General features: G+C 45.5%; 1 protein-coding gene and 1 pseudogene across 1 annotated transcript; one reads left to right on the forward strand and one right to left on the reverse strand.

The window, feature by feature from the left end:
* Positions 1–11,424: 11,424 nt before the first annotated feature.
* Positions 11,425–12,659, forward strand: LOC132082398 (zinc finger protein 239-like). Its single transcript, XM_059486659.1, has 2 exons — positions 11,425–12,252; positions 12,329–12,659. The coding sequence occupies exons 1-2, from the start codon at positions 11,426–11,428 to the stop codon at positions 12,657–12,659; spliced, it is 1,158 nt and encodes a 385-aa protein (XP_059342642.1). The 5' UTR covers position 11,425.
* Positions 12,660–16,183: 3,524 nt separating this feature from the next.
* Positions 16,184–40,764, reverse strand: LOC132082399 (synaptonemal complex protein 1-like; annotated as a pseudogene).
* Positions 40,765–72,089: the final 31,325 nt, after the last annotated feature.

Consider the following 72,089-nt stretch of genomic DNA (forward strand, 5'->3'; position numbering starts at 1 on the left):
TAGTGCTTCTCACCACCTTCACTGCAATCAAAATCAAGGAGCAGAACGCCTGGATTCATCACTCTTGGGTGAAGAAGGCCCAGAAACCCCTTGAGGAGTGACACCAGGAGACAATGAACCGAGACTAAAACTTTCTCAAGCAAAGTAAGTATATTGTGGTTGGGAGTAGCTCATATTTTAGTTTGTAGAATTGTTTTGTGTGTAATCATAACTGAAGTTTTAGAACTTGAGAGTACCTTTATTCAGAGCAATGCTGAATGGCCTTGGTCCCAGGCGTTTAATCAGTATACGGGATCCATGGCAAAACCTTCTGAGATAAAGGATTTAAACCTATCCACTGTGGTAATTCACGGAGATCAGGTATATGAGGAACAGGAATGGCAGGAAATGGAACTGTGGACACTTCAAGGGATTAGAGGAGAAGAAATCAAGGTAGGGTGCCGGATGATAAATGGGACGGCTTATGAGAGACCAAATGAAATTAGTGTCTCAACCTCTCCTGGTGTACAAGAACACCAGGAAATCTGTGATAGCCTAAATGAATCAGACTGCTGGTGTAATTTCACCTTAATACAGTCTGTAGAAATAACTTGCCTTTGGGCACAGGAAGATATCGGGCTTTCATTTAAATTTGAAGTAGACACTACACCTTTTACCACAGCAGGACCCTATACAGCCCACACCAAGACTCAAATAGTTCAGACTCAACCAAAACTTGAACCTGAGGTGTATGGAATAGGCCCCTATGTAGTAAGGAATGTGGGTCAACAACTATTATTCAATCCAGAATAGTCTCTCAAAAGTGTGGAGTTGATAATGCAAATTAACATCTCAAAAATCCAACCAGCCTGCTCCTCCTTCCTAAAAACTTCCTTTGAGGGCTGGACAACATGGTTACAAAAACAGGCATACCTCAGGAGCAGAACAAGAAAGGATCTAACTGGCATATTAGGGACAGGATTAGGAGTTTTAAATGGAATTGATTTAGAAATACTGATGAATAGACTGGCCACTGCAGCAGGTAGCCTAACAAAATTGAAGCAACCTTTACAGTCATCTCTATTGGCATTAGGAACTAGCCAGTGGCAGATTTCAAAAGTACTGTCAAAGTGGGAAACGGCCGGGGACCAACACCACAAGCTAATAGTAGTTCACTTAGTACAGTTCAAGATAATGTGTCTTTAGCTTTCAGTTATATATAAGCACAGTTATGGGTGCAGACAGCAGCAGCTCTGATCATACGGGAAGGGAGTGAAGGTAATTTTCCAGCTGAAATTCGGAAGATTGTGTGGGATAATGCAATTGATTTTGAAAGGAAATTTCAATCCTGGTGGACTATGGTGAATTTCACCTATGATCCTGTTTCTAATGTGGCAACTGCCTTTGTGCTTACCATACGTAATGCCACTGTTTATGTTATCCATCCCATCATTGCCCTAGGATTAAACCATGAAAAAACAATACTCTATCCTTCAAAACATAGAGTTTGGGCACGAAAGATGAATGGAAAGTGGCAGACAGTAAACTTAGAATCCTGCATTACTAGAGAACAGATGGGATTCATTTGTGAAAGCAATACTATTAATGCTCAGGATGTGTGTTTGGACACTGAACAGAGTATTTGACACTTTGAAGTTCATCCAGTCACTGACCAGAAAACTGTGCTCATATATACTGGAAAAGGGTGTGTGTGTCTGAGGACTGCCTGTGCTGCAGTAAAAATTGATAGCAATGATGTTATTCTGTCTAGTAGAAATCATTCTAACTTCTGTATTTGTAATTTTGTTAAGATTATCAGGTGTGATTTTTCGTACTTGGCCCCAGTGACTTCCCACCAGCTGATTAAAACTAATTACACGATGTATCACAGACTACCACCTACCCCTATTGGGATGAACCTTACATTAGTGAAACAATTAATTGAGCACCAAGACTTATTGGAAATCCTGAAGGAAATCCAAGAAAGTGGAAAGAAAACCTTAATTACTGTCCAACACGATGCAAAGGAGATAACCAGAGTTCTACAAAGAATAAAAGAAAATATGGATCATCTTTGGTGGGATGTGATCTTTGGGTGGTCACCAACTGCGAATGGAATCTTTAATAAGTTGTGCCACCCCATTGTAGTTTTACTAATATTAGTTGGGATAAGTTTAGGATTATCTATTACAATGTAAATTTGGAACTGTAGAATGCTACAACGAATAGCTGTACTAACCTCTTTGTCAAACGTACATGGTGAAGCGTTAAAAGACACTTATTGTTGTGGAGGTTTTCCTTAAGTAAAAGAATTTACTCATTCCCGAGGAAAGGGGGGAATGAGACGGAGTGGGGATCCATTCTGAATTAGGTGAAGTGTCTGGAAGAGGTGAAGGGTCTGTGGGGCCAAAGCTGAAGGAAAAGCTGCATTCCAGAGACAGCAAGGAGACAGAGAAAGAAAAACAGAAATGACCACAAGGTCCATTTGCCCCAGACCTAGGAATTCCTTTGATAAAGAAGAACTGGTGCTACATGTCATGCGGAATGAATATGTATGAACTTATTGTGAAACTGTATGCATATGCATTTGGAAGGGGGATAAAAGAAGACCCGAGGTCTTCAGAGGCACGCTTGCCTTTTTGGGGAGGCCTGTGTCCGGCGCGCGTCGTAATAAATGCATACTGGGCTTTACAACTTTTACAAAATTGTGAGGTTTCTTCTTTTCTCCACAAAACAAGGCCCCCCCCGGCCCTCACATGACCGTGCAAACCCCGCACTGCTCCCGCCCACCAATCCCAGCTCGCGATCACTCCCGGATTAGCATAACAACGCCCTTTACTCTGCCCCCGCCCCCCGCCGGCTGTACCCGCGTCCAGGCACTGTTTGCTCCCAGTTCCCTCCCAGTGCTCCCAGTAAGAGGGGCACCTGCAGGGAGAGCGCTGCCTGTTCCTGCCCGCTGCTCTCACCATCGTTCCCAGTGCTCCCAGTAAGAGCGGCACCGGCAGGAAGAGCGCTCCAGTTCCCTCCCAGTGCTCCCTGTAAGAGCGGCACCGGCAGGGAGAGCGCTCCCAGTTCTTGCCCGCTGCTCTCACCATCGCTCCCAGTAAGAGCGGCACCAGCAGGGAGAGCGCTCCCAGTTCCTGTCCACAGCTCTTACCTTCGTTCCCAGTGCTCCCAGTAAGAGCAGCACCGGCAGGGAGAGCGCTCCCAGTTCCTGCCCGCTGCTCTCACCATCGCTCCCAGTGCTCCCAGTAAGAGCGGCACCGGCAGGGAGAGCACTCCTAGTTCTTGCCTGCTGCTATCACCATCGCTCCCAGTGCTCCCAGTATCGCTCCCAGCTGAAATAAACAGGGCCAGGAGACTTCTTCTCCTTTTTAATGCCTTTATTAAAAGTGATCAGCTCAGGATTGGGCGGCTCGGCAGGGCTGCAGTCCTTGTCGTCTCTCCCACGGCGGCTCAGAGGAGGAGGATATGCGCAGCTTTGTCCACTAGGGGCAGAGCTGGGGATCAGGTCCTTGTGGGAGCCTTTAGGGCCTGGTGATCCCTTCCAGTTGTTGGTTCGATCCGGGTCTCGCTTCCTCCCAGATGTGGCCCGGGGGCTCTCGAAGACAGGGTGAGGAACAATGAAGGTTTCCAGCATCTCTGCAGGCCTAGCACTCCGCTCCTCACATCCAGACATCACTCCAGTCTCTCAACTCTTATTTGGCTCGTTGTTTTTGGGGTTTTCTCCGTGAATTTGGAGTCGGGGTCCCACAAAGAATTCTGGTCTTGGAGTCACTTTGCATAACCCCCCCCCACCTTCTCAGGTGTCTTCACTATTCTGGGAAAGGTACAACTTAGCCTCGGGCAAGGCTCTGCTAATACAAAAGGAGCGATTGGCCTCAACGACCCATGATTACAATAACAAAACGCAGAACTTGGGCAGGGACAGTGATCTGGCTGCCTTTTTGTAACTTTTTCTCACAAAAAAAACATTAACCGAATTTTTGTTCATAACAATCCCCCCTCTTTTTCTTTGATCAAGCTTAAATTCTAAGCTCGCATCAACTCACAATTTTTTGTTTTGAATCTACTATAAATCTCTTGTGCACTTTGGTAATCATAGTTACTTAACCTTGTTACTTTTCTTGGTTTCTTCAGGTTGGTCTGCATGGCCAGTACTATTTTACTAAAACAGACAAATAAGCATAGTAAAAAGAGCAATCCTCCAAGTACACACACAGCGAGAAAAACTACCTTTTCCCATACATCCTTTTTGAAAATCTTCAGGTCCTCCCACTCACTGGGATCAAGTGTAGGAGTTTGTTCTTCATTATTTACACATGCTAATCTTTTTATTTCGTTTGAAATGTTCCTAATAATTGAATTCTTTATTTTTAATACTGCCTGGAGCCGGATGACTTTGTTTAACATAGATATTGGGATCGGAACTTACCTTTTACAATTTTGGATTTTCTCCATTTCTATTTCACTTTGCCTGTTTTGTTTAATTTCTCCCAAATCATTATATATAGGAACTCCCAAACTTGATCCAGTTTCTTTGGGTAATAAGAAAATTGGTTTTGTCACTCTAGCAGCGCAGCTGACAGACCAGATCAAACCTAGGGGTTTAGATCTCCCCTGAAATGTGTTCCAAAAGGGGTTTATCTCTTTTCCAGTACACTCATACAAATACTTGTAACAAACAATTTTTCTTGCCATTTTCACCATTTCTTTGCTTTTTACTAGATCTGCTGAGCTTGTCTCAGCAGCATCACATTCAAAGCACAACCAGGCTTCCCCTATAGGGCACTCTCCTAGGAGTGGCTGCCTAAAAGTGGCAGTATTGTATGCTCTCCAATACACTCTGCTATTTTTCTGATAAAGGACCAATTGGGAGGGGTTAACACAATCAGGGTTAGAACTGATGTGGACTCTCGACAAGGAGCTCACTTCCTTCCCTTAGACGGGTTGGTAGTGTTCACTGCACGGCTCAGCTGGGCTCCAGCAATCACAGCCATCATTACTACCCTTCCCAAGAGTCCGGTATGGGTCATCTTGCACAGCCTGCCCACCCGGCCTTGCCTCTTGGGGAATTTTTTTACTGAGAAGAAGCTTCCAAGCTCTTTAGAGTCCCTTCTACCCGCTTCTCTGGTTAAACCTCTCTTGGTCTGTTCCCTACCAATTTTGGTTTCCCCTCCAGGGGAGTGTCCTGTAGAGGATTAACCTGGAGTCTTTAGAATTAAATTGGGGAACTTAAACCAGAATCACTTATTTACAGTCTTAAACTTTTTTCCAACATAGTTTACACATAAGAGTTTTGAAACATTTTAAGCAATATTAGAGCTCTTGATACCAATTTTTTTCCCACACAGTTCAGTCTTTTTGACTCTGCCTTCTGAGAGTCAACTTTAAATCCTTTGGTCCTTTTATCACAGTATACTCAGGTGATTTAGCTTGTGAAGCAGATGAATCTTGTCCAGCGCCGGGGGGTGAGAGTGGTGTGGACTCTGGCCCAATGCCAGAGGGGGAAGCTGATGTTGGATCTGGTCCCGTACCTGGGGGTGAGACTGGCCCTTTTATTCTTGTAATATGAGTCCAACCTTTTTCTTTGGTCCGCACAGCTGAATTAGTGATCAGGAGCACCTGGAAGGGGCCTTCAAATTTAGGCATTAATATTCCCATATTCCATGATTTTATCAAAACCCAATCTCCTGGGCTAATGTTGTGAACTTTGGTGTCGAGAGGAGAAGTTTGAGGAAGGTATCCTTTTTTTCTAAGTCCTTCCAGAGTTCTTCCAATTATTTCTAAATACTTTCTGGTAGCTTCTTCCCCTTCCAGATAGTCTCCTGTGCTATAAGGTGTTAACAAGAATGGCAGCCCAAACATCATTTCATAAGGTGAAATTCTTATGTCAGACCGAGGTCTTGTTCTGATGTGCAATAGCGCTAGGGGCAAGCACTTCAGCCAATTCATTTTTGTTTCTTCAATCAATTTAGTTAACACATTTTTGAGAGTTTTGTTCATTCGCTCCACCCTCCCAGAACTCTGGGGGTGCCACGGAGTATGCAACCTCCATTTCATTCCTAAAGCCCCAGTTATATTTTGTAATGTTTGGGACACAAAATGTGGACCTCGGTCTGAATCTATGGTGTTCACCATACCATATCTGGGGATAATATTCTCTAGGATTGCTTTTGCCACGACTTGAGCTGTTTCCCTCCTGGTCGGGAAGGCTTCTACCCAGTGTGTTAGATGATCAACTATAACCAGTAAATATCTGTACCCTTGCATTGGGGGCATCTCAGTGAAATCTATCTGTATGCTTTGGAAGGGTCTCAAGGCTAATTCCCTTCCTCCAGATGCTACTTTTCTCATAACTTTCTGGTTCACTTTTTGACAAATGACACACCCTCTTGTAACAGCTTTAGCCAGGCTATATACACCAATGCATAGGTTATTTCTTAAGAAATGATCACATAGTCCTTGGACTCCCCAGTGAGTTAATTTATGTAGTTCTGTTAGCACTGTCTGAGCCAGTGCTTTATTCAAAAACACCCGTCCATCTGAGGTTAACCACTCTCCCTGATGTAACTTTAAATCTTTTATAGCTTCTAATTCTTCTTCACTAAATACAGGTTCTTCCCCTTTTTCAGGTGTCATTTTTGCCTTCAAAATTTTTACTGGATCCCCTGGTTCTAAAGCTGCTTCTTTGGCTATCTGATCAGCCAGTCGGTTTCCTCTAACTTCTAAACTGTCTCCTCTTTGGTGCCCCTTTATATGGACCACTGCTATTTCTGTAGGTTTCTGTAGAGCTTCTAATACTGATCGGACTAGGTTCTCATGGGCTAAGCTCTTTCCCTTTGAACTTAAATACCCACATTCCTCCCATATTTTCCCAAATGTGTGAACTGTCCCATACGCATAGTGGGAATCTGTATAAATGGTTCCCCAGTCCCCCTCCAGTAAGTCCAGTCCCCTTTTCAGGGCATATATTTCGCAACTTTGGGCTGACCAGTTTAGGGATAGTTTCCCTTTTTCTGCAATTTGTAATGTTTCTCCATCTATAATGGCATAACCTGAAGCTCTTTTTCCATTTACTACCCTCGAAGAGCCATCTATGAATAAGCTTCTTCCAGTTGCTAGAGGCTGATCTTCCCTAAATTATCTTGTTCCCTGGCTATTGCCTCATCGAGACTGAGCTTTCTACAAAACCTCCTGACGTGTCCTGCCTTTCCACAGTAATAGCAATGTCGTTCTCCCAAAGGGACTTGAGGTGTCTCCATCCCGCTTGCACCTGACAGTACTGACCTATCCTTGCCTCCTCCTGGTGGTGGACCTGCCCACCCTGCATTTTCTCTAGCTACAGCAACCATGACCTTAGCCTTGGCCTTTGCTTTTTCTTCCTCCCTCCTTAAATACACCTTCAATGCCTCTTTTAATAACTCATTAATGTCCTTCTCTTGCCAATCTTCCATCTTTTCCAGTTTTCTCCTTATATCAGGCCAAGATTTGATAACAAATTGGACTTTTAGCAGCATTTGACCTTCTGGGGTGTCTGGGCGTATTCTAGAGTACAACTGGAAGTTCCGCCTTAGGCGATTAAGCCAGGCAGCAGGAGCTTCATCTTTCTCCTGTGTATCCTCAAATGCCAATTGGGTGTTAGTTCCTTTGGGAACTGACTCTTTGATCCCCCATATTATCAAAGACCTATATTCCCTCATGGCCTTCCTCCCCTCCTCCTGGTTAGGGTTCCAGCTGGGATCCGTTAGTGGAATTTCTGTTCACCTGTTGGCATCTGGGGTCCTGGACTGTTATCTTTCTCCCAAATTCTGATGCCAGCTGCCCTAATCATCTGGACCTCTTCTGGGGAAAATAATATACTCAGGATGGAATTCATCTCCCCCCAACTGTAGATATTTGGACCTAGAAATTGATCCACTTGGTTGGCTATGCCCACTGGGTCCTCAACTAAATGCCCCAACTCTTTCTTGAATCCTCTCACCTCAGAAGCAGTTAGGGGAACATTCACAAAGACAACACCTCCTGCCACTCCTCCCATAGGAACCTCTCTGAGGGGAAAGAGTCTCTCTGCCTTGGAGGTCTTGGATCTGGTGCTACAGTACAGCCCATCTTCAGATGCCAAACTACTTTGAGGGATATCCGGGTTACCCTGAACTTTCTGCCCATAAGCAGATGTATTTGCTGATAGCTGTTTATTGGGCGAGGAGGCATTTGTGTCCCAACTAGGAGGAGGTAAAGGGACAGCAATAGGAGGGGGAGAAGAGCCTGAGTGTATATTAAACGGAGCTGGAGAAGGGGTGGAGAATGCAGCAGGTGGAGTAGGTGCTTGTGGTGATGCAGAAGGAAATGGAGGAAATACTGGGTTTACCATAGCGGAAGCTGAAGAGGTAGAAGGAGGAATTTGAGCAGATGGTAATGAGATGGCAGCTGGGGGAAGAACTGGACCTGCCATTTGAGGTGCTTGAAGAAGAGGATTATAAAGTGGAGGGGCAGAAGGAGGCAAATAATCCAGGGGGTCCCATCTTTTACTAGTCCTATCATCCCCTCCTTAATTTCCCTCTTTCTTCCTCTGTATCTTACAAATTCGCATCCCTTCATCCCCAACAGCACTCTTTAACCAGCAAGATACATACAGTAATTGCTCAGGATCAGTATCGCCTCGAGCTGTCAGATAATTATTTAATTGTTTGCACATCCACTTATCCTTTGTCCCACACCAAGGCCATCCTCCTTGCAACTCTAATTCTGGCCACACTTCCATACAATAATGGATCATTTTCACTTTATCTAATCCCTCCGTAGCCTCTATAGAATCCCATTTTACTAACAATTCTCCTAAGGGACTATTGGGATGTATATACCTCAGTCTCTTGCCGGTCTTTTTACTATTACACCCTCCAATTTTCCAGGTTTCAGTAAAAAAAGTTCCAAGGGTGCCTCTACTGACTGGGAATTTCAAAAAAACCTTGTTTGAGGAGCTTCAGCCTCCTCCACTGAACTTCAAATTTCTGCCTGATGCTCAGGACTTTATACTGAAACAATTGCCCGACCTCTTCATTGCCCAACTTTCCCAATGTCAGGTCTTACATCTATCGGGACTTGAACACAAGAAGCCTCGGCCTTAAGAAACCGGGTTGTGCCTGACTCCCTCAGTCAGGAAAAATAACTGCCTGATTTTTAGTTTGCCTAACCCGCCAATTTTTAGGCTTCACCGTATCAGGACTTAAAAGCAAACCACAGCCTCCTTCGCTGGGGTTTGTGCCTGACTCCTTTGTCAGGACTTACTTTGCCTGCAGGGCTTGTGAGCTACCCGAATCCTTCTTGGGACTGACAAATCTTACTCGAATCCTTCTCGAGACTTACAAATCTGCCTGACTTCCCTCTGTCAGGACTTACTTTAGGTGCGTGCCACTCATACACAAATATTCCCTCCGCACGCCCGGAGGGGGCGGGGCCCTTTATTCCCCCTTGGGAGACAACTCACTGACACTAATTTCACATGCTTCCCCCTGTTCCTGGCCAGGTTTCTTGCGAAAAGCCGGAAACGCAGTACTAAGGGGTCCACTCTCAGGTCGAGGGTCTGGCTGCCGGCCTCCTCTCACTCACACATGCGCACGTCTCCCACTCCCGCCACCGGATTTCTCACCAGTCCGGTGCTCCGGTGCTCCTCTGCGTTGTTGCTCCTGAGCCCATCCCTCTGGTCCTGATAGCCAGCTGTCCTCTGAAGATCCAAGATGGCCAGTCCTGAGTCCTCTTGCGGCGTGGCTATTCCGGACACGCGTCCCCAGCTGAAATAAACAGGGCTAGGAGACTTCTTCTTCTTTTTAATGCCTTTATTAAAAGTGATCAGCTCAGGATTGGGCGGCTCGGCAGGGCTGCAGTCCCTGTAGTCTCTCCCACAGCGGCTCAGAGGAGGAGGATATGCACAGCTTTGTCCACTAGGGGCAGAGCTGGGGATCAGGTCCTCGTGGGAGTCTTTAGGGTCTGGTGATCCCTTCCAGTTGTTGGTTCGATCCGGGTCTCGCTTCCTCCCAGATGTGGCCCGGGGGCTCTCGAAGACAGGGTGAGGAACAATGAAGGTTTCCAGCATCTCTGCAGGCCTAGCACTCCGCTCCTCACATCCAGACATCACTCCAGTCTCTCAACTCTTATTTGGCTCGTTGTTTTTGGGGTTTTCTCCGTGAATTTGGAGTCGGGGTCCCACAAAGAATTCTGGTCTTGGAGTCACTTTGCATAACCCCCCCCACCTTCTCAGGTGTCTTCACTATTCTGGGAAAGGTACAACTTAGCCTCGGGCAAGGCTCTGCTAATACAAAAGGAGCGATTGGCCTCAACGACCCGTGATTACAATAACAAAACACGCAGAACTTGGGCAGGGACAGTGATCTGGCTGCCTTTTTGTAACTTTTTCTCACAAAAAAATATTAACTGAATTTTTGTTCATAACACCAGCCGCGCGGGCTGGGGCAGCTTTGGAACCCCCCCCAGGGCAGAGCGCGGCTGCTTTTGGGTGCCGGCACTGCCCGGGCTGGGCTGGAAGTGGAGCAGGAGCAGGAGGGAGAGGAGGGACAGAGGAGGAGGAAAAGGAAAGGGAAAGGACAAGAGAGGAGCGGGAAGTAGAGGAAACGGAGGGCCAGAGCAGGAGGAAGAGGAACAGCGGAGGAGGAGCCGCAGCACCAACCCCACGCGGTTCCCCCACTCGGGCCGCGGCTGCCCCGGTTCCGCCCCTCTGGAGCCCACAGGTGAGCGGGGAGGGGGAGTCGCCCCAAGCCCATGGTGGGGGGGTCTCCGAGAGGGTTTTTTGGTGGGGCGGGGATGTTTGGATCGTGCAGGAGCCCAAAGCCGAGCGGGAAATGGCCCTGCAGGGATCTCGGGGGGTCCCACGGGGCGCTGGCCCGGTACCGGCAGGGAGGGGGTGATCCCGGCTCTGGGGATCCCCGGGAGAGCCGGGGGGAAAACGCGGGAGCCCAGGAGCAGGAAGAGCCCCGGAGAGGGGCAATCCCAGTGCAGAGGGACCCCCCGCAGCCAGGAGGGGTGCGGGAGGGTAGGGATGAGCGGGGTCCGGGCCCCCCGAGCCTGAAAGGGGCACTAGCTTCTCCAGCTGCCCTTGGGCACCGGGACCATCAAACCCAACACGCTCAGCACTTGTTTTGCTCCCCAAACCAGGACTTCCCATTCCCAAACCTTGGCCAGGTTGAGGAGGAGGCTGTGAGGAGGAAGAAGATGGCCCAGGGCACTTAGGCAGGTGAGGAGAAGTCAGTGCCCATTTCCCCCTCTGTCCTGCTCCATCTTCCAGCCCAGCATGGCCCCCGGCTGCAGGACAACCCCACTGCTGATGCTGTCCAGCCAGGGATGCACTGGGGGATCTCCTTCCCCTTCCCTCTGGCACAGAGGCAAATCCCATCCTCTCCTTGTCCTTCCTCCTGCAGGGAAGGAGCTGAGGATGGAGAGCAGGGAGGACAAATCCCCACGGCAGAACCTCTTGGCAGAGGCTGTTTTGAGCGGCTCCACAGGACAGAAATCCAATGGGGAGGAAAAGTTCCGGAGATCCCACACAAGGAGAGGCTGCAAACGTGGATCACGGGGATTGGAGGAGGAAAGACCCACCCTGTTCCAGGGTGGCGGCCAGAGCTTGGAGCCGGGGGGCCCTGAGCAGCTTCAGGATGGGGAGAAGCCCCACAAGTGCTCAGAATGTGGGAAGAGCTTCAGCAAGAGATGCCACCTGACCTACCATTATAGAATCCACACTGGGGAACGGCCCTATGAGTGTGGGCAGTGTGGGAAGAGCTTCAGCCACAACTCTAGCCTGAGCTGCCACCAGCACGTCCACCCGGGGGAACGGCCCTACGGATGTCCTGAGTGTGGGAAGAGCTTCAGAGCCAGATCCAGCCTGATTTTCCACCAGAGGAGCCACACAGGGGAAAAGCCCTATGAGTGTGACAAATGCAGCAAGAGCTTTCAGAGTAGCTCCAGCCTCCTCCTGCACCAGCACACTCACACTGAGGAGAGGCCCTTCCACTGCCCCCACTGCGGGAAGGGATTCAGGCACAAGCACAGCCTCCTCAGGCACCAGCTCATCCACTCCGGGGAGAGGCCCTACGAGTGTCCCAGGTGTGGGAAGAGCTTCAGTTTGAGGTCCAGCCTGATTATCCACCAGAGCAGCCACACGAAGGAACGACCCTACGAGTGTGGGGAGTGTGGGAAGAGCTTTGCCTGCAACTCCAGCCTGATCTGCCACCAGAAGATTCACAAAGGGGAGAGGCCGTACGAGTGGGATAAATGCAGGAAGAGGTTTAAGACCACCTCCAATCTCCTCCAGCACCAGCGCATTCAACACAGAGGAGAGGCCCTTCCGCTGCCCTAAATGTGGGAAGGGCTTCAGGGAGAACTCCACCCTCATCAGACACTGGCTCATCCACACTGGAGAGATGCCCTACGAGTGTCCCCAGTGTGGGAAGATCTTCAAGACCAGCTATGAAGTGACTGCCCACCAGCGGAGCCACATGGGGGAACGGTCCTACAGGTGTGGGGAGTGTGGGAAGAGCTTCAGGACGAGCTCCCACCTGACTGCCCACCAGCACATCCACAGTGGGGAGAGGCCCTACGAGTGTCCCCAGTATGGGAAGAGCTTCTCCCAGAGGTCAGCCTTGACCCAGCACCAACGCAGCCAGCACTGAGGGAAGCTGTGGGAGTGCCCCCAGCTTCCCAGGGCAAGAAGAGCTTTGTGTGCTACTCCAGCTCCACAGCTCCATCCCTCATTGGAGGATCAGCACTGGATGATCCCCAGTGACCCCAGTGGGCAGAGCCCTGGTGACCTCTGGTGCCAGTGATCTGTGTTAGGAAGAGACCTAGCTGGCTCCTGGCTCCCCATGAGCACCTGGACACATCCACAGACCAGCATCAGAAATCCATTGTGGAGAGCTGTCGCCCTGATTTTTTTAAGATTTTCTAAGCCTTCTGATGTTTACATTCTTGTAGCAAACTTTCTCACACACTTCCTGTAAATAACTTATTGTTTTGCATTCTTTGATGGAGGAGGAGAAATTTGATGGACTGTTGGTTTGTCCAGAGTCATTGGAGAGGTGGGACTTTCACCCTCTGATCCACTGTCACTTTTGGAAAACTATAAATGTTGGAGTCAGAAAATAAACTTTCCTTTTTTCACCTTAACAACAGTGGTATGTGCACTCGTGTTGTTTTGTGTCTTATAGTGACATTGAGCAGATTTGTTGACTTCTGATCCCAGAAAAGTCTCACTTTTTGCATCTTTTGGTGGCATCAAGTAACACTGGATGGCCTTGGAGGTCTTCTCCAACATAAATCCATCATTTTAATTCTCTCTGCCCCACAGGCATCTTCCACAACCAAATCAGGTCGGATTGGGGCAAAACCCATGATTTTGGAGACAGTGGGGTAGAAACCCCTCCAAAAAAGGTTCTTCCCACCCACCCAAGCACGTGGATGCTCTTCTGGCAGGGACACAGAAATCCTTTTGTTTTGGCCTTCAAACACAAAGGTTTCTGTTCATCCCTTTGAAAACCCTGAAATTGGGGTAAAAATCAAGACATTGAACTAAGGCTTGGATGGGCACGTGTGGGGACACAGCCTTGGGTGGGGACGTGGGTTGGAAATGGCCATAGACAGGGACATGGGGGGACACAGCCATGGATGGTGACATGGGAGGACATGAACATGGATGGGGACATGAACTGGGACAGCATCAGCGCCACCACAGTGCCACCAGCACCTTTATCTCAGCCATGGCGCTGCCTGATGCAGTTCCTGCCACCACGTCCTCCCTGCCACCATTGTGGTGTCCCAACCGAATGTCACCCCCCAGCAGGGCAGGATGGGAGCTTGTTCAGCTGGTGACAAGGGGCCCAGGAGTGACTGACAGCCACCAGGGTGTCCCAGGGCCACCGCGCTCAGGGGACCCCAACCGCCCCTGGGGACAGGGCAAGGGTCAGTCTCACCCACAGGGGCCATGTGGGGCCATGCTGGTGTCACTGGAGGCGTCCTGGTGGCAGCATCCCCACAGGTGTGGTGACATTGTCCCCTGGTGCATGTCCTGCTGGCGTCATGTCCGTTACATGTTGGCGACCCAAGTTACATCATCCTTGTTCTCCTCCCCAGTTCTAGAATGTTCCCCACTCCCACTTTCCTATTGGTTCCCGTTCCCTGCAGCTCCTCCCCTGAATCCCAGTTGGTTGTTGCCCTTTTGTCCCGCCTTTGCACCACCCTTGTTCCCTCTGCCCATTGGCCTCAGACCGAAAGTGTGGTGGTGTTTGCAGGGGCCCCAGGATGCGGGAAAAGATGAGAATCTTGACTCTGTGTTTCAGAAGGCTGATTTATTATTTTATAATCTATTAAAAGAAAATGATATATTGAAACTATACTCAAAGAATAGAAGAGAGGATTTCATCAGAAGGCCAGCAAGGAATAGAAAAGAATGATAACAAAAGCTCGTGACTCTCAGAGAGTCCGAGCCAGCTGACTGTGATTGGCCATTAATTAGAAACAACCAACACGGACCAATCAAAGATGCACCTTTGATGTTGCATTCCACAGCAGCAGATAATTATTGTTTTTGTTTTCCTCTGAGGCTTCTCAGCTTCTCAGGAGAAAACTCCTGGCAAAGGGATTTTTCAGAAAATACCATGGCAACACCAAAGCTCCACCTCCCTTGTCCCATATAAAACCCTGGACCCTGCTTTTTTCTTGGTGCCTGGAGCCCTTGGGTGTGCTGGCCCATAAAGCACCACTGGAACTCCCAGCATGGATCCCCTCCCGCCTGTTTTCCCCTGAGCTGCAATTGCCACCGGCCTGGTGTTCGCTGGGCCATCTCTGCCCTAGAGGAGACGCTCTGGGGAAGGCAGTGCCTGGGGCTGGGATGGGCTCTGGGCACTGCTTTGGGCTGGGGAGATTGAACTTCCTTCCCAGGGGCTTCTCTGGGGCAGGGCTTGGGTTTGGCTTGGAAACAGAGGGAAGGTTCCAGGAGGTTTTTGTTCCTACCCAGAGCCAAGGCCTTTCCTGTTCCTCATCCTGCCCTGGCAGCGAGGGGCTGGGGGAGCAGCAGAAAGGAGCAGAGACACAGCTGGGACAGGGACTCTGACTCCTGCCCAGGGCATTACCAGAGCGTGTGGAAGAAGGATCAGTCTGGAAAGAGGGGGAAGGAGCAGAAAGGGGGGGATGCCGGCAGTGATGGCATTTGTGTCCCCAGGTCACCATTGCCTGGGGTGGAGCCCTGCTCACCTGGGCACAGACGAACACCCACCTGCCTGTGGGAAGCAGGGAATGAATTCCTGGCTTTGCTTCCTTGCACAGCTTTTCCTTCCCCCATAGACCTGTCTGTGTCTGAGCCCAGGAGTTTGGGCCCTTTTTCTCTTTCACTCCCAGGATTCTCCCCCATGGGTGCTCCAGGGAACTGGGCCTGAGGCCAGAGAGAGAGACAGGAGAGATGGAGCCGAGCCGTGCACTGCTGCCATGGCCACAAGCAGGGCACCCTCATCCATTAATGAAAACAGGCACAGAAAGGGGCAGATGTGATTTTACACTCTTCCCTGCTGTTTGCATTTCCTGCAAGCTTTCTGCAGTGTTGCTGGCAATATTTTTGTACTTTTTCAGGTGATTGACACAGCACCTCACAGGACACACTCACAGGATCAGGAGAATTATGTGATATACCATGGATTCATGTCCCTAAAAAATACCAAGGCTCTAATTGATTAGTCACTGTTTGAGTCTAGAAGTGGGCAGTACAAACTTCTCATTTTTCACTTTCAGGTGCTCATGGGGAAAGCACAGCATATTCTTCCAGGTCTTTGCACAATATTTGTTGGCTACATACAATAACAAATCTCATTTACATCACTGCTCAACAGCTCAACATAAGGAACCCAAACTACTGGCCTATCCCTAAGACTACACAAAAATAATAAAACAAATATGTTTTGCTTCCCACTTCAGCTGCATTTGGGATTTTTGATTTTTCATGATATTTTAAGATGTACTTGTAGTTTTCTTGTTATGTCTAGGCTCTGAAGTAGGGTTTGTCATTGTTGTGAAACCAAGATTAATCAAGGATTAATACAGAAATAGATGTTCTAAACTATCCTTGTACTTATGCTGGTCCCTAGGAAGGCCTGGTGGGTGATTTCTGTCTGTGTTCAAATATGTAAAGCAACAACAAATAGTCCCACACTTTATATTTCAGATAAACAATTTAATGGCATCTTAACATTGTCTTCACAATCTTATAACATGCATATTTTACTCCTTATGAAGCTGAAATCTTTTTAAATACAAGTAATTCTACTGAAATTGTAGAAGTTTCAAAACCATTTTAACATACTGAAAATAAAACAATCTAAAAGACCGGTCTAACAGCCATTAAAATGCAGGAAAAAGCAAGAGGACTTCAGTAAAAGAACATTCATTTAACAGCTACATTTTCTCCACTAAGTATTTATGTGTTAAGAGAGACAGAGTAAATGTAAAAGAACAGAAGTTATTTAAAACTAGAATTTCTAAGGCTAGAAACAGCTTTGAAACAACTTTCTATGTAGTTCTATTTATTTCCAAATTTAAAACTGGCCAATTTTTTTCCCAACATTTTGAAGCACAAGGGAGGAAAGGTGGAAAATGCTCTGCAGGGGTTGCAGTTATGGATCTCTAAAGTTTATTTGTGTAAAGGAATGAACATAGTTGAGTATGACAGAAAAATGCAACAAAGCACTAACTCTGAGAGAAAAACAGCCCTGCAAGCAATGCCAGGGCACTGGATATTTCTGCATTTTAAGCAAAGAGCTTTACAGCATCTTTAATTTTCCTTTTCCTGTCCATTTTGGAGAGTGCAGTCCAGCCTGCCTCGCACATTCTCCTCATGGTTTTGAGTTTCAGAGCAGAGCCTGGAGATTTCACACTGCGTGGAGCTGGGCTCTAGGAAGGAAAATAAAGCCATCCTTTAGTTTCTGTTAACAATCTGATTAACTGCTTGGTTTAATCTTAGGAAAGGCTAACATACCTTTTTTGGTGCTGTGGAATGTAATTGTGAAGCTTGTGGATAATCTTTGTACAAATTTTTAAACATTTCTTCTTCCGAGACTATGCTCTATTAAATTAAAAGTTAAAAGTTAAATTGAAAGTTACTTAGTCACACTATATTAAAAATACTTTTTCTTTCCCCCTAAGGATATTAAACTATAAAAAAAAAAGTTAAGATGTCATTATGAGGCTTAACAGTTCCATAAAAAGAATGTTAATTATGTACATACAACTACTATTCCAGAAAGAACCAATAAATTAAAAATATACACATAAATATTGGCTTGAATGTGGAAGCCCAAACTCTTTATTTCCATTCTCAGCCCCAACAATGAGCACAAAGAGCTGCTCAGCACATGATTTGTTCTCTGGCTCTTACCAGGAGGTCAGTGTGCTCAGAGCTGTCTGACTCAGTGTCCAGCTGCACAAGCACTTTCTGCTTTTTCCTGCTGCTCTGCTCTGCAGGCAGGTTTGTGCTTCTTCCACTCTGCATTTTATCCCTTGGAGGAGTCTTTATAACACATGTCTGGGAAAGAAAATGTTTCTCTTTTTAGATTATATTTTATGGGGTAAGTATGGAATCTAAAGCCAAACTCAGGACCCAGTTTACAGTCTGAGTGTCCAAGAATTCACCTGAGAGAAATGGTGGAACTCTGATCTTTCCATCCAAACATGGAGCAAAGACCCAAAAAAAGTGGGGTGGGGTATAAATATCATTTTTTATACTATTTTTGTTGCCAAATGAGGAGAATGAAGGGGAAGCTATGGAAGAGCTGAGTTTCATGGCACATTGTATTTAAGTTCTCCATGCTTATCTGCAGAAATTTAGGTTATTCTGAACTGTAGCCACTCCATTGGACTCTATCAAACATCAAAGAAAATGGGAACAAACAAAACTGCAGGAAAAGGCTTCCAGAGAAAGACTGATAGCTATATCAAGATTGGTGTTACTTAAAATAGTTTTTTCATTAGAAGTTAAACTGAGAAGCATTGAATGGTCCAGTGCAACCCTTTTTTGACAGATAACATCAAAATGGTGCTGGATTCCATTGTTCCAATGTGAAAACCACAAGTGAACTCCTGACAGGAAGAAGGGTGAGTTCTGCAGTCAGGACTACTTTGATACTTTGACCATTTTTACAGCTATATCAGCTTTTTTCTCTTCCATTGAGGAAAAGTGCCTTTACAAATGGACACATTTAAGACTAAGTAAAACAATTCTAGAGACATAAAAAAATCAACAACTGAGCAAGAAAAATTACACACTGGGAGCCCTTCCAGAAACTGCTGTCTAATATCTTCATGGAATGGTGTGACCCTTTAAAATCCCTTCTTATTCCAGGGGAAAAAAAAATCATCTACAGAGAAGTAAGAAATACAGGCAGAAAAATGCAACAAGAAAAATTCACTGTTAGGAGTTACAAAACTTCAATGTTGGACTGCCCAAGGGGCTTCCTGTTCTGAAGAACACATTTTTTATTTTTACTTTTATCTTTTTAATTTTAGGAATATAATTTGGAGACTTTCTATTTTTTACATGAATAGATTCACTGTATAGATCTAAACAAAGTTTAGGAGTACCAAGAACATAAGTCTGTATTTTCTATAATTTAAAAAGTTTGAAGTCAAAAGCATTCCAATGTCTTTTGTTGAATGCAAATAAATTGTCATGGCATTTCAATTGATTCTACACATATAAACACTCCCAAATTCTAAAAGCAATTAAAAAGTTCAGGTTACCTTGTGTTTCTTTTCACTTTCAGGAATCATACTGCCAGAGTGCTCTTTTACGAGATTCTCCTACAAAAGAGTTATGTGACAGCAAGGAAATATTTATTTGATTTCAGTTGTTAAAAATGTTCTCGGTGTAATGACAGAGCACAGTCTATAATCACAGACTGCTACAAAGTTCACACAAAAATATGACCAGATGTAGTACAACCCCAGCATTCAAAAGTCACTGAAAAAACTCCTGCAGTTTAGGGAACTTTTTTGCTTTAGCTAGTTAAAATTACCAAAAATAAAGGAGAGTTTTGTTTTGTTGTTTCTTTATTTATATATAATCTATAATCACAGACTGTTACAAAGTTCACAGAAATAGATGACCAGATTTAGCACAACCCCAGCATTCCAAAGTCACTATTTTTCTGTTCAGTTTCATTTCTAATCCAGCTCTTCCCACAGCACAAGCCCAGGCCACACCCCTCACCCCCACTGCTCAGTGAATAAAAAACTCCACCTTTTCTTCCATTTCTGCTTTCAGCTGTTCCTTAAGGGAAAACAGTTCCTTTTTCAAACATGACAGCTCATTTTCCTACAAACCATTAAATAAAGGACAGGGTTAACTATGCACAGCCCAGAAAAAGGAAAACAGTCCCAAGTGAGACAGGGACTAATTAACAGGGACACTCATTAGGTACACAAGATAATTCTATTTGCTTTTCAGCCCTATACTTGAAGCTTTGCTTTAGCTTGTTTAAAAAAGACTGAAGCACTGTTAGAAACAGGTACTTGATCAGAAGTGTTCAAGGTAATACCTTAAAACCCTTGGGAGAACAGGGGTGAGAGGGCACAATCTAAATATTTAAAACAAAAGTTTCCTATTCAAAGTGGGGAGTCAGAACATGACCCAATACCTGGAGGAGCAGACACAAACACACTGCTACTCCAATTTCTTTTTAGAAACATTTGGAGTTTTTAGTGCCCAGAATAAGATCTGGTGCAGCAGGTTGGGTGGGATTGCTACTGGTAAAAATTCAAACCACACTGGAAAAGTTCCCAGAGAACTGTCTCTGGTGGGAAAGACCCCAGAGCACAACAGGAAAAGAAACTTTTGAAGCAAACTGAAAAAAGATCTTTAGAAGTCACACACTGACTGAAGATCACATCTTTTGTCTCTCTGTGCTATGGGTGGGCAAGAGGGAGGGATTGGAAAAAAAAGTGTTTTAAAGGTTTATTTTAATTCTCATTACTCACTTTTAATTCTATTAATAATAATTTTTTAATACTATTTAAGTTTGAATCTGCTTTACCCTCAAAGTGTTTTTCTCCTAATCTTTATCTCAACTCAGTCCCTGAATTTTTCTTTCCCCTCCACTGCTCAACTACAGCAGAGAAAAATGAGTGAATGTTTTTTTGTGTGTGCCTGGCACTTAGCCAGTATAAAACCACTTCTCAAGGACATCAGCCCCTTCACTGAATTATTGATCATTGCAAAGTGCTCCTTACCAGTGCTCTTTCTGATGATATTTGCTTTTGCTGTTTCATTTTGTATACTTTTAACTCTGCATCTTTTTCTTCAACCAATTTATCATATTCATTCTGGGGTAAAAAAACCAAACCAACAACAAACTCAAAACATGTGACTAAATGTTACAATTATGGAGTTATCCAGTCTTAAAACATCATTTTTTCAAACCAGGCTCTTAAGATTCAGAAAGAAAAGATTCATTGATGCTTCTGCACAAACTGTAAAACAGAAAATGCTCAATTCAAGTATTATTTTGTGGACTGGCAGAGAGTGCTTTATTTCTGTGCAGCAATATGTGCTCAGCACTAAGAGCCAGCTGTGCCATCTTTATTAATGTATCTGCTAAAGATATTGCAAAATGAGGAATAGAAAGGTAAACTAAAATGTGTCAGGCAAAACTGCTGACAGTCACTAGGTAACCTCTCAGAAAGAGGCCAAACTGATACTGAAAAATATTGCATTCACATGGTATCAAAGGAAGCCTGAATTGAAAAAAAATCTAAAAATCCCAGAAGTTTAGATGACTGGAATTATCTGCCCATAGGAATCTTTTCAAAATCTTCAATGAATTTGATTTTAGATGATGCAAAGTCCAGCATGTGTTCAGCTTCCTTTTCCCAGACTCAGGTAACTGTTTCTGCTTTTGAAAGGTCATTAATGTGGTGTCACAAGTTATAAACATGGTATTAACATGGTATCGACATGGTATCACACATTGCAAACCACAGCAAGCAGGAAAATCTCTGACCTTGTGCTTTTCCATCAGTGCCATCATCTCAGTTATCTTGTGCTGACATCTGGCATCAGTTTCTCTCTGTATCATTGCAGTTTCATCACAAAACAACCTCATTTTTTCTACCTGTCAGTAATAAATTGCATTTCATTAATCAACATAACAATATATTTTTTTTTTTAAATTAATTTCTTCTTCCCCCTGTGGGTATAAAGTTTGCAGTCCCACTTGGGCTTTATTTGCTTTTAAGATCCCTTTCAAATGCCTCATCTTTTCTGCAGATTGTTTACATGGGCAAGATCAAAGGTACAGCCATGGCAGGCAAGCTCACTCCAAACCAAAAGGCCATTTCAAGCACTCCGCCCTAACATTTCTTAGCATTGCCATCAAAAAATGTGTGGGCAGAAAAATACTAATGTGGGAGAAGTTATAATCTAATTTAACTGGGCTGACTTTATACCAAGGGTGGAATTTCTTTGAACTATATCTTGAAAGAAAGAATTTTTAATTGAGTTCTCATTTTCAAAGACATATTCAAATACTTCAACCTAAGCACCTAATGTACTAAAGCTTTGTTCACAGGGATTCACAACAAGTTCCATTTATGTTAATAAGACTGAAATATGAGCAAGGACTCTGGCCAATAAATCTTCATAAAAACATTTTAAATTAAAAAAATAAATTGCAGTAAAAATTAACACCTCTCACCTCTTCATGAAGTTTATTTTCATTTACTTTTCTTGTTTCTATGTCTTTTTTATAGATGTCAACTTCTTCCTTATGTTGCTTGTTCATATTTTCCATCTCTAACTGCAATTTATTCACCTTTGGAGAATGCAGAATTGCTGCTGTTATTTGTTTAGTAATTACTATGTTGATGATTTTTTCTTACCTCTTATTTTTGAGCACAAACACTGTTACTTTTCAGGTATGATTCAAGTGTTTCCTATTTAAAAGTTCAGTTGGTTTTTTTTTTTTTTAATAAAGAGTTGAACTTTGGCCTGAAGTGAGTTAGAAAATACTCAAAGGGACAATGGCAACAGCACAATGGGGAAGACTGCCCTAAGCAGTCACCCTAAATGCTTTGAATGCCTCAGGAAAAAACACAGATGTTTGTTTCTTCTCTCTTGTAAATCTGTATCAGATTTTCACAGGTTTTATGGTACATTTTCCTCCCAGCTGTGCATTTTGATTACAGTTTTTCCTTTTAAGTTTATAATATGAATATCCTCAAAAAACTCCACTTTTCTTCAAGTGCAGTACCCAAAGCTGGACACAATATTCCCATCAGAGGGATTGCCACTGCAGAACACATTTAAAGAACAGACTAAAAAGAGTTATATATATATATATATATATATATATATATATATATATCTTTTAAATGCTTTTCTGTTACAATGAGGTTGCTGAACCCTGTTCAGTCCACTATCAACAAAAGAAAAAAAAAGTAAGGAACATATTAGAAGCATCAAAATTGCAATTTGAATCCATCTCTTAAATGTCCAATAGTCAGTGCCCAATGATTAAAATGGAAGCATCTTCTAAAAACTATGAGCTCATGCCTGCAAAGTCTGTATCCCAGATCCATAAACCAGCTCAGAATGTATTTAACAAGTATTATAATTACTTACACTGGGACTTAAAACACTCACCTCATCTTCTACATGATGTTATTTAAACCTACCTTCCCTTCATAAGTGTTGCTTTTCTTGCTTTCTGCAGTAATTTTCTTTTTCAGCACCTTATTCTGTTGAAATAAAACAAGCACTGTATCTTAATAAGTTCATAGAATAATGTCATGGTTTAACTGCATCAAGAAATTCCAGCTTTCATCAGGCAAATAACTCTCTGTTGTGCAGCTCAGGTTCCAGAACAATTCTTCAAACAAATGAATGCTCAGCTAATTTCTGTGATAATTACTGTTTCTTCATGACCTTAGGAAAGGCTCCTCCTGAGCAGCAGGAGGGAATAACAAATGAGGAGCAGAATGGGAATTAAAACTAAGATGCTGCTGACAGAAGGTGTGAAGACATCATGACCAAAAATACAAGTTATTTATTTTTACACTGAAGTTTATACAATTTGTGCTAGTGCAGAATTCTTTTCTACTAGTGATAACGGAGATACTCATACAAGTACATAAATAACACTATGCACTAAATGAAAAAGAGTAGAAGTTTATTAAAGATATTATTTTTGTAATTACTTTTTTCAAATTAAGGCTCATTTAACAAATCAAGGGATTCCAAAGCTGACTCCCTAGTTTGCTCAGGGTTAGGATAAAAAAGGAGAATTTTTAAATTACATAGGTGTATCTAAAGACATCACAGCAGACACAAACCTGCTGAAAAGGCAACCCAAAGTATAATGTGTTTATGTATTTGTGACATTTAAAATCTCTACACACCTCCTGTTGCAACTCTTCCATGCATTTGGTTTTATTTTCCACCTGTTTCTTCAGATTATTCATCTGAAAGACATATTTCAGACGTGAATTAGTAAGTTCAACAAATGACTCCCTATGTGAGCAATTCCTGTAAATGTTCTCAAATCTGCCCTTGCACCAGTCTGGTTTGTTCCAATGGGACTGAAACACCAGCTGACACGTTAGAATAATCAGAGTTTTAGCCATAAAGTACCACAAGATGTTAATTAACAGCAGTGAACCAGTTCCTTAGTGGTTATGGAATTAAGAAAGAAGAAGAAAAAAACCCCCAGCATTTTCACAATTTAAAAAATGCACTTGTATGAAGTTCCCTACATCAATGAAAAAATGAATTTTCCCAATTATTTTCTACAATCTTCAATGGCTTTTCCTTTCTTGAAATTTCATTTTCAGTTCTCTTAACCTGAAATTAAAATTGTAAATATTAGGCTTTTACAATGAAATTTTGAAATCCATTCTAATGCTAAAAACCCCAGGTTGCTTTGAACCAATAGAAAGAAAGTAAAAATGTTTGAATCTATTTAAGCTCAAACTCACAATACATATAAAAAGCTAATCCAGAGCCCATCCATCACTGAGTGGGTATATAAAAAACAGAAAAGCAGGTTCTCTGTTTGCCTGAAAACAAACAAATCTTTAATATCAAACTTCCAGCACAGAGTGAACATCCCAGTGACTGTGCTTGTCTTTTGAAATACCAGGGCTCACATGTGGACACACAAGGGCACAGCTGGCAGCAGCTGGGAAAGAAGAAACCTCTGGCAGAGATCACATTCCCCAGGCAGAGCTCTGCAGAAAAAATCCCAACAAAGATTTTACATTGAATGCTGCCCTGCAGGTTCTGTGAGATATTTTCATGACACAGGACATACATTTTCTTCTCTTTCATCCAGTGTACTTTTCATCTCTTCACCTGTCTTTGCCATTTTCTCCTTCAAAGACTCCAGTTCATTTCTAAGTACCAAATTAACAAACATTAGTAAATATTTACATATTGCCTTTAACTTGTTTTCAGTACTTCTAATAAACCCATATTTTATTTTCTAAAAAAGAGCTGCTAATGTTGATGGGAACTTCATAAGCTGCTCAATGAAAATGTTCTTGAAATGCAGCAACAGGCCCAGTAAGTCAATATGTGAACTGTCCATGCTTCTTTTAAGTAGGAGAAGATGTTCCAGGAACCCCAGAAAAATACATCCTGACCTGGACTATTGCAATGCAGCTGTGAAACATGGGAGCTGCCTATTGAACTGGGGATACAGAGCTCTGATCCAGTTTTGCCTTGTCACATTTCATCCATAACCTTCAACTTCCATTTGAATTTCCTTCCCACCTGAGATGTCTAATGCAAAACAAGACAGCTCTTACTATGGAATACAAAATGATGGCAAACATTGTACCTGCAGCAATTGGTATTTCTAATCTGAGAAAATTTCTACTTGGCCAACAGCAATTCTGAATAGTTTCTGTTTAGCTATATAATCTAGAAAAACATTAATCAAAAAATCCCAGAAAGCAGCATTTGAACACAACTAACTATTTGAGTCTACTTCCTTTAACAATATCAGTTAATAATATTTGCTTTTACTTGCCTTAGCTGGCTATTTGCCTCTTCTAGATTTTCAACTAACTGCTTTGTATTGTCTTCTTTTTTCTTACTATCCTAAATAAAGAGCCATGTGTCAGCAAAGAAATAAAATTCAAAGTGACTTCTTAAAAAATTCAAAGCCATCCAAAGCACACAGACCTGCCTTGTTCACAAGTGTAAATACACTTCCTTTCCAATTCAAATACAAAAAATAGCTCAGGTACTCTACAGACTCAAGTCATGTTGCAGCTCATCATCTAATTTACAAAACTGAGTCATTTGTCAAACTGAGTATTGTCCTTTCAAGAAAGCTGGAAGTTTACAACTTGCCTCTTGTTGTTCTTGCAGTTTCTTGAGTTCTGCAGCCACAGCATTTTTCTCTTGTGCTGTTTGTTCTTTCTCTAGTGAAAGCTTACTGAGATACACTGTTAGCTGTTCATTCTTTAACCTAATTTAAAACAAATGGCCAAGAGGAATAAGAAGATGCATTTTGAAATCTCCTGTTAAATTAAACATACCCATTATCAAGTGTTATTCCATGCTGAAAGAAGTCCAGGCCTTTATCTACAAATATAAGCTTTGCAGCAGAGTCAGAGAGAGGTAAAAAGGTGACAGAAGAAGGAAAGAAAATCAGAGTCAACTTTTATATAAATATAATGGTTAGTGAAGATGATGTATTTTAAAGCAAGATTAACAATGAATTCAGAAACTTTCTCTTCTTGTTAAATAAATCAGAGAGATATGGAACAACTACATATGCCGTAGAATACATATAAATAGAGAAAGCGGAATTTAGAAATGTAAGTATATAAATAATGTCATATATGTGGTTCAAAACTTCCATTAGAAAACAATCATAGTTCATTTCACTGTGGATTAAAGCAACTTCTATATTACACCAAAACTAATGAAATATTCTATTTTCAAATGGTCATACGCCTCTTGTTCAAGATCTGTTTTCAGAGTCACAAGCTGCTTTAAATAATGTTGTTCCTTCTCAGCTGTACTTGTCAGCTGTGCTTTCAAACCATGGAATTCTTTCTGCAAAATGAAAAGGAAGAGTTTTGAGTATAGATGTGCAAACTCCAACTGCTGGAGGTTATCAGCCATGAACTTAGAGCACAAGGCTTTCAGAAGAACCAAACAACATCCATGCCATGGATTATCCAGATTGCATCTTTCCAATCTCTGCTGGGATCTGGAAGTCGTGTGAGATAGTGAACTGTGACACCAGTGCTGTTCATGTCTGTCCCCTGCTGTTAGTTTCATTACCTGGGCTGCAAAATTAGGGTGGGACCCTGCTCTGGGTGCTGTTTCTTATGTATAAACTTGTATACAAGTTCATGATGTGCAACTTCACTATTTCTAAAAACATGTTACTATTGCCCTACTTCAGACCTCTCTCATTTGGAGAGCATTTTCATTTCTCTCTCCACATTTTTCTCTTTCTGCATATTTTCTACAGTAGCCTCAAGATTCTTCTTCAATCAAAGTCCTCCAATTTGCCCATTTTAGAAAATGAGTGAAACTCAGTTCAGAACACTCAATGCACAGATTATAACAACAAGCAGACACAGTAAAATGCACACCTGATTTCACACTATCTTAACTTGAGTTGATATGGATTCTTGTTAGGCTTGTAAATATAAAATCATAATGAAAATAAACTTCTGTTAAGAGTGTATTTCATATAGCTTTGACTTCTGTGACAGAAAATGGGCCTGTGTCACAGCACAGCAGGGTTCACAGAGGCCAGAGCTAATTACCTTCCTGTAAGGAAGAAAAAATGGGAAAACTTTATATCCAGAGGGAGTGGCATTTGAATGGGCATGAACAAAGAAGAAACAACCAAAAACCTTGAGAAGGAAAACCAAAAGCACAAGAGACAAGAAAAACCAAAAGCATGGGAGACAAGAAAAACAGAGGCAATAAAGAAGTTCTTCAAAGAAAACACTGAAATTGTGTGTGAGAAAGTTTAGTAGAAATGTTAAGGTAGACTAGATGGTGTTTATTTATGGCATTTACGTTACTTACAAAGCAAGAGGAATTTCATATGAAGAGCAAATGCCATGAGATTAATAAAATGAACATTTACCAGAGTTTATGACAGCTCTTCAAGTTGCACTTCTTTATCACATTTTACTTTAGTCATCTCTTCTACAGCACATGGAATGTAAAATTAATGGAACAGGAATAATTTTTCATTATTAGCAGGCAGTATAAAACATTTACCCTTTTGCAATACCCAGTTCTCAAAACTTGTTGGATTAAGTTAAGAAAATTAAAAGCTAATTTATGACTTAATCTAAATGTAGACTTGAAAAGATGATTCAGACATTAGCAAATCTATATCTGAAGAGAAGCTAAATATTTATCCGAAATTAAATTTAGAGCCTATTATGTTTTCCACAATTATAGCTTCAAATAAACCATGGACTGTAAGACTGGAGTATTCTCCAAGTATTGATGCACCTGCATTGTTCCAGAAAAAATCTGAACTCCTGAAGGTATCAGATGGATATGCTGAGAAAGGAAACCAGTTGTTACTAACTTCCAGATGGTTTCTGTGTGCACAGTCACAATTCTGGTATTTTTTACAAGTTCTCAACAGCAAGGCAGAGCTCTTACTCTGGGGACTAAGGAGCACATCCCTAGAAACCACAGGGTATCAAATTGATGATATTTAAAGAGAACTCCTGCCAGCATCATTCCAGTTCCAGAATGGGCAGGGTCACAGAAACCTCCATGGGAGGGTTTTATCTCTGCTGCAGAAGTCACTCCTGGCACCTGCAGTGCTGCTGCTCTGAGCTGCAAACCAAAATTACCTTCAGAGGAATTCATGCATGAATGGTCTGACTATTGGAGCTGTGCACAGCACTGCCCTTTGGCTGCTGCCAGTACCAATGACCCCCAAAGAAAAGGGATCAGCTGAGTAAAAATAAATCCAGGCATTCCTGACAGGTACAGGTATTGTAAAATCATTTCTTCAACTACTAGAGTGCCGTGGGTTGACAGCCTTTATCCCAATATCGTGTGTTGTGTCTGGCAGCAGAATGCAGGCCTCAATTTGCTTTTACATGGAGGGGAGTGCAGTATACCTGGAACCGACTGCCCCAGGGGTGGAAACACAGTCCTACCATCTGTCATGGACTGATCCAGGCTGCACTAGAAGAGGGTGAGGCTCCAGAACATTTACAATATATTGATGATATCATTGTTTGGGGGAACACGGCAATAGAAGTGTTCGAGAAAGGAGAGAAGATAATTCATATTCTCTTGGAAGCCGGATTTGCCATTAAGAAGAGCAAAGTCAAGGGACCTGCCCGAGAAATTCAGTTCTTGGGGGTGAAGTGGCAAGATGGACGGCGTCAGATTCCTGCGGATGTTATTAACAAAATCACTGCTATGTCCCCACCAACTGATAAGAAGGAAACACAAGCTTTCTTAGGTGCTATAGGTTTCTGGAGGATGCACATCCCTGAGTATAGTCAGATTGTGAGACCCCTTTATCTGGTTACCCACAAGAAGAACGACTTCCATTGGGGCCCTGAGCAGCAGCAAGCTTTTGTCCAAATCAAGCAGGAGATCGCTCATGCTGTAGCCCTTGGCCCAGTCAGGACGGGACCAGATGTGAAGAACGTGCTCTACTCTGCAGCCGGGAGCCATGGTCTGTCCTGGAGCCTTTGGCAGAAGGTACCTGGCGAGACCCGAGGCCGACCATTGGGATTTTGGAGTCGGAGCTACAGGGGGTCTGAAGATAACTATACTCCAACAGAAAAGGAAATCTTGGCCGCCTATGAAGGAGTCCAAGCCGCCTTGGAGGTGATAGGTACAGAGGCACAACTCCTTCTGGCACCCCGACTACTGGTGCTGGGCTGGATGTTCAGAGGAAAGGTTCCCTCTACCCACCATGCCACCAGTGCTACTTGGAGTAAGTGGATTGCCCTCATTACGCAGCGCGCCCTAATTGGGAAGTTAAATCGCCCTGGGATTCTAGAAATAATTACAAATTGGCCCGAAGGTGAAAGCTTTAGTGTCGCAGATGAGGAACAAGAGCCAGTGACCCGGGTTGAGGAAGCTCCGCCATACAATCAGTTGCCAGTAGAAGAAACACGTTACGCTCTATTCACTGATGGTTCTTGTCACGTCATAGGGATGAAACGGAGGTGGAAAGCAGCTGTATGGAGTCCCACTCGACGGGTTGCAGAGGCTACTGAAGGAGAGGGTGAATCCAGTCAATTTGCTGAAATCAAAGCTATTCAACTGGCCCTAGGTATTGCAGAGAGAGAGAAGTGGCCAAGGCTCTATTTGTATACCGATTCTTGGATGGCAGCCAACGCTCTATGGGGATGGCTGAAGAGATGGCAAGAGGCCAACTGGCAGCGAAGAGGAAAACCAATTTGGGCTGCGGAAGAGTGGAAAGATATTGCTACTCGGTTAGAGAAGTTACCTGTGAAGGTTCGTCATGTAGATGCCCATGTCCCCAGAAGTAGAGCTAATGAAGAGCAGCAAAACAACCAGCAAGTACATCAGGCTGCAAAGATAGGGGAGTTGAAGATAGATCTCGACTGGGAGCATAAGGGAGAGTTATTCTTAGCACGATGGCCCATGATGCCTCAGGCCACCAGGGTAGAGATGCCACCTATAAGTGGGCACGAGACCGAGGGGTGGATCTAACCATGGACAGTATCTCTCAGGTTATTCGTGACTGTGAGACGTGCGCTGCCATTAAGCAGGCCAAGAGGGTGAAGCCCCTCTGGTATGGGGGGCGGTGGTCTAAGTACAAATACGGGGAGGCCTGGCAGATTGATTACATCACACTGCCTCAAACCCGCCAGGGCAAGCGCTATGCACTAACCATGGTAGAAGCCACCACGGGATGGTTGGAAACCTACCCCAATACAATAAAAAACAGTCCATTTCCAGAAAAGAGCAGAAAACATTTTTATTACTGCCCAGCTCATTTTCTGCCTTTCTACAAGCCTTACCCAGTTCAGCAGATTTATTCTGGAGCTCCAAGGTAAGCAGCTTTGAATCATCTTCAGATTTCTTTAATCTAGGAAAATGGTAAATGAAAAATCCCAAATGTAGAGTACAAAGCACTGCATTTGAAACTTACAGGACAACAAGACAAAGTCTTAGCACAAGCACTTTAAGAACATCTAACTTTTAACAGGCAGATAATTTATCTGCCTGCAACACACATCAAATTACAGTTTTACAACCTCAGAACAGTAGACATAAAAGTAAACAAATATATATCTACAGAAATCTGTATTTTTTAAAGACAGAATTATGCAAGTTGAAGGGGAAAAAATTTACTTTTTATACAGTATCAACTATCACAAACAAAAAAAATTACATTAAATTCTCTGCATTTAGACAACTGTGTGAAAAAAACCTCCAAATTTCAGCTTCATTTCCAATTGTTCTTGGTTTTGTTACAGACTGCAACACGTAAGATCACTCTTGGAATTTCAACTCATTAATTTACCTATTTTGCTCTTCTTGCAGCAAGCTTTTCAAATTGGCAACAGAAGTCTCAAACTCCTCTGTCAGGGCTGCAAGCAAAGCCTTCATTTTTTTACATTCTTCCTCCTGCTCTTCCTTTTCTCTAGTAACCTGAATTAATGTTTTCACTGTAGTCTGGAATTCAGTTTCCAAGTTCTTTTGAGTAACCTTCAAGACATAATATCATTTCTAAACATGTTTTCCAACAAACAGCTACAGCTGTTTCGTGTCTAATGTATCCATAATTATTTATGCAAATGCTCATCTAGTCTATTTCTACTGTAAAGCTATAAGTAAGGGGTACCTCTGCCTTTTGCAATGAAATTTTAGCCTCTTCCAACTCTGCCCTCAAATGTTCTTTACTGACCTGGGATTCCTTTAACATTTCTTCATTGCGTACTAAACAAAAAAAAAAAGTTTATATTGTTAAAAATAGAATATTTACTAAAAAATGCTGCTAAAAATGGAAAATTACATACATTTAAAGAATGTAACAAAGACCAATGGTACTGACATCATCTACTATAAAATGATAGATAAAATTTGAATATAGATGGCTTAAAATATTGAAAAGTAAGTTCTGAAAAGTAAGTTTCCTCAGTGACATCTGCCTGACTTTAAATTTGCAAAACTGAAGCAATATATTTTCCCCTTGCAATTTTCAAAAGCTCTCACTGCTTGACTCACCCTAAAAACTGCCCTGCCAGTCCTGCTCCCACATGAGCAGCTCCTGTTCCAAACAAAAATAAGGCCTTCAAGGCCCCAAAATTCTGCTGCCAACCAGCAACAGAATAAGACTATCATGGCCCTGTTTCCTATGCTTCTAATAAACAATTACATATAATAAATAAACAATCATAAACAACTACATTGAAATTCTGTAAACAATTACATTTAAACACAGCAGGCAGAACTCTTACATATTTCTTCCATTAAGTCAGCAATCTTATTTTGTGACGTCTGCAGCTGAGCCTTGATGTCTTTTATGACATCATCTTTTTCATCTCTCTGTATGGTAAGAGCTGAAATCTAGAAAAATGCAAGAGATATCATCATGAAGTCTGGAAAAGGGACAGATAATAATTTTCATTTGTACCCCAGCTATGATAAGCAGACATTTTGCTGTCATTGAAGTTAGATTAGATAGATAGATAGATAGATAGATAGATAGATAGATAGATAGATAGATAGATAGATAATATTTGGCTAGATACAATCTTAGCCAAATATTGATCAAGTGACATTACTCTAAACAAAAAAGTTCTCCAATTCAAAATCAAACCATCAATTCCAGTAGACTAAAGGTACTGAAACATCATTAAACTTAGCAGAATTTGACTTAAATGCAGCTTCAGACATTATTTTGTCTTTTTTACTAATACCCAGAAACACTTCTTGGCTCTTGCATTGCCCCTTTAGGCACAAATAAAGCTCTACATATTAGATGGTAAAATGAGCAAACCTGCTTTTCCTTTTGGCTGACTTCCAGTCTGCATTCTTTCTCAAACTTGTCCACTTTTTCTGCTTCTTCTTTTACTTTGGAGATACAGTAACATCCATAGTTAATATTCTAGCTGAAATATACTCCAAGTTCAATACAACTTCCACTTTAAGATTGCTTGGAATTCTACAGCTCTACCATTTGTTTTCCAAGAGTAATTGTTGAGGCAATGTTTGATTTTATAATCAAAATACAAACAGAAAAGACCATGTGAAAATGAAACAGGAACATAGCAGGCTATATATACAGAGAGAGAGCATTTAGCTAAAGTTTCTGTAGCTATACACTAGTGGATTCTCATTTAAATAAACAAACTATGTGAAATAAATATTGATCTCTAGACTGTACTTCACAGACAAAACTTCAATTTTGAGTGACTGTTTGAAAAATAAAGTTTCAGATTTGGCCCAGTGGAACAGCAACAGAAGGGGCCAGGCAGTGAACAAAGGCAGCATGAATAAAAAAAGGGTCCCAGTGTCTCAGTGTGAGCTGCTCACCATTCCAGAACTTCACATCTGCCTGCCCTGACACTGCATGTGTAACACAAGCTATGAAGTACAAAACTGAGCCAGCTGCATAAACTCAATAAGCAGAATTCTCACATTTGAAACTCATTTCCAGTCTGTCGTTCTCTGCTTGCACACGAAGCTCTTCAAATGCCACTGTCATTCTCTAAAAACAAAATTTAATATTTGAAGTTCAATATTGGAAACCCTGGAACTTCTCCAGGGGCTGCTGCCCACCTCAACCATTCTGAGGAACCAGCAGGGAGGTGAAACAGAGCCCAAAAAGAAGCCAGAAGTTGTGGCAGTGACCCAGCACTAAGCACACATCACCCAGATCACAGGGATCTACATCCCACACACTGCTGCACTTTCTCCATTGAACGTGTTTGATATAACACAAAAATAATTCTTGAAAAGGGATTGAAATCCCAACTTCCTGCATCACACATGACATGATACCCACACATGATGGGTACAAACAGTATCCCAACATAAACATGGAACTCAGCTCAGCTCACAGAACTCACATTCCTTTCATCAAGCTTGGTCACTTACTTCTACGTTGCTGTGAAGTTCCTCATACAATTGTATTGTTGCTTCCTTTTCCTGTTCATCTATCAAAGCAAGAACATATGAGAAAGTTTTTCTTTTGAACAAGAATGCCAGCTGCCCATGTCATAATACTTAATCAGCATAATGAATTTAAAAAGGAATTATCAGCTCCATTCTTATTAAATAAGTCATTATGAAACATGGTGCCAAAAGTTACAATCTAAAAAAATTTAGAATCTAGGGAAAATGTGTATTTCATTGAAACATTGAGCAAGCTCAGCTTTTAAATTTCCTTCCCAAGATATTTTTTTCTGTGAAAAGTGTAATTCTGGATCAGCTTATGTGATCATATTAATTATTATAGTATTAATGCTGTTGAATAATAATGTATCAAAACTGTTAGTATTTATAAACTGTAATCTAGGGTTTAGCACTGAATTTCTTCCTATCAACAGATACCTATAACCACAGATCTGTCATAAAATTGCAACACTCCATGTCCATATTTTCCTTCTTTTCTTTCCCTTTTGTAATTGATAGAAAACAATTAAAAAGAGAACAGTAACAGAAACAGGTATCAAAAAAGAACAGTACATCTATGCACTGTGTTTCTAGAATTAAGTGTATTCCAACTATTCTAGTGGAATTCTATTTCTAGAATTAAGACAAAAAAGAAACAGACACTTCTTAAGTATCCACAATCAAGTTAGTAAAATTCTAAATTGCATATAAAGTAAAATTCCCAATCAAGAACATGTTTTAAACATCAAGAATTTAAACTTCATTAGGTTATCCAACTGTCTTGGCTTGTTCAGTTTCATGAGAAGAATTCCAGTTACTCATTATACCTTGGGGTTAAGACCTTTTTTCCCCACAAATGTGTGATGGCTGAAAACAGGAAATGTCAGCTATGGAAATTTGTTCCAGAGTGCTGGGAATTTAGAGTAGATTCTACTGCCTAAAAACAGGCATGAAGTGTCACTTCTTATGTCTGAATATATTCCCAGTGTGTGACTGAGACTGCAAAGCTTCAATGGGCTGAGCAGCCTTGGGGAGCCCTGCCCTGCCCTGCAGTGGCTGCCAGTGCCAGTCAGGGCTGTGGGCACTGCCGCAAACCTGGAGCACTGTTTGGGCACCCAAAGAGCTCCCAGGCTGGCAACCTTGCAGCAAACAATTTCACTGCCTTCAAAAGCCCTCTGTATTTAGCATTACAAACCAAAAGTCTGTTAGACCTGGGGCTTCACTTCCAATTTTGTGAGCCACTTAAAATTCACTTCTCATTCTGAGAGCCACATCCAGTCGATCTCAACTGGAGAACTTCTCTGAACAGCACGAGAAATGTCTTCTTCTTGCTTCTGTTTGTGAATTCAGAGCAAGCTAGAAGCACATTTACTCTGATAAATAAAAACTAAAAAAGCATTTACATTTGCTGGTCTTCTCTGTGAAACGAGTGTAGGTTTCCTTGAGCAGATTACACAGATGCCTCGAAGCAGCAGCTCTAAAGGAGGGAAAAATATCATGTTTGCACAAGAGTGCACAGTACTTTGTGCACCTAACTAGTAACAATGGAAATGACCTTCAGTATTTAACAGCTACATAAAACTGCCCATGTGAAAACGGGATTATTTCCACCACAAAAATATATACTTGGTTCTATTACTTACTCTTTCAAGAGATCTTTATTTTCACATATCTCATCTTCCAGTTTCAAATGGAGTTTTCCATTTTCAAACTGATTTCATAGGGAACAAATGCAAAAAGACTGTTATTGAAAAATGTATTAGAAATGCACTTTGATTTCTCAAATCCCTCATGAAAAAGTCATTGAGGGCATCAGTAGACAGAAGTCTGTTTTATCTGGTATTACATGCTGAGTCATCTTTTTCATGAAAGATGCAGTAATTAATGAAAAATAATTTACCAGCAAATGAGACACTTACAGGTATATTCTTTATACACACACTCACACAGGACAGGTGCCTGCAACTTCTCAAAATAATCACTTTCTCAAGGCACAAACCAAACTGCAACAGTCTTTAATATTTAATTGTATCAATAATAGTGTCATACTGAATCAGGAAGCACTGAACTTCATCTATTCAATGTACACTATACAATACTGGCCTGCAGTTCTTGAATGGCTTTATTCTGTGCTTCAATAATCTTTCTATTCTCTTGGAGTTTTCTTTCTTTCTGGTTAAGTTCAGTTTCCACAGTCAGTTTCCACTGCTTGATCTTCTCAGCCTCTTTGTAGAGTTTTGAGAACAATTCATTCATTGTTTCTGGATTCTATTAAAACAGGTTCCACAATTTAATCTCAAATACTATCCAATTTATAATATATAATATCTAATTAATATTGTTGTAGATAACATATTTCTCTCCTAGAAACATCACAAGAGTAATATTTTTCCACAAATGGTGATATAAGCTTAGATATGATCAGAAGTCCAAGTTTAAATCTTTGTGCATCCTCTATGTATGTATCAAAAGGCATTACAGAGCACACAGGAGAAACAAATACAATGAAATATCCCAAACCCCCTTCAGACATCACCAAATAGATGGGCCTAAAGACATGGATAACTTCAGTCCACCAAAATCAATAAAAGTTTTGCCAGAATTATCAGTGAAGCCAAAATTCCTTCTAGTAGGTTCTTCCCACCATTTCTGTCCTCTCCTTCTGACAGACACTGCTGAGTTAAGTAAAAGCAGCTTCAGAGACTTTACCCAAGAGTACCTGTGGTATTGCCATGGACACACACAGAATCACAGAATCACAGAATAATGAGGTTGGAAGAGACCTCTCAGATCATCGAGTCCAACCTATGCCCTGACACCTCAACTACAGCACCAAGTGCCATGTCCAGGCTTTTTTTAAACACATCCAGAGATGGTGATTCTACCACCTCCCTGGGAAGAGGATTGCAGTGATTTATTATTCTTTTGGTGAAAATCTTTTTCCTAATATCCAACCTATCCCTTCCCTGATGTAGCTTGAGACTGTGTCCTCTGGTTCTGTCAGTGCTGCCCTGTGGAAGAGACCGACCCTACCTGGCTCCAACCTCCCTGCAGGAAGCTGTAGAGAGCAATAAGGTCACCCCTAAGCCTCCTCTTCTCCAGGCTGAACATACCCAGCTCCTTCAAATGTTCCTCACAGGCCTTGTGTTCCAAACCCCTCACCAGCCTTGTTGCCCTCCTCTGGATGTGCTCCAGCATCTCAACGTCCTTCCTAAACTGAGGGCCCAGAACTGGACACAGCACTCAAGGTGCAGCCTCTGCAGTGCCCAGTACAGGGGCAGAATGACCTCACTGCTCCTGCTGCCACACCATTCCTGATCCGGGCCAGGATGCCATTGGCCTTCTTGGCCACCAGGGCACACTGCTGGCTCATATTCACCAGCACCCCCAGGGCCCTTTCTGCCTGAGCACTGTCCAGCCACACTGTCCCCAGGTTGGAACGTTGTAGGGGATTTTTGTGGCCAAAATGTGGAACTCAGCACTTGGACTTATTAAACTTCATGCTGCTGGACTCTGCCCGTCCATCCAACTGATCTAAGTCTCTCTGCAGAGCTCTCCTTCCTTCCAATAGATCAACACAAGCTCTCAGCTTAGTGTCCTCTGCAAATTTACTGATCAAGGACTTGATGCCCTCATCCATGTAGTCTACAAAAATATTAAACAGAACTGGTCCCAGCACAGAGCCCTGAGGGACACCCCTGGTGCCTGGCTGCCAGCTGGATGCAGCACCATTCACCACCATTCTCTGGCCCGGCCATGCAGCCAGTTCTGAGCCCATCACAGAGTGCTCCTGTCCCAGCCATGGCTGCAGCTTCTCCAGGAGTGTGCTGTGGGAGACAGTGCCAAAGGCCTTGCTGGAGCCCAGATACACAACAACCACAGCCTTTCCTGCACCCACCAGGCGGTCACCTGCTCACAGAAGGAGCCCAGCTTGGTCAGACATGACCCACCCTTGGTAAAGCCCTGCTGGCTGGGTCTGATAGCCTGGCCAGGCTGTGAGTGCTGTGTGATAGCACTCAGTGTGAACTGCTCCATTATCTCACCTGCTACTGAGGCCAGACTGACTGGCCTGGAATTACCAGGATCTTCCTTCCTACCTTTTTTGTACATGGGTGTCACACTGGCCAGTGTTCAATCATCTGGAACCTCACCAGTGAGCCACGGCTCCTGATAAATGATGGAGAGAGGCTTGGCAAGCTCATCTGCCAGCTCCCTCATAACCCTGGCATGGACCCCATCTGGACCCAGGGATTTATAAATATCCAAGTGTCCCAGCAGTTCTCTGCTCACACACAGAGCAGGAAGGAAAACCACCACCCTTGGGCACCCTTGTGCCCTTAGAACACCTTGAAAGTGCCCTACAAGCAGTGCTGGGCCAGTGGTCGAGGCAGGGAGAGCGACACACGAGCCCTAAGGGCCCTTTGGTTCACTTACAATAGCCCCAAACAACATCCTTGTTTTGGCTGCATCACACTTTTGTTACAGTCCTGATGGTACTTTAATAGCTTAGGATTAAAAGAGTCTAAAAAGTTGTCAGGGATATGAAAATCAGCAGAGAGAGCACAAGAAATGTGTTTTATTTTGTGGTAGCAAACAGTGTTTTGTAGCTGCAAAGTACAGAAGGCATTGCAAAAAAAATGAGCTGTACTGAATTGTGCTAAAGCAGAGATCTGCTGGTAAAGACACTGTGAGAAGAATCCAGTGCTTGAGGAAACCACTGAATTCATTGTTTTACAGATAAAATAAAGCCAGACAAGGCAATTGGGATAATCTACTTCAGTTTTCCAAAGAATACTCTGACTTCAACCCTTCTGCCCCTCAACAGAATATTCAGAACCAGTTCCACAAGGATACTTAAGTGTTTAAATCTTACTCTAAATAAAGCTCATAGACTTCGCAGGCACTTCAAACAAAGAAAAAAACAACAACAATATTGCAATCACCCTAATTTTTAAAGATTTGTTTCCAGGCATGTTCACTAAATCACAAATATCTCCTCTAAGTTATTCAGCTTTAGACAGGAGACAGAAAACATTATTCCCTTTTGACTACTCCCTTTAGCCCTGAAATATCTACTGAATAATGCTTTAGGCACTGTTTGGGAACAAATTCAAAAGACCCCAAGGAATTAGATGGGCAGAGTTGATACTTAGCTCACCTCTTCATCTACTTCAGAGCAAAGTTTCACTTGCTGTGAAATTGTATCTGAAACATGAAGAGATTTTGATCAATGTATTTCTAAAACAAGTAACAGTGAAACTGTATTTAACAGTTACAGATATGGAACTGTGAGACTACTCATGAAAATTAAAACTTGACAATATATAAAAATCTAAAGAAGGTGCATGGCAAACATTCCAGTTGTACCTGAATCAGTGATTTCGCCACGGCTCCACACATCGAATGGCAGCTTAAAGTCATCATCTGAACATCTATTAAAACCCTCCACAAATTAAAAAATTAGTTCCTAATGGGTAGATTTGTAAAAAATTAATTGTAAAATCCAAGGGAAAAAAATCCCTACAGATGATGTGAAAATAGAATTTATCATTAATAAAACAGCTGCCTACAATTTTCAAAGCCCAAGGTATTGGTAATGGCTTTGGAACTCACTTCTTACTTCCCAGTGGTTGATCAAACTGTTGGTGTCCTGCAGTTTGATTTATAGACTGTGGCCAAAGGGGAGCTTTCAATGCAGGGAACTCAGCAGCTCCTGCCTGTCTGGGCACTGCTGCATGGCTAAGGACTCAGGGAGACAAATTACTTTTTTCAAGACCAGTAGTTGATATTTCTTTTTTGCTTTACTTCCAAGGGCACTTCTAAACCATATCTGATTATGTGTCAGCATGAGAATACCCTTTTACAAGGTTTTGAAGTCACAGAAGTTCATCCTGTAAACAGCTAACTCATCTGCTGTCAGAATATCCCATTTGAATCTCAACATATTTCATAAGGAGCTTCGACATGAAAAAATAACTTGTGGAATTCCCATAACTCAGTGTGGGGACAGTACATTTTCACTGCACACCTGATCTAGTGAGACCAAGACACCAATGCCAGTGCGAGTATCTGAGTGGGGCCTGTGGGAATCCATAAAATCAGAGGGGTTTCAGAAAGCTGCAAAAGGCAGCCTCAGAGACAGCAGAACTGGGATTAGCGCCAAGCAGTAGCCATGAGATAGGTCAGCAGATATTGCCACGCCTGAGTGGGCGCTGGCTGGTGAGAGAGACAGTGAATCTTGTTTCTTGAATCAGAAGGCTGAATTTATTAATATAAGATATAATACATTATAGTTATACTAGAAAGAATAAGGAGAGAGGTTTTGCAGAGCAGCTAGGCTAGCTAGGAAGAGACAGAAAAGAATCCACAACAAAGCTGTGGCCAAGGACTCAGTCCCCTGGCTTGCACTGGTGATTGGCCCTTAATTATAAACATAAAACATGAACAAATCACCAATCAAAATAGGTGCCCCTGTTGCATTCCCCAGCAGCTGATAATAATTGTTTACCTTGTCTTCAGAGGCCTCTGGCCTCCCAAAGACACAGAAATCCAAAAGAAAGGATTTCTGTGGAGAAATGTCTGCGACAAGCAGAAAAATAATGTAAAAAGTAGAAAAGTAAGGACAAATAGAACAATGGTCTGTGTATTAACGTTTGGCTAGAATAACTCCCCAAGTTACAGAAAAGTTTATCTAGCGAGATATTAGGAAATTTTTTAAGGTTAATAATGGAGCTATGTGCATTTTGCTTTAAGGCTTAAAAGCAGGTATTGTATTCAAAATAAGCAAGCATTGTTTTAACCAAAGGTACGTGTGTGCTTATAGTGCTTGGACTGAACTACTGTCAATGTGCTTTTGATTTGTGTGACTGGTCAAAATACTTTTAAGTAAGTAGTAACATTAAGTTCTTGGTCAGCTGCCTGGGATGTGAGCTGCTGGCATCTTCCCACTGTCATAACCATGTAATGAGACTGATGCTGGAAAATAAAACAGCTCAAGGCAGTTCCTCAGCAATCCCGTCCCGTTGGTGATTTGTACACAGACCCCGGCCAGCGACAGAGCCCTGCTCGCTCTCTGGGCTGAATTACCCACATCAAACACGGACTTACAAAACAGAGCGGATGCTTGAGAAGATGATTCCCTTCCGTTTTGATAGAAAACAACAACAAAGGTCTTTGAAACTCAAACCAAAGATGTCTGTGCATGTGCCACTCTAGGCATACACACAGAAATGAGTCCAGCACAGGAGCCGTCCCGGCCCATACAGGGGCAGGTGTGTGTGTGCTCCAGCTCGCGGCTCTTTGGGAGCAAGGGGCAGGTGTGTGTGTGCTCCAGCTCGGGGCCCTACCGGGGCACTCCATGGGCCCAGCACTATCCCCGTGTCCCCGGGGAAGGGCCCCTGCGCTTTCCCCTCGTCCCCTCCTCAGCCGCGGCCTCCAGAGCAGCACAGCCCGAAGGTGCAGCCGGGGGTGGGGGGGGGGGTGGGGGGGGGGGGGTGGGGGGGAAGGTGTGGTATGGGCCGCCCTCAGCGGCCCCGCGGCCGAGCGCTCACCTGGGATCTGCCCGCAGACACCTGCCCAGCGCTCAGGCGCGGCGGCATAAACAATTTAAAGCGGTTTTCCTTCTCCATGGCTCCGATAAAAGGGCGGGCGGGGCGGCCCCAGCTCCCGGCGGCCGCTGACGGTGGGCGCGAAGGGCGGGAAGCGGCAGCGGCCCCTCAGCGCGGGAGAGCTCTGAGGGGAAGGGGGGGGTCACGCCTGCACAGGGAATAACTGGGAGAGCCCAGTCCTCCTGTGGCAAAAATGCGTATTTTATGATTGGCTTTTCGCAAATATTAAAATGAATATTATATGTGTTTTGTCAGAAAGTTATGCTGTATTAATGTTATGAATAAGAAGCTTGACTAGGCTAATATTCAAGCAGCAATCAATTTATTATTTAATATGGTAAAGTATGAGCAATACAGCGCTGGGTACAGTGGGGGAAGTTTTCCCTCCAACTGCACACCGATAATTGAGGGTTACAGGTATTTATAGGGGTACTCATCAGCTTTTTCAGCAGTTTCTGTTTCTAATTTTTTTACTCATCAGCAATTTTTATTCTAAATTATTACATCATGATTCTATACACTATTGTGATCTTAGTTTTTCAGCATGTATCTCAAAAGGAGTATCTCTAGATGGTGACGGTTTAGTTTCTGAAAGAAGAAAGACTAATCTCATGTGGTGGGGTCTAGCTCTTCACTTGTGTGTTCACCTTTTAATTGCAGAGACTATAAATCTCATAACAGTGATGTCTAGCTTCTTTTTGGTCGAAACTATAAACTCTTGATGTGATGTTCATCTTCTTAAGCTGTTTTTCTCTGCTTCAATAAGGCATAAGATAAGCATATTTCTTTTATATATATTCTAAAGCTATAGTTTCAAGGATACAAGTAATATTCTAAAATTATACTTCAAAAGGTTATTATTGCAGAATTCTTTATGGATTAAATGCAGGCAAAAAGCAACATTTTATCACTTTAATTCTGATGCTCTTAAATCAACTAGGGTTAATTTGCAAACAATAGATAGGTTTAAAGGCCTTTTTCTATGCTTTATTCTGTTCAGTTATTATTAGAATTCACAGCTCTCTCATTGTCGGGGTCTACACATTTCGCATTCACAACTACACACATCGCCTGTTTGTACTTGACACGAAACACAGCTTTGTATTTTACAATTCATTTTCTTAAATAGTAGGTTAAATCTAGTTTTAGGGTATAACATAATGTTCAAATAGAAACCATGCTATGTGAGATACTTTTTTAAAGAAAGGACTTGCCGTGAGATAGCTGCCACAGGACATCTAAATCTTTCAGATAAAGAGAATTTATTGCTCTCTTATCAGAAGAAACGAACTTCTTCCTGCCTGCTCAGCCATGAAGATGCCGTCAGGATTCAGAGGAAGAAGCTGACTCTGACCAGACAGAATCCTGTGTTTGAATGGAATTTATGCATCATGGATGAGGGGTATGAATATGCAACAGGTTATTGTTTTTAAGGGTTAATCCTCTGTTAACCCGTGTCTTTTTTTGGGCTTATTTTGCCCAGAAAAGGTACCTGGACATCCGTAACTCTGTTTCTATTGTATCATATTGTCTTAATCCAAAATACCCAAATTATTATTACTCTAATTATATTGCTATTTTTATAACCATTTTATTACTTTTAAATTTAAAAAAAAAAATGATTTGTGTTTTTCACATCCTGTGACCCCCATCATGTTGTAAATGCTTCCCCCAGAAACATTGGTATATGGGATGTTGTGTGTCAGATACTGTGTGAAAAACGCCAATCACTTGTTTTTAAAATTTTCAAATTTTAATAGTAATTAAATTGTTATAAAAAGATTAATATAATTAGGATAATAAAAATTTGGACAATTAAGTTTTAGGACAATATGAGACAAGAAGAACAAAGAGTTATGGATGTCCAAGTACCTTTTTCTGGGCAAAATAAGCCCGAGAAAGGACACAGGTTAACAGAGGATTAACCCTTAAAAACAATAACCTGTTGCATATTCATACCCCTCATCCATGATGCATAAATTCTATTCAAACACAGGATTCTATCTGGTCAGTGTCAGCTTCTTCCTCTGAATCCTGACGGCGTCTTCATGGCTGAGCAGGCAAGAAGAAGTTCGTTTCTTCTGTTAAGAGAGCAACAAATTCTCTTTCTCTGAAAGATTTAGGTGTCCTGTGGCTGCTATCTCACTGTGAGTCCTCTCTTTAAAAAAGTATCTTACATAGCATAGTTTCTATTTTAACATTATGTTATAACCTAAAACTAGATTTAAAACACTACTTAAGAAAATTAGTACAACATAACTTTCTAACGCAACACATATAATATTCATTTTATATATTTGTTAAAAGCCAGTCATACAATATGCGTTTTTCACACAGGGAATGCAGGCCCTGGAGGCATCTCCTGAAGCTGGCACAGCCCCAGCAGATGGCATCGGTGAGGAGGGAGCTGCTGGGGGGCAGTTTGGAATAACTTTGCTGTCCTAGGGTGACGTTAGGATGCTTGTATCCCCAGTTGTCTGTTCTGTTTATGCTGGATATTATGTTCTGTGCTTTCAAGACTGGCTCTGAAGAGCGAAGTTTTGTTTTGGTTTTGTTATCAGGCACTCCCCCATGGCTGGCGGGACACAGAGACGGGGCAGTACATGGTGCTGCTTTTGCTTTTTGCTTGGCTTTTTGCTTTGCTCTTGCTTCTGCTTTGCTTCTGCTTTGCTCTTGCTTTTGCTTCTGTTCATTAATTAGTTTAGCTAAGCAGTCCGAATTTTTCCCTGGACTATTTCTCCTTTCCTTTTTTTGGAACCACTCAAACCTGCTCTGGACTGGGACCTGGGAAACACTAAGAGTTTGCACCTTGTGGCTGCAGCAGCTACCCTAGCACTGGAGGGACTGATAACAGAGCGACCACCCCCAAGAGAGGCTTTCTGAATTTGTCATCTTTTGCAGAGTGGTGAAAGAGTGGTGTCACCTGGTATTGTTCATTTTGTGTGCTGGGGGTGCTGTGCCTGTTAAATAAACAGGTTCTTTCCACTTCTCTCCAGGGAATCCTTCCTGACCCGGTTGTGGGGAGGGGCAATGTGGGTTTGCTTTCTGAAGGGGCCCCTTTGGAGGTTTTCTCCCAAATTTGCCCTAAACCAGGACAAAATTTGGTGTCTAACGCGTGAGGCTTGAAAGAGAGTGGAAAAAACCCTGGTCTGAGTGCATTTTGGTTGCCATTACTCTGTGTTGGTATAAAGCAGTTAATGGCCATGTTTTTTTAATTCATAATGTCTCTTGGGGTGGAGGCTTGCATGCATTTCTGGTCCCTAGGTGCAGAGGATCATTAACGGGACATCACACCATGATCAATATGATCAAGTGAAGCCAAATTATTACAAAAAACAATCTATATTTATACTGTTCTCTACTGTTCACACCTCAAGCTAATACATGATTGGTTAAGTCCTTTTTACACACAAATTTTGATATTTCATTTAATTTTAGTTAGTCTTTCTTCTTCATGTATGTCACTGCCCTTTTCTTGTCTGCCTTTGCATCCTGAACCGTCTGCTCCTGAATGTGTTCTCCTTCTTTTGTGTCCTTCAAGGGCATGGTGACCTTATTCAGTTTCTATGAAGGCTGCATTGTGCATATGTTGCATATGTCCATTGTCCTGCAAAAAACCCTCAACACTCCTCCCAATGCTTTCTGGTCATTCAAGTGCCCTTCAGCTGACTGGTTTCATGCTTTGAGCTCCAGGGAATTGCCCAATCTTTCTGAAGCTCAAATAAATATCATATTAGTCAACATCTTAATTGTTTGTATATCTCAGAGAATTACCTTTTCTTTTGTCTTTGTCTAAAACTGTTGCTGTACAGAAATCTCTGGGGGATGGTGGACACGTCCGATGCTGCTGGGACATCCCAGAGCACTTGGACCTTGGCTCTGCACAGGAGAGCTCTTCATCCCCTTTCTCTCTTTTCCTCCCTCTGGGCATGGAGGGAGCTCCTGACTTCAGCGTGTGACTCGTGTGTGCAAAGAGCAAATCTGGGCAGAATCGGGGCAGGGAGGGTTTGGGGGGACCTTGGGCTCTGTGCTGGGCACAGAAGATGTTTTCCATTGCTCTGAGGCTGTCTGCTGTGGAAAGTGGATTTAATATCCAGCAGAGGGATGACTTCTGCATTTGATGGAGCTGTGCCTTCCCTTGGCTTTGCTGGCTGACAATAAATGAACATCCCTCTGTGTCTCAGGCAGCTCCTTCTCAAGGAAAGCAGGTGGGAGTTGGAGCCAAGGAGCTGAAAGCTGCAGGTGCAGCCTGGGCTGGAGGGAGCTCAGATTTGCACAAGGCTGCTCAGAGTGCCAGGGTTTGGATGGGGGAAATGGTGGAGTGGGGGTAGGGACAGAGTCTGATTGATTGTCAGCCATGAAGGGTCTTGATTTTCATATCTATTCCAACTGCATGAGGGGGTACTTGGATTCAGTGTCAATTGGAGATTGCACATATCAATTTATCAACAGGGAAAAAAACCTAAATGGGACCTAAGAAATCTTTTCTCACTGTTTTTTTAAATAAAATATATTCCGTTTGAATGCATTTCTGAAATCTGCCCGATTAACCACAAAAGATTTGAAAACCTAAATCAAATTATTCCCAGAGGCTTGGCTTGTTAAGTTGTTCTGAATGGTAATGAGCCCTGGGACACTGAATTCCTGCACTGGAGAGCTGAAGGCTGAACAAGCCTCTGGAGCACTAAAATTCAGCAGCAGCCTCCAAGGTGCTGAGGATGTCAGCAGCCCCCACCGAGACCATCCCTGCCCAGAGACCGTGGGGGAATGGGCAGACAAGGAGAGCGTCCCTGGGTCTGGGGCAGCACAACTCAGAGACACCAGCGGCTCCAGCTGGGAAATGGAGTGTGGAATGTGGCTGGGAAAGCCCTGCTGGGCTGTGCCAAGCAGGACAGACAAGCCCTGACTCCCATCCCCCAAAAAACTCTCTCAAGGAGACATTTAAAAGGAATTACAGCTGTTTCTGTACTCTGAGTTGGATGCTCTGGAGAAATACCAACAAAAGATTCTCAGGAGCTCAAAACAACAAAACAGCCTTTACTGGGAACTTTAGAAAATCAGAGAAACTTTGGCAAAAGGTTTATTATGACATTCAATCAACAAATAACAATTCTCAAAGCACTGACTTGGCCCATTCAACTTCGCTAACTCTGAGCCTGTTCAATTTTAGGTTACTCAAAATTTACAAGAAGAGTGAATTAGAAAGAGAGAAAGACAAAAAAGATACAGAGAAGCACGCACACAGCTACCAACTCCTAGATTCCAGCAGTGTTCAGATAGAAATTCCAGGAGGAGGTAGGGTCAAGATGGGTGCTTGCCTTGTGGTCAGCCTTAAATACCCCTTGGACTTCCTGGGCCCTTCGCACAGGTGGGACTTGGGGTCATTTGGTCCCTCAGGAGCTGGGCTGGGGGCTGCAGAGGTGGCTGTGGAGCATTGCCTGTGGTGTGCCAGGGACTGGCAGACACTGCTGGGCTGGGATAGAGGCTCTGGGGGGATTGGGGTCACAGGGCAGGGCAGGGCTGGACCTGCTCCTTCCTCCCCCACACACAAAATGTTTAGAGCCAACAGTCTCCTCCAGTCTGTCACAACAGGCAATGCTGGAAGTGAAATCCCAATTGTGGCCATGGGTATCTGGCTGAGAAGGACAGTTCTTTTCTATAGGAAGGAAAGCACAGAGCCTCGGTGTTTGGAAGGCAAGTGAGAGTCTCACTGGGCCAAGGCCAGCCAGACTTGTCAGGAATGGCAGATTTTGTCTAGGAGCAGTCTTTGGATATAGGGAATTCTGGAGGTGGAATTCCAATCTCAGCTATGCGTGCCTGGAGAAGTAGGACAGTTCTTTCTCATAGGGAGGAAAGCACGGAGCCTTCCCCAGTGTTTTGGGGACAGATGGGAGGTGACTCTCCTGAAACCACTGCCAGCCAGACTTGTCCTGGCAATATTCCTATGGGAAAAATTTGGAGTTGAAATCCCAATTCTGGCCATGGGTACTTAGAAGAGATAGACAGTCGTTTTCACAGCAAGGAAAGCATAGAGCCACAGTGCTCCAGGAGCTGATGAGAGGCAGCCCTTGACATCCCAACATCAGCCAGAGCTGTCCGGTGGGCCCTGGGAGGCCAAGCCAGCCAGGCCTGTTCCATGTTCCCTCAGTTCCATGGGACCCAATGGTCCCTTGCTTCCATGTGTCCCTGAGGTGCCATAATGCCCCCTTGGTGACACGAGGCCCTGAAGGGTCCCAATGGTCTCCGTGGTTCCAACAGGCCCCACAGCGCCATAATGGTGTCTGGGTTCCATGAAGCCCCGCTGTGTCACCAAGGCCCCTTGTTTCCACAGGCTCCAGTGGTGCCACAATGATCCCCTTGGTTCCATGAGGTTCTGTAGTGTCACCACGGTGTCCTTGGACCTTCTGGGACTCTCAGTGTGTTCCCAGTCACCCCCAGTATGGTTACAGACACTCCCAGTATATCCCAGTTGCCCTCAGCACACTCACAGTCATTCCCAGTCACATCCACTTGGCCCAGTAAGGTTCCACTTTCCGCCAGTAGGATCCCAGTCACTCCCAGTGAAGGGAAGGGACCAGGATGGACTGTGACAGGCTGGGATGGACTGGGACACCGGGATACACCAGGATACACTGTGATACACTGGGATACACTGGGACACACCGGGATACAGTGGGATACACCAGGATACACTGGGATACACAGGGACACTCTGGGATACACCAGGATACACCGGGACGCTCTGGGATACACTGCACCCAGCTCTGGGACCCACTGGGAGCAGGATCAGAGCACACTGGGACTCAGCAGGGCCAGAACTGGGGCAACAGGGATCACAGTGGGACCAACTGGGATATACTGGGAGTGACTGTAACCATACTGGGGATGACTGGGAACACACTGAGAGTGACTGGAGTCACTGAGTCTACATTGGGGGCAACTGGGATTGACTGGGATTGTGCTGGGGAAGACTGGGATCACAGTGCATTCATACTGGGATCATACTGGGAGTGACTGGCTCTGTGCCAGGGTGTCGTGGTTTTGGTTAGCTAATTTAAGACCTCTTTAATTTTGAGGCTTTTTTGGCTGATGGACTAAAGAATGTGGTGGGTTTGGTGTGGTTAATTACTAATACACTTATTTTTTGTTGTGAGATAGGATTAGGAGAAAGGGAAAGCAGGCTCAAAACTTTAAAAGGGTAGAAAGAAAAATTTTATTAATAGTAACTAAAAGAAAAAAAAAAAGGTAGTAGGAATGAAAGCAAACTTTTTAGAATACTTCTCCCCACAACTTTTTCTTTCTCACTGACAATGTAAAGAAACTAAACTTAAGATTTCTAGTCAGTTTACTACCTCTAAAATAGTCATTTTTTAGTTCACTTAGGGAGAGAAGTCCCTCTTGTTAAAGTTATGGAGACTTTTCTACAAAAGGAAAAAACAGTTTTCTCATGGTTCTCAATTTTGTCATGAATAACAACCACCAGGGGAACCTTGCTATCATAAAATCTTTCTTATTTCTACAAGCCTTCCCACAGCTTGGAGATGTGCTATGTTGATTGATGGGGTATTGTTTTAAAGATGAGCTGTTCAAAGGCAAAAGTTCTCATTATCTATCTCTAAAATCCTCTTCATCTCTGGGAGCAGAGATCTTCATTTTTAGAAGCACAAGACTACGCTCTTTCTTTGTAATAACTTCTCATGGGATTACAGCTATTTCAACATCTGCTTACTTTAATATAGAAGCCTTTACCTAATATCAATTCAAACACTTTCATTGCCTTAGAGTTTTATGTGTTATAAGGGAAAAGAGTTTTTTCTTTATATCTTACAAGAGTATTTCAGCTCTAAAAACAAAGCATCTTCTCACCCCTCCCATCTGGGACTTACTATTAACTTGAATCTTCATCTTGTTTTCAATATACTTGCATTTTGTTCTTTTCTCTCACTCAAAAGAAGATTGAAGTACTGAAAAAGTTAACATCACGCCTGAAGCCTACCTAACCCACCAATAACTAGTAACAGAAAGCTGTGGCTCAGTTGTGTTCGGATCAGCTTTATAGTTAGTGTTTAGTTTTCTACAGCAGCTACAGAAGTCTCTGGTCTCAGCCATACTCACAACAAGAAGAAGCAGCCTGACAGCGAGATCTTCACAGCCACAGCCAGCCCTGCTCTGGCTAAAGCTCCACAGCCTCCCCTGTCTCCTTGCCCGGCAGCTGCTGAAGCCCAGCCCAGCCCAACCAGAACCCATGGAGAGAGAAACCAGCAAGAAACCCAGAAAATAGAAAAGAAGCCCAGCCTGCAACAAGACTGCCCAGCCCAGCCCAGCCCAGCCCAGCCGAGACACAGAGCTGAAGCCAAAACCCAAACCCAGCACCTCCCTGCCGACCAACAAAGAAAAGAAAAGTTTCTGAATTTTTTGGTCTTTACCATGTGTGTTTCACAAAAGCATGTCTAGCTTTTCAGCAGCTCAACAGACTGTCAGATCCACAAAAAACTTTGTATCACTTCCCTAAATTTCCTCCCATTCCAAAACATAACAAAGGGGCCACTGGGAGCAACTGGGATCAGACTGGGAGGAAATGGGAGCAACTAGGACCAAGCTGGGAGCAGCTAGGACCAAGCTGGGAGCAACTGGGATCATCATGGCATCAGATTGGGATCATACTGGGAGGGACTGGGTCTGTGCTGGAGGCAACTGGGATCACACTATGCTGGGACAAATGGGATCATACTGGGAGCAACTGGCACCACACTGAGGGTGATTGGGATCCTCTGGAATCATACTAGAAGTGACTAGGGGCAGGTTGAGGGCAATTGGGACCATGTTGGGGCAACTGGGATATACAGGAAGTGACTGGAATCATGCTGGAGGTGACTGGGAGTGGCTATGAGCAAATGGAATCATACTGGAAGCTACTGGGAGCAACTGGGAGTGAGTGGAAACACATTAGGGACAACTGGGATGTACTGGGAGAAACCAGGAGTGAATGGAAGCACAAAAGAACCATAAAGGAAGTTACTGGAATAATACTGGGAGTATCTGGGAGTGACTGGAATCCTACTGGGAGTGACTGGAAATCATACTGGGTGACTTGGAGTGACTGGGACCATACTGGTGGCAAATGGCACTGTACTGAGAGTCACTGGGTTCATACTGGAATCATACTGGGAAAGACTGGAACCATACTGGGAGTGCCTGAAACTATAGTAGGGGTGAATGGAAACACCTGGGATCATACTGGGATCATGCTGGGAGTGACTGGGAGCCACAGGGCCCATGGTGGGAGTGACCTGGGGGGAACTGGCCCAGCTGGGGCTCAGGGTTGTTCTCCCCCGGGGCTGTCCTGGCTCCTGCTGCCACCTTGGGCCCCACAGAACCAAGGGACAGGGGACAGGGGCAGGGCACAGCTGAGGGACAGGGGACACAGGCAGGGATGTGGAGAGGTAGAAGGGAGTTCCAGGGGGTCCTTGAGCCCAGGAAAGGGGAGTCCAGGATTTCCCAAAAAGGGGGGACCAGGGTGGGGATACCCGGGATGTTTGAGAATGAGGAGTTCAGGGGGTCTCTGATTTTGCACAAAGCTGGGGCTGGGGGTTGTGAAAGGCAGGACTGGGGGACCAAGGCATTCCAGGGCATCTCAGGGTCAAGCCCACAGCAAGTCTGGAGGCTGGGAGCCATGGGATGGCCAGGAGAAGGGAAGCAGGGAGCCCTGATGTCCAGAAATGGGGGATTCAGGGGGAGCCTTGTGAGGGATAAGGGGAGCAGGGGGGTCCCGGTGCCGGCAGGGGCGGTTCAGGGTCCCGGTGCCGGGGGTCCCACTCCCCCCTGGCCCCCCAGGAGCAGCCCCAGCGCTGGAGCCATCGCGCTGCTCCTCGTCACTGCCAGTGTGATCCCAGGATGATCCCAGTACAGTCCAGTCTCTCCCACTCCTGGCATCCCCCCAGCCCTCTCTGCGTTCCGACTTGTCCCCGCTCCATCCCCGCCCCTGCCGCGGGCTGCGGGGGCTGCGGGAGTGGGGGAGGAGGAGGGAGGGAGGAAGAGGCGGAGCGGAGGAGGAGAGGGGGAACCACGCGGCTCCGGCGCTGCCTGAACTTGCAGCAGCCTCTTGTCCCCTCCTGTCAGGGAGTTGTGCAAAGCCAGAAGGTCTCCCCTGAGCCTCCTTTTCTCCAGGCTGAGCCCCCTTCCCAGCTCCCTCAGCCCCTCCTGCTGTTCCGGCCAGGGTAGAATACTAGTGCGGCAAAGAGCAATGTATACGCCTGACATCGGTGCCTTTATCCCCACATTTTAACCTTTCATTACTTACAGAAAAACTCTTGGGAAGCCCCAAACTGCAGTCAGTCGCTGCAGTGCCAATCTCCTTTGCAAATCCCTGCGGCCCGGCCCGGTCCGGCCCCACCCGGCCCCGCACTCGGTGCCGCGGTTGCCCGGTAACCGCGCCCGGGCCCTCAGCGCCTGTGACAGCGGCGCGGCCTCAGCCGTGTGAGAGCACGGCCCTGGCTGGGTGTGCGCAGCCTGGGCTCCTGCAGGCGGCTGCACTGGGCCATTCCCCAGGGGAATTGTTCGCGGAGCATTGCTCTGCGCAGAGAATTGCTAAAGGTGCAGAGCATTGGCCTCTGCGAAAAGTTCCTCAGCGTGCAGAGCATCAGTCTCTGCTAGGGAGTCCTGAATTTCATTTGAAGGTAAAGACTGACTAAAGTTGAACTTTTTAGTTTTGTTTCATCTGTGCTCTGAAAGAGAATGCCAAAGGGAAATACAGGATGTGATCATGCCGGTCTTCTGGCGCAGTAGTTCAGTGACATGTACACCTGAGAGGATGAACAGTAAATGCTCTACTGATTGTGCTTTTTTTCACTGAAGAAATGCAACATCTTCTAAATATATTAGTCTATGCATTTTTTTCCTATAGTAATTGTTTAAACTGCTTAAAGGTGAATAAGTTCTGTTCAAGTTTCAGTGGGTTTTTATCATCTGGTGATTAAAATTATTAGGGAGATGCCTCTGTATTGAGGTGCAAATGAGACCATATGCCAAAGTCAGTAGTCTGGATTTTATAGAACAGTAAATGTGAGGAAGAAAGAGAGAGAAAGAAAAGAAAAAGTGGGAGGGGGATGGGGGTTGGGAAGGGGTGGAGAAAGAGAGTGACAGACAGATTTAGTAGAAAATATCACCATTCCATGGATGCCATCAGCATACCATTAAATCCTCTTCTGGTCTTCTCTGTGGTGAGGTCTGGCAAAATGTAAAACTCCAATGGATTAATGCAGATTTGGGCAAGGTGGGACTGCCCAGGTACCTCCCTGAGGTGGGACAAGTTAGACTCTGTCTCTTCCTACTGTCAAATAATACAAAATCTTTAGCACTCGTATATTGTTCGAGTCTGCCATGAGTTGGGTTCTGGATTTTCAGATTTGTTGTGTTACTTTGCATGCCCTGCAGTCATCTGGTGCAAGGCTTCAGGAATGGGTCTGGAGGCACTGTGGAGGTCTTTGCTGGGAGATTTGTGTGCAAACCTGGCCTCAGCAGAAGAGTCTGTGGGTATGACTTCCCCAGCCTGAACCCAAACAGGGCTGATTTTCAGGACAGCTGCTGGGTTTGGCTTTGTTGTAGATAGGTTTTACTCCTCAGCTTTGTTTACTTCTCCCCAGACTTGAGCTAATGGGACAGTAGTGTCACCTTGATCTTGTCTCAAGTTCCCTTAGGCAGCTTAACTCACAGTTCCAAGTTCCAGTCAGGAGGCATTTTCAGGGAAGAGTGGGCTTGAGTGGTCGCAACTTCTTTTTACAGTTTTGTCACAATGGGCAGAAAGTCCTTTATAATGACATTTAAGCCATTAGCCATAACATTCCAGTCTCTCATTAGTCTCTCAACTGTGAGGAACAGCTGAGAGAGCAGGGGTGCTTTAGCCTAAAGAAGAGGAGGCCCACTCTAGCTATTTTTAAGTAATATTTGAGCTACGACTTTGTCTGTTCCAACTCTTCTTAATGTTCAGCTTTTGAACTCCAGGTTTCAGTATGATCCATCTGTGAATTGCACAAAGTAGCCATATAGTTCAAATAAAGTCCAACTAGAGGTCTAACTATACTAGCTATTTACACCAAACACCAAGCACTTAGCTACTTTCAAATAATAGAACATTTTTAGCACCAGAATATGCCTTGAATGTACCATGAATTGGGTTCTGGATTTTCAGAGTTCCATTGTTGCTCCTTCCAGTTTTGTTGAGGCATTGTCAGTCATCTGTGACATCCTCCCTTGGAAATGGTGTCTGGATTCCCAGAAAAGACCACAACACCTCGTCTTTTGTCCAGGGAAGGACTGAAGTCTTTTACTGTGAGTACCCACTGGGGCTGTGTTAAGGCTGGCACTGCCCTGGTGTCCCTGCTCTCCCTGCCCCTTTTGTCCAGCAGTACTATGAAGCTGCAGAGCCCCTCCCCAGCCCTTTGTGCCATGCTGCTGTTGCTGGGGCTGTCCTGGTGCAATAGGGAACACTGTGGGATGCTTCAGTTGTGTCTTGCCTGGCTGTGCCAGCAGAGCCAAGTGAAACCAATGTACAGCTGAAGGCCTGAGCATGTGTTCTGTCCCTTTCCCTTTGCCACAGGAATTCCTTCTGTCAGGCTGGGCACTCACCTGTGCTGCTCTGACCATGCTGCCCTTGGGCACCTGGGCGTGGGGGCGGGGGGAAGCTCAAACTCTGCCCAAAGCCTTGAGAGCCACAGCTGGTCCCAGCTGGAAGAGCTTCCAAAGCAGCTGCTCTCTCCCAGCTCCTGTGTGGGCACAGATGCAGCCCTGCAGGTAGCGCTGGAGCCAGGGCCACAAAGGTCCCTTGCTGTCTGCAGCTCCCTTGGCTAAAGATGCCCCACTGCTGAGGCTCTGTCAAGAAGATGCCTCTGTTTTCTTCTGTGGAGGGCTCTGTCAGCCCAGACAGACAAACAATTAACAGAGAGAACTAAAATCTTGACATATTCCTGTGCACCTCACTCTAGGTACAACTTAGTTTTCTTGCATCTCTTGGACTCAGCCAGCAGTGATACCTCCTTGCTGTGAGTTCTGAGTGCTGTGCAGGGATGGAGTTCAGGCAGTTCTGAGAGCTCCTCCCCATTCTCTGGAAAGGTCACTGCCTCAATCCAAAGAAATGTAAGAGGAAACAAATGCCCAAAGAGCAGAAATCCCCAACCATGTCCCATCCAGTCACAGAGAAGCTAATGGGACAGAGCCATGTGGCTGGAGTATGTGTGTTCCACTCTGTCTTATTATTTGACTGATGCTAAGTATTTCAGCAGGAAACTTCCAGGGCTCCCAGGGCTGTCCTAGTGGCTGTGATCACAAGTTATTCACCAGCGCCACTCGTTCAAGAAAAGCCTTTCTGAAAAAGCACATCTCTGAGGCTCTAGCTGGTGTATTTTTGCCTTTCAGCTGCTTCCCTCTAAGTTTCAGAGGGAGAAGTTTCTCAGCAGGAAGAAGGAGGCCAGCACTGGGGGGAGTATTCTGCCCAGAATTGGCCCATTTCTAGACAGGAGTGAGACTCGTCCAAAGGTAGCCTTTTCCTGCTCTTTTCCTTTCTGTTTCACATGAAGTTTGAAGAGGGTGTGTGCTTGTGACAGGCTTGCCTGCAGCAAAATACCTCAGTGTCCAGGTCCTGCTGTCATTGCCAAGTGCTGGGAGTGGTGGGCTGGGAGTGGTGATCTGCACTAAGCAACACAAATACCCTCTGCTGAAGCTGCTGGGGTGTGCTGGAGTGTAGCTGCCATTGCTAACAGGGGGAAGGTTGGAGACACAAAGGCACAACATTGCCATTTGCCATTCTCCTGCTGAAGGAGCCACTCTTGCTTTGGTGTGGCCACCATCAAATGCTTGGTGTCACAAGATTCCCTCCAGAGTAGCAGCGTTGGCCTTTGAAGGACAAGGATCTACAGGAATTACTTCAGATTTAACAGAACAAATTGCATTACTGCTTTGGGCTGGAACAATGTGTTGGACCCTGAGGGGGTGTTGGATTTTGCAGGCTGCCAGATGTACAGGGGACTGGCCCTGGGCAGAGGAGAATGGATGTGCTTTGTCTGGATCAGTGCCTACTTAGAGGTGTGTTTAAAAGCTGCTTTTCTGGCTGGACTGGCTCACTAGAAAGCACAGTCCAAAGGGGTAGGTGATTGAGGTGGGCTGTTGAGCAGGAAATTGGCAGCAAGAGACACAGAACACAATCCAGGTAAAGGATTGTCCTGGAAAGGGGCCTTGGGAACACCTCAGGGAAGGGCACAACCAAGGGACAGTGTGCTGCAGCCACTCCCTTCAGCAGAATGTGTCTGCTGTGAAGTCACACAGGAGACCTGGTTGTGTCTCTGCAGTGACAGCAGTGTGGCAGACAAAGCAGGGCAGAGTTTTCTCCAAGCAATGTCTCTGCTCCAGAAGCATTTGCTGTTGTTGTGTCATTCCAGATGTGCCTCTACAATGGCATTAAATAAGATAGCAATAATGACAAGAAAGCACCCATTTAAAGCTCATGGAAAAAGGAGATACCAACTCTACTTTTACCCAAGTTGCTGAGAAAATAACTGAACCTTATCCTCATTCAGCATTCACCTCGCTTGTCTTTTTATTTTCAGCTTATTTGTCTTTTTATTTTTGCTTTTCCCTCTGTTTGAAATGTACTAACTTTTAAGTACAATGAAAAGGAACAGAATCATCAGAGCAAAAGAAAAGTGTTTCTTAGTAACGATTCAGCTGAGCCGGGCATGTCTCCTTCCTGGAGAGCCAAGCACACACACACACCCTCTGAGAAAATGGCAATCTTTGTATCCCCTTCCTACCCGGCTGGGGCAGTCCCTGTGCCCTTTGCCATTGGATGGGTACTCAGGTGCTTCCATTCTCTACTGAGCACCAACTTTTCTGTCCCCTCCCCTCTCGTCCTCCTTCCTTTTGGTCAGGTCTTCAACCCCGTCCGTCTGACTGTGACACTCAACAAACCAACCTGAACAAATCCAAACCACAAACAACACACAGAACCAACAAATTCCATTATTTTGCTTCATAAACTTTTGGCTTCAGCCAAATGTCACCTCATCTCTCACGCCTCCTCTGGGCCTGTGCTCTTCTTACTGATGTCTAAGTTCTAGAGCAAAAAAGATATTTGCAGTTGTGTGGGCCTCGGTTTCCCTGTCTCAGAGTAAAGGACATTCCAAAATCCTTTCCCATGGAGTCTCCTGTAAATTCATGGGTTTTACTTACTCCATGAGTGCTCAGTCAGTGCCCCAGAGCTCTGTGACCACATGGGCACAGGGCTGTGTTTTAGGAAAGTGCTGCCTGGCATTCTGGAGAAGGAAACCTGGAGAAATCCATGCCCAAAGAGCAGCTTGGCTTGAGCCTGCTCTGTGTGGCCCAGCAGCTGTGGATCAGCTCAGAGCAGAGCTGGGTGAGCCACTGTTTGCCCTGTGTGGGCTGGGCAGACGTGCTCCCCCAGAGTCTGTACTTCATTGGGGATCAGTGGAAGATTCTCCTGCATGAACCTTCCTCACAGCAGCTGAAGCTCTCCCTGCTCTCTCTCCTCTCCAGCTGCCATCAGCTGCCCCAAAAGAGAGCTGGTTTGGGGTTTCCCCACCAGAGCTGGTATTTCAGAACTTTGTTGCTCGGGAGGTCTCTGAAATGGTGCTGTCTCTCATGAATAAGAACAAGGTAAGTGCTGGCACCCAGAGCTTTAACACTGTGCTGGAAGAGGAGAGTGCTGTCATTCCCCCAGTGTACAGCAAAGCAAGTTATCTGCTGCAGCACATGCAGAAGAAAATATCTCAGCACCTTATTCTGCAAGGTGGTGGAAATCTTTCTGTGCTGAGAATTGTCCCCTGATTTTGGCCATGCGTCAATGGTGTCTATCCCAAAGGAGTTTCCTTCTCTTGCAAGCTCTGGATTGACAGGAATGTTGATGGCTGTACAGTTCTTACCTGCTCTCATGCTTTGCCTTGGGTCTACACCACACCCTGTGTCTCCTTGGTTAATCTTGGCTCCTAGTAGGAATCTCTGCCTCTCTCAGCCAGTTTGGCTCCCTTTGTGCAGGTCACAGCCAAAGCTCAGGGGCTGAGCCTTCTGCACTTTATGTTGTAGTCACTTCTCTTAAATGGCATTGGCACTGCAGGAACCGTGTTCTGAAAGAGCCCTGCAATCAGAGTGATGGAGCAAAAGCAGTGAGAGGCCTTTAGGTGCCACTTGAGGCTCCTGCTCAGCTTCATCCAGCTCTGCTCATCTTTTCCAAAAGCAACACGGTGCTCTGCTTTCCCTTTGGAGAACCACAGCACATCCACAGCCATGTGCTCCTGGAGATTTCCACTTTCACTTGAAGAAATTGAGATTGTTTTGCAGTTTCCCAAGAGAGCTGAGAGGGAAAAAGTTGAAAAATGTCAGCAGTTGTGTTCCACTGTAAAGAGGAAAACTTGAGACCATTGGAATTTCAGTCATGGGAGACATTTTCTCAAATGAGGCTTGTGCCAAGAGTGGGCTGGTGGGAGGAGACAAGAGGGAGTCCAAATCATCTGGTTTAGACTTTTGGAGAGCATTTTGGTGCTCAGGGGTTGACGATATCAGTGTGCTATAAAATGCATGTGTGCTGTGTCTGTGAACCCCAGAGGGCAGAACGTGGCCTGCTGGCTGCAGGCAGGAATGCCCAGCAGCCCAGTTTGCCTGCACAGGCAGCAGGAAGCCCTGGAGAGCCAAGATTGGCTTTTCATACTGGAACCACACTGTCAGTCAGTGCTGGTCCTGTTTCTCCAGGCAGAAAATGCCTTTGAAGCCCATAGTCCATAAGCACAGCCTGTCTGTGTTTCTGTCACTTTTGGCAAGCTGATTGCTGTCATGGTTTTATGATTCTTCCTTGCTGCTTTACTGCCCATTTAAATTCTCTTTGCTATCTCCTTGTTATAGGGATGGTCTTGGCTGTGTTCCTTCCTTCTTTTGCTTTTCAGGTTTGCTTTTATTCCCAGTAAGTCCACAGTGTTTGGTCTCCTCTCTTGCTGCTCTGCCTGCCTGACTATATCCCCACAACATCCCTACCCAAACCTGATCTGCTAGAGGGGAATTTCTTCCTTCCCCCAGGATAATGTGCTGGTTTGCTTTTAGGTAGCACATTCCCCCTCTGGAACATGACAACTTCATGGCTGTGTGCAGGCAGAAGCCAGCAGGTTTTCTGGCCTTGCCTCCCCCTAAATGCAGTCTCTGTGTCACGGGAAAAATGGTTCTGTCCATGGCTATACAAGAGAAGTCCAGTCAAATGCCATTCCATCATCTCCTGCCACCTAGAATTTTTCTCTACTCTTCTGATATCTTTCACTTGCATGAACTTTCATCACACTTGTCCATTTCCTTCGATTTCATCTCAATCTCTCTTGTCATTCAGATCCAGGAGGATCAGCATTTGTAAGGTTTCCATCATCCAAGAAAAGAGTTCAAATCTCAGGCTCTGCCTGTCCAGGACTCCCACGCTGGCCCTGCTGGGCACCTTCTCGCCACACCCTTGCTGCACGCCCCCCTTCTCCTTCAGCCGCGCTGCCAGCACATGATATCAAATTTCAAGGTGGCACAAGCACAGGCACAGGCTCTGTCTCTCTCTGTCTCAGGAGCCGGGGGCTGCCTGCTGCCTCTCAGTGCTCCTCCACCCTTCCATCCTGCAGGGGCCTTCACCTCCCCTCTCTGCCCAAGGCCCCGGCCTACTTCACCTGGCCCCATGGCTTCCTCTCCTGCACCCAGCCTGCAGCTGGGCAGGGGAGCTCTGACCTCTTTCACCCACTTTGGAACCAAAAGAAAGTTTTCTTGGCAGTTCTCTGCTTTGAACCCCCTGTGTTCTCAGAGGCATATTCATGTCCTCAGTGGCCACACCATGTGCCAGTATTCAAATCTGAGCACCTATTGGCTTGACCACAGCATCCCAAAAATCTCACCTCCTTTTCAAACCAGGACACCAGGATAAACAACCCCAGTTCCCTCACAGGACTTGTGTTCCAGACCCCTCACCAGCCTTGTTGCCCTTCTCTGGACACAATCCAGCCCCTCCATGGCCTTCCTAAACTGGAGGCCCAGAACTGGACACAGCACTCCAGGTGCTGCTGAACCAGTGCTGAGCACAGGGGAAGAATCCCTGCCCTGCTCCTGCTGGCCACACCATTCCTGATCTATAGAAGTCCCAGAGCTCAGACGAGGGAAATGATGGGGAGGGGTTAGGGATAAAGTGGGATTCATTGTCAGCCATGAAGGGTTTTGATTTTCATATCAATTGAGACTGCATTAGGAGGTTCTGGGGGTCAATATCAATTGGACATTGCTGGTATCAGTCTATAAACCAGAAAAGAATACAGGACAAGACAATTCTCTCTGTATTGTTTTCCATAGTGTATTTTGCAGTGTCAAAACTGTCTCCTTGGTTCCACAAGGTCCTGCAGAGCCCCTTGGTTCAATGAGGCTTTGAAATGTCACAATGGGCTCCAGTATTCCACAAGGCCCTGCAATGTCACAATGAATCTTTGGTTCCATGAGTCCCACATTGTTCCATCAGTCCTGAGTTCCATGGAGCCCTGTAGTGTCACAATTTTCTCCTTGGTTCCAGGGTGCCACACAGTGCCACAATTGCCCTTTGGCCCAACAGGGCTGCATAGTATCCCAAGGGACTCCTTGGTTCCATGAGGCCTTGTAGTGTCACAATGGACTCCTTGGTTCCATGAGGCCTTGTAGTGCCCCAATGGACTCCTTGGTTCCTTGGGGACACAAAGTGCCACAATGGCCCTTTGGTTTCACGAGGCCTCAAAGTGTAAAAATGGCCTCCATGGTTTCACAAGGCCGTGCTGTGTCACAATGGACCCTCGACTCCATGATGCCCCAGTGTTGCAGAATGAGGCCTTTGTCGGGGATGAGCCATTTATCGGTGAGGGGAAACTCAGACACTCAGTATGAGTGATAAACAAGTTCCATTTATTGAAGAGAGCATCAGACACTTATACAGCAAATAATAAGCTTATGAATATTCTGTAAGCTAAGTGATCTATTGGTTAAGCTATACTATCAACTCTTCCTCATTCCTTTGGGCTTACATTCTCTATTTCCCGCGTCTCTCTGTCCACTTGTTATCATACCCAGCTAGGCCCAAGGACACGCTATCTTGCAGGTGCAGGACTTGGAATTAGTCACAGCCTAGTACTTTTCTAGTCTCTAGTCAGCTAAATTCTCAACATTTCCCCTGTTTTCTTTTGGAACAAGCAAAGTTCTATGGGCTAACTGCTTCACACTCTGCAACACAAGAATAGGCAATTCTAACAACTATTACATTACAAGCAGTATTCTCAACTAGCAAGGTTTCTCTCTTATGAGGGATCTAAGCCATGGAGACAAACTGAAAAGGCTATCACTATTTATAGGATATGCTATATGACAGATACAGAAAGGATTCTATGCTGCTACAAGGCTCAAACAAAGGTGTGCTAATATAACTTACAAAAATAAGCTAATATAATTTAAAAAAATAAGCTAAAGGAGCAACATGTGCGCAAGTTTCATCTGCGTTGATTATCTGGTAAGTTTGCTTTCCATTCTCAAACAGCAGATATACTTAAAACAAGAATGGCTTTACTCACAAATGCTTCTGATTGTCTCTTTTAACTAGAGTTTCTCTGATGTTCATGACAAGACCTTGTACCAAAGTCATAAAATAAACGCTTAGCATAAATGCATAAATCTCTAACATCACTTAAACTTAATAGCACTTAGACTTAAAATACTTAAACTTAAAATATTTAAACTTAACAGAACTTAACATCACTTAAACTTATTTTTACTTAAACTTAACAGAACTTTAACTCAACAGAACTTTAACTCAGCAGAGCTTACACATAAAATCACTTAAATTTAACAGAACTTAACTTCAACAGAACTTAACTGACTTTAAATTCTACATAACACTTAAACCTAATATAATTTAAATGTAACAGAATCTAACTTCACTTAAACTTAATAACACTTAAACTTAACAGAAATTAAACTGAACAGCACTTAAACCTAACAGGACATAAACTTAACAAAACTTAACCTTAACAGTATTTAACATTTAATGGCACTTAATAGATAATTTAAGTTAAACTACTTAGCAACTTACTATAGACATAGAATATACCATTTACTATAACTTACTTACAGGCCTGACTCTAAAATACTAAGCTAAAACAACTTCCTTCATGTGTGTGCTACAGCATTTTTGCACTTGAATGCACCTAAACATAAGGAGTTTGTTCAAGGTATACTTGTGGAAAAATTCTTTTGAATTCAGTGCTTGCTTTTACATCTACCACATCCAAGCAAAGCTCAAAGAATACAAAAAGCACACTTATTACATCTTACTTATACAATCGCTTTAACACATCTTTAACATTTTTAAATTTTTCAAAATACAATCTCAGAGTTTGATGTTCCACCGACTGAGTTATCTGGGCTTCTGATGTTTAAAGTCTATGTTAATACAGGTGATTTGAAGACAGTATAATGGATGCTCAGCTAAATCGGCTGAAATTTGGCCCACGCATTCACTACTCATTCTCTTTCACAGTCTCTGCCAGGAAGAAAAAAAAGTCTTTAACTTAGGTGAGGAGCGTCTTGATAGCAATGCTGTTCAGTGTCGCTTATTTATTATCACTAGTCTCTTAATTGCAGTAGGGATCTTTTCTTTTGTTGACAAGAGTCACATTTATTATGGCTATTAGGTCTAAAACTGAAGCTTTTGCTGGCCGCGGGGCGGAGGTGAGAAAGTAGTCACACTTGGAAGGCCCTGGGATCGGGCCGCTGCTGTTCGTGTCGCTGTGGTGTGGTGGATTAATGGAGCTGCTGCTGGACGCAGCGCAGCATTTCGGCGGCGCGAGTCATGGCCCCTGAGGCAGGGGGGCCCCCCCCACCATGCTGTGCCCTCTTTGCGCCGTTGCCGCCACCGCTTCAGGCTGCCAGCAGGGCACGGCGGGCCCCGCCACAGGCTGCCCGCCTGCCGCTGAGTTCCGTTCACCCAGCCTCGCTGGTGCGCACCATACCGCACCTTGGGCACAGCACTGCCCGCCTGGCTCGCTCTCCGTGGCTGTTCATATTGTTCCTCGCCCAGTGCCGGCCGGCCGCACCGAGTTTTGTGCGCCAGGGACACTGTCTGTGGAGGTGCCAGCTGAGCCGCGGAGCTATACTTGGAGTCTGTCAAAGTACTGTCTGTTTAGGTTGCTAAGTCGAAACTGACTCCTGCCGGCCACGGGGCGGAGAGAGAAGTGCTCGCGCTGGAAAAGCGCTCTGGTCCTGTGCTGCTTGTGTCAGAGCGGGCGACTCCCCCGCGCTGGGATTCTGGTTTCGCAAGACTCGCCGGCAGCCTGAATCACTGCGTGCGCCACACCCAGCGCTGCACCCATGGCGGCGCAGGTCGCTCCCCCCGCGGCAGCTCCACTCCCCCCGCGGCTGCCGCCGCTACCGCCACTGCAGTGCGGCATCTCAGGCGACCACCCGCCGTGGCTCCTCCCCATGGCGCAGCGCCCATGCCGAGTTCAGAGTGGCACAGCCCCACAGGCGCCCCGAGCCGCGGCTGCTGCTGCCATCACAGAAGGGTCGCTGACCCACTGTGCATATACTTGCAGCGCCAGCACCACAACGCACGTCTTTACAAGTCTATATGCAGCAATCTCGGGAATTCTCTTCCCAAGTCGACAGTCTATAGTCCCCGCTTTTCTAATAAGCAGATCTATACCCTGTAATCCTCGTTTCTCTAAAAAGCATCTAAAAAGGTGATTAGCCACTTGCCTTTCCATTACCTTCTAACCTGATAGTCAGCGCTGCTGCAGCCCTTTGCAAAACGTCGACAGCATTCAATCAGCTGGACTCTCCTGTGAGGTCGCCAGGCATTCAGTCAGCTGGACTCTCCTGTGAGGTCGCCAGGGCACCGAAGCCCGCCCTTTCGCCTTTTTCCAGGACTCCTCTGTAGGGTCGCCTAAGGCAGGGCCCGCTTTTTGTGCCTCCCGGGCTGCGTTGGGACTGACACCAAATACTGCACCGACCGTGGCTCGCAGGCCCAAATCTTCTGTAAAGTCCGTAGGGTCTGTAGGGTCTGTAGAGTCTGTAGGGTCTGTAGAGTCCATAGGGTCGCTGTTCAGGCGTCATTTGTTGCAGAATGGCTCTCAAGTTCAAACTTCCTTTAGGTCCCTGTTCGGGCAGCCATTTGTTGCAGAATGAGGCCTTTGTCGGGGATGAGCCATTTGTCAATGAGGGGAAACTCAGACACTCAATATGAGTGATAAGCAAGTTCCGTTTATTGAAGAGAGCATCAGACACTTATACAGCAAATAATAAGCTTATGAATATTCTGTAAGCTAAGTGATCTATTGGTTAAACTATACCATCAACTCTTCCTCATTCCTTTGGGCTTACATTCTCTATTTCCCACATCTCTCTGTCCACTTGTTATCATACCCAGCTAGGCCCAAGGACACACTATCTTGCACGTGCAGGACTTGGAATTAGTCACAGCCTTGTACTTTTCTAGTCTCTAGTCAGCTAAATTCTCAACACCCCAGAGTGTCACAACGGCCTCCTTGGTTCTGCACTTTAAGAATGCTCCTTTGATCCCTTGGAGCCCCACAATGTCACTATTGTGCCCTTGGTTCCATGAGGCCCTGCAGTTCCGCAATGGTCCTTTGGTTGCACAAGGCCCCATGTGTCACTATGGTCTCCATGGTTCCATGAGGCCTTGCTGTGTCACAATGGCCCCTTGGTTACAATGGGTTCCGAAGGCTCATAAGGTCCCCTTGGTTCCATGAGGCCCTGCAATATCCCAATGGACCCTAGGTTCCAATGGGTTCCGAAGGCTCAGAAGGGTCTCTGTGGTTCCATGAGGCCCTGCACTATCCCAATGGACCCTTGGTTCCAAAGGCCCCGCTGTGTCACAAGGCTGTCTTAGTTCCACAAGGCCCTGCAGTATGGTAGTGGCCCCTTGGTTCCATGAGGCAAAGCAGAATCAGAATGGCCCCTTGGTTCCATGGAGCGCCTTGGTTCCATGGAGCACCACGATGTCACCATGGTCCCTTTGTTCCATGGAACACCACAGTGTCACCATGGTCCCATTGGTTCCACAGGGCCCCACAGTGTAACAATGGACCTTTGGTTCCATGAGGTTCAACTGCATCACAATAGACCTTGGTTCCATGAGGTTCCTCAGTGTCTTAATGGCCCCTTGGCTCCATTTGGCCCTGCTGTGTCACAGTGGCAGGGGGTTCCATGAGGCCCCACAGTGTCAGAATGGTCTCCTTGGTTCTGTGAAACCCCACAGAGCCACAATGGACCCTTGGTTCCATGAGCTCCTGCACTGTCAACAATGGACGGAGTTCCACAGCGACACCTTGGATCCTTTGTTCCATGAGGTTCTATAGCATAACATGACCACCTTGATTTCAGAAGGTTCTGCTGTGTCACAATGGACCGTTGGTTCCATGCACCCCCAAACTCTCACAATGACCCCATAGCTCCATGAGCTTCCACACTGTCAGCAATGGTCTCCTGGGTTCCACGAGGCCTTGTTCTAATACAACGGACTTGTAGTTCCATGAGGTTCCATTGCATCACAATGGACCCTTTGTTCCATGAGGTTCTAAGTGTCACAGCTGGATCCTTGGATCTGTGAGCCTCTGCTGTCACCAAATGTCCAAAATACCAGAGTAAGTCTCCTTAACACTAATTTGGTGTTTAAAAGAGTATCATTTATTCAGGCCTGAGGTCCAGCAGGTGATAACTCCTCACATGGACATGTGATTCTACAAGTGTTATCACGTATATACAGTCACTATGTCTATATTAAAATTTACCCATTTCCATAAAACCCACCTCAGGTTCTCAGATTCAGTCCTTGCTTTTTCTATCACTGCATTCTTGAGCCAGATGTCTTCTTCTTCTCTTCCAACAATCCTTGCTGGGAAAGCAGCCCCTGCATGCCTTGTTCCTGTGCCAGAAGCTCACAGGCACAGTAAAAATAAATTAACCCTTTTGATAATAAGCCCAAGGCTTTGTGTGGGCAGGCAGAGGCAGGCAGGAGGCAGACCTGTCAACTAAGGAAGGGCCCAGCCAGGTGGGGCAGCCAGGGGATGCCAACAACCTGCAGGGACAGAGGCGCAGGGCCGGGACACCGTGGGACAGCCTGGGCTGCACAGGGCACAGGGATGGGCAGCAGCTGCAAGACAGCCCTGACAGAGCCAACTTGGGCAGCACTTTGGCCATGGCTGCTGGGCCTGAGGCCAGGAGGGGACAAGTGACCCTTGCAGGGATGGGGCCTCATTGCCTCCTTGTCCCTGCTCAGCAGCCTGGCAGGGGCCGCCCCATGGTCCTGCCCCTGGCATTGCACATCCCCACATGCCAATGCCCATCCCGGGAAGACCCCTGAGCAGAGAGGGAGGGACAGGATCTGCCTGGCCAGGGGCTGGGGCTCAGGCCTTGGCCCTTGGCATTCCTGAAACACATCCAGGTGTGCTCAGCACAGAGACACCTTTGCGTTGTTTGTGCCCACCTGGCATCACTGCCTCCAGTGTTCTGCTCTACCTGGAACATGGGGACACTTTCTCAGTTGTGTCCCTGACAGGGATCTCTTCAAAGTACAAGAAACTTCAGTGTTTCAGTAGAACTGAGTTCTTGAGGGGTTTGTGACATTACAGAGCAGGCTGTGACATCACAGAGCTGGCTGTGATATCCCAGAGTAGGGTGTGAGGCCATAGAGCAGAGTCTGCCATCATAGAGGGTGGCTCTGTGGCATCAGAGAGTGGGTTGTGACATCACCTGGTGGCTGTGTAACATCATAGAGCAGGCTGTGACATCACAGAACAGATTGTGCCATCACAGGGTGACTGTGCCATCAGTCTCCCGTGATGTCACAGAACTGCTTATGACATCACAAGATGACATAGAGTTGGCTGTGTGACATCACGGGGGCAGTGTGACATCACAGGTGCTGTGTGACATCACAGGGGCTGTGTGAGGTCCCTGGGGAGGTCACTCTGCCCCGGCCCCCCTCACAGCTCCACCCAGAGCAGTCCAACCCTGCTCATGCACAGCGGGGTCCCCTGTCCCCCCAGGTCCCCCCGGCCCTGCAGCCTCCCCCAGAGGATGTTCCACGAGATTGACCCCAGAGCCTGACACAGGGACGGGGGGCTGGGGCCCTGGGGGTGGCACAGGGGGACAGGGACCCCCCGGCAGCGTCCCTGTGTCCCCCAGGGCCAGAGCCTGGGCCAGGGCTCCTTCACCCTGCTGCCAACGAGGCTTTGAGAGCTCTGGAAAAATCCCCAGCAAGGGATCAGCAAAAACCAGATTGAATATTAAGGGACAGCGGCACAAAGTTCCTTGGCAAGAGTCACTCTGCTCCTCACCGAACACTTCAGGCACACCAGGGAAACAAAGCAACAACAAAACCAAACAGAATCCAGGCAATCAAAGCAGAAATTAACCGAAAACTCTCCCTCTGTGTGTGGGTGTGTGAGACACAAGGACATTGGAGGCAAGGGTCAAAGGAATACGGCCTAAAATCTTAACAGAGCTCAAACGTAACAAGACCTACACTTATACCTTAACCTTAACTGATACTTTCAACTTCACAATTTAGCAAAAGAGCAGAGTGTGACAGTTAAACCTAACTCAAACCTATGCCTTTGCAGTTTAACAGAGGAATAACACTTAACAATATTGAACTTAGCTTATAACTTATATTAAAGGTAACAAATTAGCAAAAGACCAACTCTTAGAAGCCTTTAACTTCACTTAGACCTTGTGATTTCACCTCCCCTACAGGCCTGACTGACTCAGCTATCCAAGGCACTCCAACCCCTCAGAGAGCAGCATTTTGCCACATTTCCCCAGCACAGGCACTCCTGTGTGCACACAGACACAAAGAGTCAGTGCAAGGCACCGTGAGCAGTTCCCCTGAGGGCAGGCAATGCTCACTGCTGATGCTTTGGCATCTCCCCAGCAAAGGGCAAAGAGTTGAGCCTGGAGGAGTGGCGGGATCGGCCCAGGCTCTGTCATTGTTTGGGATCCCTGAGTGCAGCAAACGGTAGAGTTCCCGGCTGGGAGAGGCCCCACTCAGAGGGAGTCGCTGGCCCGGGAGAGCTCCGAGGGCTCCTTTTGCAGGGCCCCAAGAGAGGGGCTTCAGTCCCAGCAATGGTTCATCCTGGCTGCACTTGGCATCAACAGCTTTCTTTGGCAGGGTGAGAACAGGGATCTTGTGCCACTGAGGGAACAAAAACAGTTCCCAGGGCTACTCCCAAAGGAAGCAGGAGCTGGTTTGGGAGCAGCAGTACCTGTGGAGCAGACAGTGTACGTGATGAGCTGCAGAGGAGCTGAGCCCAGGGGTTGTTGGCCAAGGCCCAGGCCCTACCAGCATTTCTCAGCTGGCAGGGCGGCCTGAGAAGGGGAGGGGGGAATGCAGCAGCACAGGGCCATGGAACCAAGGGACCATTGTGACACTGTGGGGCCCTGTGAGACCAAGGGACCATTGTGACACTTTGGGGCTGAATGGAACCATGGAGACCATTATGACACTTTGGGGTGTCATGGAACCAAGGGGCCATTGTGACACTGAGGTGCACCATGGAATCACAGAGACCATTGTGACACTCAGGGGACTCATGGAAACATGGAGACCATTGTAACACTGAGGGGCCCCATGGAATAAGCAAAGCATTGTGACGCTGCGAGGCCTCATGGAACCAGTGAGACTACTGTAACCCTGGGAGGATCATTGTGATATTGTGGGGCCTCGTGAAACAAAGAGGTCTTTGTGACACTGCAGGGCTGTATGGAACCAAAGCTCCACGGTGTCACAGAGTTGCCTACTGTCATCAATGGTCCATTGTGACACTGTGGAACCAAAGGAGACCATTGTGACACTGCAAACCCAAACGGTCCAAAGGTCCATGGTTACAATTGCAGACCTCATGGAACAGAGGAGTCCCGTGACATTGTGGGGCCTGGGGAACCACGGAGACCATTGTGACACTGCAAGGGGTCATGGAATCCTTGGGACCATTGTGACACTGCGGGGCCTTATGACACCCAGGGGCCACTGTGACATTGTGGGACCTCATGGAACCTAGGGGCCAGTGTGACACTGCAGGTCTTCTTGTAATCAAGAGGCCATTGTGACACTGCTGGAACCCATGGAATCAAGTCCTCATTACGACACTGCGGAGCCCCATGGATCCAAGGTACCATTGTGACACTATGGAGCCTCATAAAACCAAGGGAACATAGAACAGGTCCGGCTGGTTTTACCTCCCATGGACTGGCTGATTGGTCCAAGTGACCTTTGAATGTTGAGGGTCACTTCTCATCTGCTGCTGAAAGACTGGGGCTCTCTTATTTCCTTCCCAATGGAAAAGAACTGTCCTTCTGCTCCAGGCACCCATGGCCAGAATTGGAATTTGACCTCCAAATTTCCTTTACATCCAGGGATTCTTCCCATAGGAATATCACCAGACAAATCTAGCTGGCAGTACTTTCACAATGGTCACCTCTCCTCTGTCCCCAAAACACTGGGGCAGGCTCCATGCTCTCCTTCCCATGGGAAAGAACTGTCCTGCTTGTCAAGGTGCCCATGGCCAAGATTGGGTTTCCACCTCCAGAATTCCCTATATCCAAAATCTGCTATTACTGACAAGTCTGGCTGGCCTTGGCCTACTGAGGCTCTCACCTGTCTTCCAAACACTGAGGGTCTGTGCTTTCCTTCCTATGGAAAAGAACTGTCCTTCTCAGCCAGGTGCCCATGGCCACAATTGGGATTTCACCTCCAACATTGCCTGTTATGACAGACTGGAGGAGATTGTTGGCTCTAAATATTTTGTGTGTGGGGGAGGAAGGGGCAGGTCCAGCCTTGCCCTGCCCTGTGAGCCCAGCCCTGCCCTGCCCTGTGACCCCAATCCCCCCAGGGGCCTCGAGTGGGTTTACGGTTTCTACCTGCCCCACGGCACACTGATCCCCCAGCACTGCCATCCCACCCTGGGCACTGGGGCCCTCTTGGCTCTACTCAGTGCTGCTGCTGTACTTGGGGCACCCCAAACCCTGGTAGGGACCCGTGTGTCCCCACTCCAGGGATTGTGCGCAACTCACACTGCCCCGATCCTCCACGCACCCGGAGCTCCATTCAGGGTATGTGTGCCAACTCACCAATGGGTCTGCCACACTCAGCATGCCCTGAGGGCGCCTACCAAGCCTTAAGGGGGAAGGCCAACCCCTTGTGTGCCACTCACATTTCTGTTCCTCCGCACGCCTGGAGGGGGCCCCACCTTATCCCCCTGGGCGGCCACTCACTCACTCACTCACTCACTCACGCTTCTCTTGCTTCCCTCCGTTTGTGGCCGGTCTGTTGCCTTCTGATATAAGGCAAGGCGACCTGATTTCGAGGAACAGCACTGCGACCCAAACTCTCCAGGGTCGCTCGGGCCAAAGAGTACGCGGACACCAATGTGGTGGACGGTCAAAGGCCTTTATTATCTCTTCTCATGGGGTTTTATAGTCTAACGGGTCTCTCTACATCAGAGGGGGTCTGCAGTACCATCTATGGTTAGTAAGGAGCTGAAGGTTACCAGGAGGAGAAAGTTACTAACATTACTATCGTTAGGGGGGCTACATTCCTAGTTACATTCCTAGGGTGATCTCTTATCTTAAGGGATTAGGGGAAAAGGAGTCCTGCTGCTTTCTGTCACATCGTGTGATCTTCCGATCGCCTGTCCCTATCTACCACATCTCCCCCCACCTTTTTCACAAATGAATGAGGTAGTCATACACATAGGCACTGAAATGAGGTATAAGGTTGTAATTCGACAAGGGAAAGGGGTTTGGTAAACCTGAGTAAGTTTTTGCCAGGCAAGTTTAGAAAATCTTGTGACTGGCAGTGTTCCCTGGTTGAATTCACAGCAATTGTTGCTGGCCTATGAACAGGATGTTGGCCCGTTCTAGGCGGGTCTGAACGAACGAGACTAGCTTGTTCAGCAGGCATGGTCCGAAGGTAACAGCTAAAAGTAGCATTGCCAATGGACCTATTAGGGTAGAAATCAGGGTGGTTAGCCATGGTGATCGATTGAACCAGGACTCGAACCAACCCTGTTGGGCTTCTCTGTCTTTCTGTCTCTGAGCCAGTCTGTTTCGGAGTTCCACCATGGAGTCTCTTACGACTCTTGTGTGGTCTGCGTAGAAGCAGCACTCCTCTTTCAAGGCGGCACACAGGCCTCCTTGCTGCATGAACAGGAAGTCCAGTCCTTGCCTGTTCTCCAAGACCACTTCTGAGAGTGAGGAGACTGACTTCTCTAGAAAGGAAATGGATTTCTCGATCCTTTGCAGGTCCTCATCGATGGTCATTTGCAGCTGGGACAGTCCTTGGTGTTGGGTTGCTAGGGCTGAGACGCCCGTTGCCGTTCCGGATGCTCCTAGGCCAAGCAGCATTGCGATAGTTACACCTGTTATTATGTCTCTTTTGTGGAGCCGGCTAGGTTCCTCAAAAGGTGGTACACTTCTTCGTCTGAATGGTACAGGACCCTAGGAACAATCAGAACTTGGACACAGAAGTCGTTAGAGTCATTGAATTTGGCAAGGAACACACAAGGACTCACTCCAGATCGCTGGCAAACCCACATCCCAGATGCGGATGGGACTACCCACGTATTGTTTTTCCTGTCGGGCTTGACAACTTTGGTGCAGACGTTGCCTTTCCACCTAGCTAGGGTTGCATTGCCAAAGCATCTGCCCTGGCCTGTGACTTGACTCAGGGTGATTCCTTTGCAGGGGGTATCCCATCTGCACTGGTGAGGGGCATTGTCTGTGGAGTAACTGAAGGGAGTGTTTAAAGCGACTGCTTCGTAAAAGGGGGGTTTGACATCGTAACAAAGCCAGCAGGATTTGTTTAGGTTAGGGTTGGATTCGTTCAGGGATAGAAAGGTAGCTTCTAGCATATGAAGGATTGGGTCTGAGTTCGACCCGGCTGAGCGGCCTATCTGAAAGGCTTCCGCATGGCCGGTCGGGATATTGGTAACCTTTGTGGGCAAGGCTTTGGGGTAGGTCGTGTTTCTCCCTTTCTGCGCGCTTTTAATCACTTTGTTGGGTTCGACCGCTCGGGGTGCCGACAGCTGGAGCCTGATAATTTGCACATTCACCGTCTCTTTCGACTCTTTAAGGACTACTGTCCACATTCTGCCTATGGCCCAACTAGGGTGATCTGGCTGCAAAACCATCATGTTATAGTCAGTGCATTTCCGAATTTTAGGGATTTTATGGCGGTTCGATAGAAACTTCCCTGGAGGAAGGCGGGTGTTTTGCAGCCGCTGGGTACCCAGTTGAACTGTAAGAATTTGTTGGGCTCTTGTGGATCCCACCCAGGCCCTGACGGCCTGGCATCTGTAACAATGGTTTCGCAGCCCCAGTGCCCACAATATCCCCACCCTGGGTGATTGCAGTAGCTTTTTCCTGGGTTTGAAGCTGGGCACCAGTAGGATAGGTACATGTGTGTGGCATGTGGGGATTAGGGGTCTACCTTTGGTTGTCCTGGAAACAGGTCGGTAATGAGGAGCATGAAGGATGGGGTGTTCGGTGTGGTGATTTCTTTGAGCACCTTGTCACTACTAAGGTGTCGCATGACCCACCTGAATGGCTGATGGGGGTAGTGGTCTGGGCTGGCTTGCCCTCTGGCGACATGCCCCAGCAGCAAAATCACACAGAAACACCGTTGATGCTTGGCTCTCACCCGCGCGGGTCTCTCGGGCACTGCCTGGTGGCTTGGTGGTATGTCACTTTCCTCTGGAACGGGGATGTACGTGTCACAAGGACGTCCCACGAGCATGTCCTATAAACAGAAATGCGCAACTCTCGTCAGTCTCATTCTGCTCGTTGTGAAGGTTGGGCTTGATTGAATTAAGTGGACACCACCTGATTTTGCCGTCCTTTTTGACAGCTGCGTACCCTCGCCCTGTGAGCATCAGCCTCCAGCCCCATTCCCATTCGCCTAGCTCATTTCTAATTACTACCCGCGGGCCCTCCTCTAGCGCTTGGGTGGCCCAGTGCTTTTGGACGGGACTGTTTGTTTCATCTCCCCTAGGGACTTGATTCAGTGCTAGCAAAGCGGTTGCCAGTATACACGCCTGATCTCCTGAGGGAATGGAATTGGCAAAGCCCTCTGCTTTCACCAACACTTCTAGCTTGGTTTTCAGGGTCTGATTTGCTCACTCAACTATGGCCTGCCCGGTACTGTTATACAGGATACCTTGCACTAATGTGATGCCCCATTTTGAGGTGAATTCTTGCACTGGTTTGGAGGTAAAATTTGAACCGTTGTCAGTTTTGATCTGCTT

Source organism: Ammospiza nelsoni, chromosome 20 (assembly GCF_027579445.1).
Source record: "Ammospiza nelsoni isolate bAmmNel1 chromosome 20, bAmmNel1.pri, whole genome shotgun sequence".
Lineage (NCBI taxonomy): Eukaryota > Metazoa > Chordata > Aves > Passeriformes > Passerellidae > Ammospiza > Ammospiza nelsoni.

Coding starts and splice junctions, on each gene's coding strand:
- LOC132082398 (XM_059486659.1), top strand. CDS start 11,426: ATGGAGAGCAGGGAGGACAAATCCCCACGGCAGAACCTCTTGGCAGAG. Junction 12,253..12,328: donor AAAGGGGAGAGGCCGTACGA/GTGGGATAAATG, acceptor CACAGAGGAGAG/GCCCTTCCGCTGCCCTAAAT.